Source organism: Pan troglodytes, chromosome 15 (genome assembly GCF_028858775.2).
Source record: "Pan troglodytes isolate AG18354 chromosome 15, NHGRI_mPanTro3-v2.0_pri, whole genome shotgun sequence".
NCBI lineage: Eukaryota > Metazoa > Chordata > Mammalia > Primates > Hominidae > Pan > Pan troglodytes.
The window spans coordinates 22900164-22972252 of NC_072413.2; the positions used below are offsets into that span (position 1 = coordinate 22900164).

At 40.2% G+C, this 72089-nt stretch overlaps 1 protein-coding gene across 3 annotated transcripts; it reads right to left on the reverse strand.

The window, feature by feature from the left end:
* Positions 1-19387: 19387 nt before the first annotated feature.
* GZMB (granzyme B) lies at positions 19388-59307 on the reverse strand. 3 transcript variants are annotated; one of them, XM_016925944.4, is made up of 6 exons: positions 59151-59307; positions 22540-22655; positions 21349-21644; positions 20757-20892; positions 20291-20551; positions 19388-19647 (listed from the first exon to the last, which is right to left on the reverse strand). In XM_016925944.4, exons 2-6 carry the CDS (start codon positions 22543-22545, stop codon positions 19504-19506), a joined length of 843 nt encoding a protein of 280 aa, XP_016781433.1. In that variant the 5' UTR covers positions 22546-22655; positions 59151-59307; the 3' UTR covers positions 19388-19503. The 3 variants fall into 3 exon arrangements, with proteins under 3 accessions (XP_016781433.1, XP_063648888.1, XP_509879.2); XM_063792818.1 differs by having other exon boundaries at positions 21349-21496; positions 59151-59295; XM_509879.8 differs by lacking the exon at positions 59151-59307 and having other exon boundaries at positions 21349-21496; positions 22540-22725.
* Between the last annotated feature and the right edge of the window lie 12782 nt (positions 59308-72089).

Below are 72089 nucleotides of genomic sequence, written 5' to 3' on the forward strand. Positions count from 1 at the left end.
GCTTCTTGTATTTGGATGTCTAGGTATCTAGCAAGGCCACGGGAGTTTTCTTCAATTATTTCCTCAAATAAGGTTTTCAAGCTTTTAGATTTCTCTTCTTCCTCAGGAACACCAATTATTCTTAGGTTTGACTGTTTAACATAATCCCACATTTCTTGGAGGCTTTGTTCATTTTTTAAAAATTATTTTTTCTTTGTCTTTGTTCGATTGGGTTAATTTGAAAGCATTGTCTTTGAGCTCTGAAGTTTTTTCTTCTGCTTGTTCTAGTCTATTGTTGAAACTTTCCAGTGGATTTTGTATTTCTCTAAGCATGGCTTTCATTTCCAGAAGTTGTGATTATTTTTTCTTTATGATATCTATTTCTCTGGAGAATTTTTCACCCATATCCTATATTTATGTATATATATATTTTTTAATTTTTAGAGTTGTTTTTTCACCTTTCTCTGGTATCTCCTTGAGTAGCTTAATAATCTTCTGGATTATTTATCTGGCAATTCAGAGATTTCTTCTTGGTTTGGATCCATTGCTGGGGAGCTAGTGTGATCTTTTGGAGGTGATATAGGACTCTGTTTTGTCATATTACCAGAATTACCTTTCTAGTTCCTTATCATTTGGGTAGACTATTTCATTGGAAAGGTCTGGAACTCAAGGTCTGCTGTTCAGATTCTATTATCCCATGGGGTGATCCTTTGATGTGGTGCTCTCCCCCTTCCCCTAGGGATGGGACTTTCTGACCACTGGACTGCATTGGCTGTTACTGCTTTTCTGGGTCTAGCCTCCCAGTGGCGCTACCAGGTTCCAGCTGCTGCTGGGGAATGTCTGCAAAGACATTCCTGTGATGTGATCTCTTTTCAGGTCTCCCAGCCATGGATACCGTTACCTGCTCTGGTGGAGGTGGAAGGGGAGTGAAGTAGACTCTGAGAGTCCTTGGTTGTAGATATGTATAGCGTGCTGGGTTTCTTGAATGCTGGTTATGCTAGCAGGGAAGTTTTCATGTGGACACACTCAGGACCTCTGTTTAGCCAGGATGCTGCAGGCATTGGAATTAGGTGTTATCTTCTCCTTCCTGGGTTCAGGGTTATTCTGTCATGAGTTGCTGTAATGGCCTATGTTGTTTGGCCTCCAGCCAAGAGGTGGTGCTTTCAAGAGAGCACCAGCTGCATTGGTAGTAGAGGGATCTAGGTTTGCCCTAAGTTGGCCAGGGTAAGTATTTTGGTTTCTCAGATGATGGGTGGGGCCTGGAAGCTCCCAAGAGTTTCTATCTTTTGTGTTTGGTTACCAGGGTGAGTAAAGAAATACCATCATGTTGGGGCAGGGTTAGGTGGGTCTGGGCTCAGAGTCTCCTTGTGTGGGGTTTGCTGTGGCCACTGTGCGGGATGTGGGGGTGGTTCTTAGGCCAATGGGGTTATTTTCCAGAGGGGATCTTGGCTACCCCTGTTGTGTCATATAATTCACCAGGGAAGTGGCAGAAAGCTGGTAGCAAGAGGCCTCACCCAGCTCCCACACAGTTGGCAAGGCCAGTCTCACTCCCAAAGTGCCCCACTCAGATCTTGCCCAAGGCTGTGAGCTTTCCCACTGAGAAAGCAAGCATGGATTTCAGATATCACCCCTCCCCATCTGCCCACTCCAACGGGAGTGGCTTCTTTGCTTCTGAGTTCATGTGCTCATATTGCCAAAGCTCCCACTCGTCCCCCAGACTCCACTAAAGAAAATTTGTGTCCAATTGAAACCACTACCAATTTCAGTTGGAAGCTTCCTTCACCTGGTGACCCCTCCCCAATTCCACTGGCTGCCTTTCCTGAGAGATCCTGTGAGATATAGTCAGGAATGGCTTCCCTGGGCTCAAGCTGAAGACTGGAAGTGCCTTGTAGTCTTCTGATACTGATACTTCTACTTTTATATTTTGTGTGACTGCATACATTCGTTTCAGTTCAAGTTAAGGTTAAATTCTCCCTTGATCTGGATATTCAGATTCCCCAGTGGGGATGTGTGTTCAGAAGCAGGTTTTTTCCCTCTCACACTTTGGGAACTTACAGTTTTTCACCTGTTTTGCAAAATTTGCAGCAGTGTCCTGCTTCTTTCAAAGGGTGTGTGAATTCCTTTGGTTTTCCTGGTGTGTTCCTGTGGTGGTTCTTGGAACAAAAGAACACAGTGTGAGTCTTCACATACTGTTGTGTCCATCCAAGTGGGAGTTGCATGTGGGTTTAAAGAAACCTGACTCATGAAGGACTTCCCATTTTTTGTACTGCCATGATCATCAGTGCATTATTACTGTCTCACACTGTTTCTTCATAGTGTCTCTCATCCTTCAGATCTCACCTTTTACTGGTATTATTATGGATCCTAGTAATTTATTTAAAAAACAGCAAAAGCTTAAACTCTCTTCCTTTGAGTCTCATGGGGTTGGAGTGGAGTTGTTGGTTTGGATCCTTGCCCAGGTAGCTTTCAGATCCAGCCCTCATCTTCCTGCTGCTCTTCTCTGTGACACAGTCTACATCACACAGATTTCTCTGTCTGACAGCTCTGTCTTCTTGGACCAAGCCAATGGGTGGTGCTGAAGAATTAGGGTCTTTTTCCTTCCCACTCTTTCTTCTTAGCTTGCAGACTGTTTCAGGATGACTCCTCAGCTCTCCTCCTGGCTCCAGCTCTCACCTGGCAGGTTAGATATGGTTTCATATTCTGCCAGGTGATCAGCGTCCTGGCAACACTGCTTGCTCCCTCCATGCCTCCAGCTAGGTGTGGTAGTGGCTTCCTGCTATTGCTAATCTCTCGGTTGATTCATTTTACCCTCTTTGGCTTCTGTCATGTAATCAGTTCCCTGGAATAAACTCCTTTTGTTTGCAAATATTTGGAGTGGTTTCTGTTTTCTTGGACCCTAAGACACTCTGGGGTATTGTACTAATTTCTTAGTGCTGTTATAACAAAGTATTACAAACTGGTGGCAGCAGACAACAGAAATTGATTCTTTCACTGTTCTGGAGGCCAGAAGCCTGAAATCAAGGTATCAGCAGAGTCGGTTCTTTCTGGAAGTGCCTGGCAAAGTCTGTCCCATGCTTCTCCTAGCTTCTAGGGGTATCAGCAATCCTTGCCACTGCCTCGGCTTGTAGATGCATTGCTCCAATCTCTATATCTGTTGCTGGGTGATCTTCCCTGTGTGTCTGTGTCCACATTTACCTGTTTTAAAGTGATGCCAGTCATTTGATTAGGGTCCCTCTTAATCAAGTATGAACTTATTTTAACTTAGTTACATCTGTAAAACCCTGCTTTCAAATGCTGTCACATTCATAGGTTGTGGGTGAACATAAACTTTGGGGGGACACTCTTCAACCCAATACAATTGGATTTTAATTTGAGTCTTTTGTTCAAAAAACAGGCCGAGACAAGGATTTAGTTAGAGGTAATTAATTTTTTTTCTGAGATAATTCCAAGAGACTGGAGCGAGGAAGTAGGAAGAATGAAACGGAAAATAAGGAGAGCTAACCATGAGTGCATTACTGAGCTACCTATTGCTGTGGGTATCTGGAGCTGAATCCTGCTGGGGACTCTTTGAGAATCCACAAAGAATGGATGTCAGCATTGTCTTTCCAAAATTCAGGAGGCTGGGTCATTTTCCTGGTAATTCCCATTTCCAGGTGGTTGAAAGTTGTCTCTAGGAGCATTAATTCTTTCTCACTTGAGGGCTAAGACTGCTCTTGGACAGAACAAATTTTTATAGCTCCAGAGAACATCCTGAGAGAAAAGCTCAGAGGTGCTTGGGTGCCTGGGCACTCGAGGGGCAGCCCAAGGCACAGTGGGCCAAAGTGATGTATTGCAAGGAAAATAACATCTATTTCCAGGGCTATCTATGATCCTCCTTATTATCCAGGTCTGGCCTGTGTCTTATGGAGGAGGTGAACTCTCTTTAATCAGTTTACTAAGGTTTCTTCTTTTCGCTTGTCACTGCTTCAGTCTTCTGAAGAGGCAAGGTCCCTCCCCTGGGGCTCCTGCTGCTCTCATTCACTCTTCAAGTGTGGCCGCTCTCTTCTGCATCTTCACCTCCTCTGATGATGGAAGAAGACTTGACTCATTGGCTGTGAAGGAAAGTTAAAAACAAGTCATGTTTTGTGGTTCTTTTCTATTTCTTTTTTAAATTTGCAGTTTCTATTATTGACAGTACTTATTATGTGTTTGTTGTGTTAGTGATGTTTCCGCACTCATCTGATTCAGAATTTGTACAGCCACCTTAGCTTTAGTGCTTTTGTTTCCGGTCCACTCACCTAGTGGCTGGCTGATGGAAAGAATATCCTAAGGTAACCGGTCTGGGGCCCCAGGAGCTGTGTGTGATGTGCTAGATGATACTGGCTAAGCTGGTTCACTCCACATGCTGAGTATAGGTGCCAGGGAGAGATTATGTATATAGCTTGTCATTTGGGGTCAGATCAGGGGGTCTAATGGCAGTCAGGGCTGAGTCATAGGGTCAGAAGAACACAGATGTGCAAAACATGTGAGCTAGGAAACATTTTCTCTAATATTTTGAGGAGAGCTGGTGCCTGTAAGCTCGGGGATATCAGAGCTTATCACATTTCTAACTGGCCTGCCAAACTAAACAATCAATAAGCAACCGAAGATAAAATAATGGCCAAAAAATATGTGGCTTGATTATGTTAAAGTTGATTGAAATGAAACACAGTGACAAGTGCAAGAAAAAAACTTAAAATGTACCTTAGAAAGAGTACATGGCTAATTAGTTTGCTGAATAAATGAGAAAATACTCTATATCATAACAACAACTAGAATTTACCGAGTCCTTATGTTTTTAAGTACTTTATGTTCTTCCTATCATAGAATTATCCCAGAAATTATGCAAGGTAGGTATTGATACTATCTCTATTTTTACATGAAAAAGTTGTGATCAAGAGAAGTTAAGTAACTTGCTCAATCTCACACTGTGAGGAGGGAGTAGCCAGGGTTTGAGCATCATAGCTTGATTCCAGAGCATCTGATATTAACCACTACACCACTAAATTCCATGGAATCTGGAAAAAAAGAGGGTCAAAGATTTTTCTACAGCTCTTATGGGGTCCTTTTCTGTGTGAGACTCACAGATACTGGAGATGAGATTCCTTGGCTCTGTTGGAGGACACAAAAACACTAGTGATTAGATAAGGATGGTGAAGGCCATGCTTAGAGGAATGGAAAGAATGATGTGGAGAAATGCAGAAGAAGGTGTGCTTCAGCACTAAAGATTTTAGTCATTTAAAACAATAACAATATTTACCTGCAATTTGGATCAGGGTTGGTGTTGATAGCTTGTCACTGCTCCCTTCCATGTCAGCAGGGGCAACTTGAAGCCTGGAGGCTGGAATCATTTGAAGGTTCACTCACTCACAGGTTCAGCAGTAGTTGCTGGGAGCTTCATGTCTTCTCCATGACGGCCTCCCTATGTTGCTTCACTGCATGGGATTGTTTCTCACCACTTGATGGCTGGGTTTCCCAGAGTGATCATCCTCCCAAAAAGTAAGCCAGGCAGAAGCTGTGTCCTTTTTGTTACCTAGACTTCGAAGTCATATGGTATCCATTCTACAACATTCCATTGCTTGGAGCAATCTAAAGCCCCCACCCAGATTTAAAAGAAAGGGACATAGACTTTGCCTCTCAGTGAGAGGAGTTTTGAAGTCATGTAAGGAGAGCTGCTGGGATGGGAGGTGTGCAGTGGCAGTCATTACAGAAAGTACAATCTGCCACATTGCGTTAGGTGCATGAAGGATTCGTCAGAGAAGAGTTGAAGCTACTTTGATTGGTATAAGCCTTGGGCATAGCTTTTGGATAGACTGAGGTCTGCTTTGTCTAAACTTTATGTACTACGAATGGAAGGAGGGTTTGTTTTCCAGAAAGACAATCTCTTTAGTGAATTACTAATTCCATGTGAAGTAAAAACTGATGCCAGGGAGCCAAATAGTATCCTCACATTTCTGTCTAGGACACATTTCTGATATCCTTGTACAATAGTCTTCCTTTATCTGCAGTTTCAATTTCTGCAGTTTTGGTTACCCATGGTCAACAGTGCTCTGAAAACAGTAAGATATTTTAAGAGAGAAACCAGATTTACATAATGTTTATTAGAATATAGTGTTATAGTTGTTCTAGTTTTTTTATTTTACTTTAAGTTCTGGGATACATGTGCTGAACGTGCAGGTTTGTTGCATAGGTATACACGTGCCATGGTGGTTTGCTGCACTTATCAACCCATCATCTAGGTTTTAAGCCCTGCATGCATTCCGTATTTGTCCTAATGCTTTCCCTCCTCTTGCCTCCCACCCCCCGATAGGCCCCAGTGTGTAATGTTCCCCTCCTTGTGTCCATGTGTTCTCATTGTTTAACTCCCACTTATGAATGAGAACATGTGGTGTTTGGTTTTCTGTTCCTGTGTTAGTTTGCTGAGAATTATGGTTTCCAGCTTCATCCATGTCCCTGCAAAGGACATGAACTCGTTCTTTTTTATGTTTGCATAGTATTCCATGGTGTATATGTGCCACATTTTCTTTATCCAGTCTATCATTGATGGGCATTTGGGTTGTTCCAAGTCTTTGCTATTGTAAATAGTGCTGCAATAAACATACGTGTGCATGTATCTTTATAGTAGAATGATTTCTAATCCTTTGGGTCTGTACTCAGTAATGGGATTGCTGGGTCAAATGGTATTTCTTGTTCTAGATCCTTGAGGAGTCACCACACTGTCTTCCACAATGGTTGACCTAATTTACACTCCCACCAACAGTGTGAAAGCGTTCCTATTTCTCCTCATCCTCATCAGCATCTGTTGTTTTCTGACTTTTTAATGATCGCCATTCTAACTGGTGTGAGATGGTATCCCATTGTGGTTTTGATTTGCATTTCTCTAATGACCAGTGATGAGTTTTTTTTTTTCACATTTTCATTGGCTGCATAAATGTCTTCTTTTGGGAAGTGTCTGTTCACATCCTTTGCTCATTTTTGATGGGGTTGTTTTTTTCTTGTAAATTTGTTTAAGTTCTGTGTAGATTCTGGATATTAGCCCTTTGTCAGATGGATGGATTGCAAAATTTTTCTCCCATTCTGTAGGTTGTCTGTTCACTCTGATGATAGTTTCTTTTGCTGTGCAGAAGCTCTTTAGTTTAATTAGATCCCATTTGTCAAATTTGGCTTTTATTGCCATTGCTTTTGGTGTTTTAGTCATAAAGTCTTTGCCCATGCCTATGTCCTGAATGGTATTGCCTAGGTTTTCTTCTAGGGTTTTAATGCTTTTAGGTTTTATGTTTAAGTCTTTAATCCATCTTGAATTAATTTTTGTATAAGGTGTAAGTAAGGGGTCCAGTTTCAGTTTTCTGCATATGACTAGCCAGTTTTCCTAGCACTATTTATTAAATAGGGGATCCTTTACCATTTCTTGTTTTTGTCAGGTTTGTCAGATGGTTGTAGATGTGTGGTGTTATTTCTGAGGCCTCTGTTCTGTTCCATTAGTCTATGTATCTGTTTTGATCTGTTTTGGTACTGGTACCATGCTGTTTTGGCTACTGTAGCCTTGTAGTATAGTTTGAAGTCAGGTAGCGTGATGCCTCCAGCTTTGTTCTTTTTGCTTCGGATTGTCTTGGCTATATGGGCTCTGTTTTGGTTCTATATGAAATTTAAAGTAGTTTTTTCTAGTTCTGTGAGGAAAGTCTACCATTGACTTTCCTGGTGTCTTGTTGGTAGCTTGATGGGAATAGCATTGAATCTATAAATTCCTTCAGGTACTATGGCCATTTTCATGATACTGATTTTTCCTATCTATGAGCATGGAATTTTATTGCATTTGTTTGTGTCCTCTCTTATTTCCTTGAGCAGTGGTTTGTAGTTCTCCTTGAAGAGGTCCTTCACATCCTTTGTAAGTTGTATTCCTAGGTATTTTATTTTCTTTGTAGCAATTGTGAATAGGAGTTCACTCATGATTTGACTCTTGGCTTGACTACTGTTGGTGTACAGGAATGCTTGTGATTTTTGCGCATTTATTTTGTATCCTGAAACTTTGCTAAAGTTGATCAGCTTAAGGAGTTTTGGGCTGAGACGATGGGGTTTTCTAAATATACAATCATGTCATCTGCAAACAGACAATTTGACTTCCTTTCTTCATATTTGAATATGCTTTATTTCTTTATCTTGCCTGATTGCCCTGGCTAGAACTTCCAATACTGTGTTGAATAGGAGTGGTGAGAGAGGGCATCTGTGTCTTGTGCCAGTTTTCAAAGGGAATGCTTCCAGCTTTTGCCCATTCAGTATGATATTGGCTATAGGTTTGTTATAAATAGCTCTTATGATTTTGAGATATGTTTCATCAATACCTAGTTCATTGAGAGATTTTAGCATGAATGGGTGTTGAATTTTATCGAAGGCCTTTTCTGCATCTATTGAGATAATCATGTGGTTTTTGTCATTGGCTCTGTTTACATGATGGATTATGTTTATTGATTTACATATATTGAACCAGCCTTGCATCCCAGGAATGAAGCCAACTTGATCGTGATGGAGAAGCTTTTTGATGTGCTGCTGGATTTGGTTTGCCAGTATTTTATTGAGGATTTTTGCATTTATGTTCATCAGTGGTATTGGTCTGAAAATTTTTTTTTTTGTTATATCTCTGTCAGGTTTTGGAATGAGGATAATGCTGGCTTCATAAAATGAGTTAGGGAGGAGTCCCTCTTTTTCTATTGATTGGAACAGTTTCAGAAGGAATGGTACCAGCTCCTCTTTGTACCTCTGGTAGAAATCAGCTGTGAATCCATCTGGTCCTGGGCCTTTTTCGCTTGTTAGGCTATTAATTACTGCCTCAATTTCAGAATTTGTTATTGGCCTATTCAGAGATTCGACTTCTTCCTGTTTTAGTCTTGGGAGCATGTATGTGTCTGGGAATTTAACCATTTCTACTAGATTTTCTAGTTTATTTGCATAGAAGTGTTTATAGTATTATCTGATGGTAGTTTGTATTTATATGGGATCAGTGGTGATATCCCATTTATCATTTTTTATTGGGTCTATTTGATTCTTATCTCTTTTCTCCTCTATTAATCTGGCTAGTGGTCTATTTTTTTGATCTTTTCAAAAAACCAGCCCCTGGATTCATTGATTTTTTGAAGGGTTTTTCGTGTCTCTCTCTCCTTTAGTTTCGCTCTGATCTTAGTTCTTTCTTGTCTTTTGTTAGCTTTTGAATTTGTTTGCTCTTGGTTATCTAGTTCTTTTAATTGTGATGTTAGGGTGTCAATTTTAGATCTTTCTTGCTTTCTGATATGAGCATTTAGTGCTATAAATTTCCCTCTTAACACTGCTTTAGCTGTGCCCCAGATATTCTGGTATGTTGTTTCTTTGTTCTCATTGGTTTTAAAAAGCTTCTTTATTTCTGCCTTAATTTCGTTATTTTCCCAGTAGTCATTCAGGAGCCGGTTGTTCAGTTTCCATGGAGTTGCATGGTTTTGAGTGAGTTTCTTAATCCTGAGTTCTAATTTGATTGCACTGTGGTCTGAGAGACTGTTTTTTATGATTTCCTTTCTTTTGCATTTGCTGAGGAGTGTTTTACTTCCAATTATGTGGTTGATTTTAGAATAAGTATGATGTGGTGATGAGAAGAATGTATATTCTGTTGATTTGGGGTGAAGAGTTCTGTAGATGTTCATTAGGTCTGCTTGGTCCAGAGCTGAGTTCAAGTCCCGAATATCCTTGTTAATTTTCTATCTTGTTGATCTGTCTAATATTGACAGTGGGGTGTTAAAGTCTCCCACTATTATTGTGTGGGAGCCTAAGTCTCTTTGTAGGTCTCTAAGGACTTGCTTTATGAATCTGGATGCTCCTGTATTGGGTGCATATATATTTAGGATAGTTAGCTCTTCTTGTTGAATTGATCCCTTTACCAATATGTAATGGCCTTCTTTGTCTTTTTTGATCTTTGTTGGTTTAAAGTCTGTTTTATCAGAGACCAAGATTGCAACCCCTGCTTTTTTTTTTTTTGCTTTCCATTTGCCTGGTAAATATTCCTCCATCTCTTTATTTTGAGCCTATGTGTGTCTTTGCACGTGAGATGAATCTCCTGAATAAAGCACACCGATGGGTCTTGACTCTTTATCCAATTTGCCAGTCTGTGCGTTTTAACTGGGGCATTTAGCCCATTTACATTTAAGGTTGGTATTTTTATGTGTGAATTTGATCCTGTCATCATTATGCTAACTGGTTATTTTGCACATTAGCTGATGCAGTTTCTTCATAATGTCATTGGTCTTTATATTTTGGTGTGTTTTTGCAGTGGCTGGTACTGGTTTTTCTTTTCCATATTTAGTGCTTCCTTCAGGAGATCTTGTAAGACAGGCCTGGTGGTGACAAAATCTCTCAGCATTTGCTTGTCTGTAAAGGATTTTATTTCTCTTTTGCTTATGAAAATTTATTTGGCTGAATATGAAATTCTGGGTTGAAAATTCTTTTCTTTAAGAATGTTGAATATTGGTCCCCACTCTCTTATGGCTTGTGGGGTTTCTGCAGACAGATCCACTATTAGTCTGATGGGCTTCCCTTTGTAGGTAACCTGACCTTTCTTTCTGGCTGCCTTAACATTTTTTCCTTCATTTCAACCTTGGAAAATCTGACAATTATGTGTCTTGTGCTTGCCCTTCTTGAGGAGTATCTTAGTGGTGTTCTCTGTATTTTGTGAATTCGAATGTTGGCCTTTCTTGCCAGGTTGGGGAAGTTCTCCTGGTTAATATCCTGAAGTGTATTTTCCAGCTTGGTTCTATTCTCCCCATCACTTTCAGGGACCCTAATCAATCATAGGCTTGGTCTTTTCACGTAGTCCCATATTTCTTGGAGGCTTTGTTCTTTCCTTTTTATTTTTTTTCTCTAATCTTGTCTTCACACAGTATTTCAGTAAGTTGATCTTCAGTCTCTCATATCCTTTCTTCTGCTTGATCGATTCTGCTATTGATACTTGTGTTAGCGTCACGTTCTCATGGTGTATTTTTCAGCTCCATCAGGTCTTTTATGTTATTCTCTAAACTGGTTATTCTAGTTAGCAATTAGTCTAATCCTTTTTCAAGTTTCTTAGTTTCCTTGCATTGGGTTAGAATATGATCCTTTAGCTCAGAGGAATTTGTTATTACCCACCTTCTGAAGCCTACTTCTGTCAATTTGTCAAACTCATTCTCTGTCCAGTTTTGTACCCTTGCTGGAGAGGAACTGTGATCATTTGGAGGAGAAGAAGCATTCTGGTTTTTGGAATTTTTAGCATTTTTGCACTGCTTTTTCCTCATCTTCGTGGATTTACTTTCGATGGGATTTTTTTTTTATATGTGTGTGGGGGTCCTTTTTGTTGATGTTGATGTTATTGCTGTTTGTCAGCTTTTCTTCTCACAGTCAGGCCTCTCTCTGCAGGTCTGCTGCAGTTTGCTGGAGGTCCGCTCCAGACCCTATGTACCTGGATATCACCAGCGGAGGCTGCAGAATAGCAAAGATTGCTTCCTGGTCCTTCCTCTGGAAGCTTCATCCCAGAGGGGCACTGGCCTGATGTCAGCTGGAGCTCTCCTGTATGAGGTATCTGTCAACTCCTGCTGGGAGATCTCTCCCCATCAGGAAGCATGTGGATCAGGGATTCACTTGAGAAGGCAGTCTGTCCCTTAGCAGAGCTCGAGTGCTATGCTGGGAGAACTCTCTTTGTCAGGATCCACTGCTCTCTTCAGAACCAGGAGGCAGGAATGTTTAAGTCCGCTGAGGCTGTGCCCACAGCCACCCCTTCCCCCAGTTGCTCTGTCCCAAGGAGATTGGAGTTTTATCTATAAGCCCCTGACTGGGGCTGCTGCCTTTCTTTCAGAGATGCCCTGCCCAGTGAAGAGGAATCTAGAGAGGCAGTCTGGCCACAGCCACTTTGCCAAACTGTGGTGAGTTCTGCCCAGTCCAACCTTCCTGGCCTCCTAAGCACTGTCAGGGGAAAACCGCCTACTCAAACCTCAGTAATGGTGGACACCCCTTACTCCACCAAGCTCGATCTTCCTAGGTGGATTTCAGACTGCTGTGCTGGCAGTGAGAATTTCAAGCCAGTGGTTCTTAGCTTGCTGGGCTCTGTGGGAGTGGGACCCACTGAACATGACCACTTGGTTCCCTGGCTTCAGCCCCCTTTCCAGGGGAGTGAACGGTTCTGTCTCACTGGGGTTCCAGGTGCCACTGGGGTACAAAAACAAAAACAAAAACAAAAAACTCCTGCAACCAGCTTGGTGTCTGCCCAAATAGCTGCCCGGTTTTGTGCTTGAAACCCAGGGCCCTGGCTGTGTAGGCACACAAGGGAATTTCCTGGTCTGGGGATTGCAAAAACCGTGGGAAAAGTGTAGTATCTGGACTGGATAGCACAGTCCCTCACAGCTTCCCTTGGCTGGGAAATGGAGGCCCCCCACTCCTTGCACTTTCTGGGTGAGGCAACGCCCCACCCTGCTTCTGCTCACCCTTCATGGACTGCACCCACACCTAACAAGTCCCAATGAGATGCACAGGATACCTCAGTTGGAAATGCAGAAATCACCTGCTTTCTGCATTGGTCTCACTGGGAGCTGAAAACCAGAGCTGTTCCTATTCCACCATCTTGCCACATCTCCATTCTACTTTATTGTTAGTTATTATTGTTAATCTCTTACTATGCCTAATTTGTAAATTAATCACAAGTATGTATATATAGGAGAAAGCATAGTATACAGTATATAGGTTTCAGTACTACCCATGGTTTCTTGCATCCACTGAGGGTCTTACTGCTTATTCCTGGCAGATAGGGGAGGACTACTTTACTGTTTGCTTAACAAATTTTCCTGGTTATTCCCCCATAATGGAAGAAAAAAGAAGGGTCATGACCTTGAAAATCTTGTTGGTTCTAAATATCTTCATTCCAATTCTTTTAAAAAGCAACAAAACCTTTGTGAAAGAAACAAAGCACACTGTCAACAGTGACCTTGGCAGGGTGGGTAGCCACAGCAATCTAGAGTGGGGTGCCTAGATCTGTGTGAGGTGGGGAAAACACCCACACCAGGCCTTCTTCCAATGTGGTCACCCTCCTCACCCCACATGGGCTTGGACACCCTGCACTAAGCAGCTCTAGTGGGCTTGGGATGTCAGAATACATGTAAGGTGAGGAGGCTCTTCCTGTGGGAGGGCAGCCTAGCAGTGGGAGTGGAAGTCACTTGTGGTGAGGAAGACATTCATGCAAGGGGGTGATCTAGTACATGGTATCCAAGCTCAAGTGGGGTGACAGCAGCCTTCACAGATGCTTAGGTAATCATATAGAGAACTTGAGAAATTTAGGCCTATGACAACGGTTTCTCACCAAAAATATGGTGATTTGGTTCTACATATAATTTTCTAATCTTGGCTCATGTAAGTCCAGCCTAACTTATGGCTCTGACCTTGATGTTTTGATGAAATTTTCTGAGTCTGAAAGTTTGAAAATGAATAGTTTGTGTAAATTTAATATGGCAATGCAACCCTGTGAGTCTGTTAGGAACCAACCCTCAAGAATTTTCTAGCAGCACATACACGGAGACGTGGCTTTGTGACTGCCACCTCATGGAGGCTGCCCAATGACAGCCAAATATGTAAAAAAATTCTAATAGCCAAGGCACTCTTGAGTAAAAAGAATAAAGCTGGAGGCTTTGTTTGGAGAAAGTATTTGTGAGCCTTAAATCTAATTAGGGATTTATATCCAAAATATATAAGGAATTCAAACAACTCAATAGCAAGAAACCAAAAATCCCAATTAAAAAATGGGCAAAGGAACTGAATAGACATTTTTCCAAAGAAGACATGCAACTGGCCAAGAGATATATGAAAAAATTCTCAACATTACTAATCATCAAAAATGCAAATTAAAACTACAATGAGCTATCACTTTACACCTGTCAGAATGGCTATTATCAAAAAGACAAAAAATTATAAATGTTGGTGAGGATGTGGAGAAAAGGAAACCATTGTACACTGTTGATGAGAATGTAATTAGTATGGCCATATGGAAAGCTGTATGGAGCTCCTCAAAAGACTAAAAGTAGAATTATATGATCCTGCAATCTCACTTCTGAGATACATCCGAAGGATTCGAAATCAGTACATTGAAGAGATAGTTGCACTCTCATGTTCATTGCGGCACTATTTACAATAGCCAATATATGGAATCAACAACCTAAGTGTCCATCAGTGGATTAATGGATAAGGAAAATGTGGTATATATACCCAATGGAATAGTATTCAGCCTTAACAAAGAATGAGATTCTGTTATTTGTTGCAACATGGATGAACCTGTAAGACACCATGCTAAGCAAGATAAGCCAGGCACAGAAAGCCAAATGCTGCATGATCTCATTTATTATGTGGAGTCTAAAGCAACTGAACTCATAGAAGCAGAGTGTGTAATGGTGATTACCAGAGGCTGGGAAGTGGGGGAATGAAAAGATGTTAGTCAAAGAGTACAAAGTTTCAGTTACGCAGGAAGAATAAGTTTTTAAAGATCTATGGCACATCATGGTGACTATAGTTAATAATAATAATGTATTGTATGTTTTGAAATTGCTAAAAGTAAATTTCAAATGTTCTCACTACAAAAAATGTTAAGTATTTGAGGTGATAAAATGTTAATTGGCTTGATTTAATCAGTGTACATTGCGTATATATATCATAACATCACTTTATACCCCATAAATATATACAATAACAAATTTTTAAAAGTAAATTTAAAGCTGTCATTTGATAGCAGATTTAGTTTTTTAAAAATGTATAAATCCTGGCATGGAAAAAATAGCAAAGGGAGAAGGTAAAGGGAGTTAAATTTATTCATTACTTACCATGATCCAGAGGACACATTAGTTACTTTACATTTGTTGTGTTATTTAAAAATTCTAAATGGGAGCTATTTTTATCACTTTTAAAGAAAAATTAGTACATCAAGGAGAATGGGATCCCTCAGTACACACTTGTATCCAAATGCAAGTTTTCCACTATCTCGTCTTGTAAATAGTGATGGTCACAGGTAGGCAGATCTCAGCTCAGCTGTCATGGCACGTGAGTCTGATGACCTCAGGATCTCTCTCTAAGGAGGTATCTGAGTAGAGGTTGGAAGGGCCCTTGGCCAAGGAGGTTGGGAAGTCATTATGCGGGTGGGTGTTATACCATCTCTGAGAAGCTGTGCAGAAGACTTTATCTCAAGAAGCCTATCTTGTATGATTCTTTATCTGGTGTAGTGCCTCAAAATTTCCTTTTAAAGGGTCTTAGTAGTCTTATCTTATTGGGCTACAGTAGTCTTCCAATGACCTTCACTAATGGTCATGGAAATATTAAGAGGTATCTCAGTGAATCCCATCTTCCCATGGCAATCAGGATTAATCACCCAGCTACTAAAGTAACCTACTTATCTGACTTTTGACTTCCTTCTCAGGAATTGAGACCTCTAGACCAGTAAAGCTCAAGATTATGGTGTAACTCCTAATCAGAGGGGCAAGGAATGTTTGGAAACATTCCTTGTTTCCAAAACAATGTATTCTACCTATGAAAGAAACAACATTGTATATTTATTATTGCTTAAAAGCATATGCTACATCCTCCCAGCACTTTGGGAGGCCGAGGCGGGTGGATCACAAGGTCAGCAGATTGAGACCATCCTGGTTAACACAGTGAAACCCCGTTTCTACTAAAAATACAAAAAAAAAAATTAGCTAGGTGTGGTGATGGGCGCCTATAGTCCCAGCTACTCGGGAGGCCGAGGCAGGAGAATGGCGTGAACCCGGAAGGCGGAGCTTGCGGTGAGTCGAGATTGCGCCATTGCACTCCAGCCTGGGCGACAGAGCGAGACTCCATCTCAAAAAAAAAAAAAAAAAAAAAAAGCATATGCTACATCCTGTAGCACAGCATCCCAATCTTGCCGGTAGCTGTTTCTCAGCTGTCATTATTTTCAGTCTTCAGTACGCTATTCTGCAATTCTCTCAGGTCAGCTACTTCTAAGTGATATGGTCCATAAACACATTGCTGCCATGGTGACATATGTTTGTTGGTCAAAAGCAATGTTGTGTGGGTTACCAAGATAAGAAGTAAACCCTATAAGCTGTGTAAGTTCACAAAGAGTGGTACTGGGAGAAGCATGGTGGTGGGCTGGGAAGGCAGTCACACCAATACATATTCCCAGAAACAAATTAGCAAGATTTTGCTTTTTTTTGGGTCTATCTCCTCCATGAGCCCACTTGGCAGTTCTCTCCCTGACTGTGCTGGGACCTGATTCTTCCTGTGGCCCTGGAGGAAAAGAGGGATGGTGGGAGTAGATCTCAGTGGGCTGAGGCATTTCCTTTCCTAGAGTCAGTAGGGACACTAGAGAGATTTTAAGCAAGGGAAGGATTATTTCTTCATATGGTAGGGGTTGGGGGGGAAAGTTCCACAGACCAAGGAGATTTGAAGGAGCCAGCATGTTTAAAGTACTTACCTGCCTCTGAGTCCACCCAAATGCACCTGTGGACAGATTTCAGCTTACCAAAGGGAAGTGCTTTGAATACTTCTCACTAAATAGCTGCTGGAGAAGCCCAAAGTCTTTCTTTCCAGGGAGGCGTCTGAGCATAAACTTAATTCTTGTCTGGAGATTCCAGAAAGTCATCTTGGGGTGAGCATTAGAAGACTTTTAAAGCTACTTTCTGGCCTGGTTGCCAGGGGGCATGGGCTCTGTTCAGGCTCTGTCCTAACTTCTGTGATATTTTCAGTCAGTCACTACCGTTTCCTGAAACTTTGTTTCTTTCTTCTTGCTCAGAAGTGGATAAAGTCCTACAACAATGATTTTCAAGCCTGTTTTAAACCACAGAACCATTTCCCCAAAGTAAGTATCATACCTAAACTGATTATGAATGTGACCAGGCAACTTTAAAAAATACTATTATTTTGTTTTGCTTCCTGTGTTTTCCTTTTCCAATGAAGGAACCAAGTCATTAGTATGTCTTAGGTGCAGGGATTTTTTTTCCAGCTCCAAATCAGAAGCTGTGTGACACCCACTTATTTTATAAAAGTGCCCAAGATTATTAAGAGATTGAGTTGCAGCCGGGTGTGGTGGCTCACACCTGTAATCTCAGCACTTTGGGAGGTCGAGGTGGATCACTTGAGGTCAGAAGTTCAAGACCAGCCTGGCCAACATGTTAAAACCCTGTCTCTACTAAAAATACAAAAATTAGTCTAGTGTGATAGCGCACACCTGTAATCCCAGCTACTCAGGAGGCTGAGGCAGGAGAATCGCTTGAACCCAGGGGGCAGAGGTTGCAGTGAGCTGAGATTGCACCATTGCACTCCAGCCTGGCCGATAAGAGTGAAACTCTGTCTCAAAAAAAACAAAAAACAAAAAACAAAAAAAGGATTGTGTTGCAGCATGCTTTGTGCACACTGAGATGAGAAAGGGCACAACTTTGACAGTTACATGATCCTAGAGGGAGATTTTACTCCATGCCACAAGAGTGTAGCTGTGTATATTTGGGACAGGGAAGCATTAATCTAGAGCTAGTACTTATGTTCAACTCCCAGGCAGTACTCCATATTAGTGGCAAGACCTTGGAGAGGTGGTTGCTGGGAGTGTTTGGCAGGGTGAGCTTAACACAGGGCAACCCTTATTCAAAAAAATGTCATATACTCTATCGGTGGCCTCCAAGCCAAGAACTTCCTAACATTCACAAGTCCAGGTAGTTTTGGAAACTATGAATGTAGCAGTAATCAGTGGCCTAAACATTCGAGGCATTGTTCCATTTTTCCAGCCTGCGTGAGCCTTCCTGATTCTAGTTTCATTCTGTACAGGCAGGAGCCTGTGTAATGACAGGGATTATGCTTCTGAGTGGTCCAATCAAATGGGTGTTTTTCCTACAATTTGAATCTTGATAATGACATTCATCTTTGCTACTCTTTAAGCAAATGAAAATAAGCCTGCCCTAGTTGTCTTCTTCCTGCCCTGCTACTCCTCCCCCTAGGTGAAGATGATGCTCCATTGAACAGTTTGACAACTTCATGTCTAGAAAGTAAATGATTAAAGTTGTTTTCAAATCCTATACATTGCTGTTCTGGGGTTGCACGTGACAATATTTATACAAACTGTATGAATATCTGGCCTCTTTCTCATATCTTCCAACCTAGGATACCCAGAGACCCCCGTGGTTCCATAAGGGCCTTGCCACTGAGATGCCAGCCCACCTCATGCCCTGGCAGGGAGGGGCCTCAGAAAAACCAGAAATAAAAATAAGATACAAATACTTTAATCCCATGGATTTCCATATACATCTCGATCTTGTGAACTAATCTGAAGGATAGAAAGTGAGTGAAACAATTTGGATGAAAATTCTCAACATTGTCAGTTTCACTTGGGTTCAGATGATAGAGTCTGTTACTGTGTTCTCTTACTATCCTCTATGCCTGGTACATAGTAAGTGCTCAATGAGTATTTGTCTGTTGATTGATAGAAAAGATTGTGCTTTCTAGTCCTTCTGCAGAAAGGAGTCCTTTTGAACTCAAAGGGCTGATGTAGCCCAGGTGGCTAGCAGGGAATCTTAGCCTAGAGGCCAGCAGTGACCAAGAGGAACAGGTTTAAAGGGGCTCAGCCTGCTGACTGCCCAGGTGGGCAGTGAACCTTGAGTGTATGGGAGGACACTGGGTTGGATGGGTGGGGTTGAGCTGGCCCTACCTAGGGGAGAGATGGAGCCAAGGGTTGGAGAGAGACCGTGCCAGCCTTGTCCTCCATGGGTCTTACCTGGTGCCACACAGGCCTGGTTTTTCTGAGGCCCCTCTCTGCCAGGGCATGAGATGGGCTGGCATCTCAGTGGCAAGGCCCTTATGGAACCACATGGGTCTCTGGGTATCTTAGGTGGGTAGATATGAGGGAGGGGCCAGATCAGATCAGTGTGGTCTGGAGAGGACAAGAGTTGGTGGATTCTGAGAACACTCAGCAGGGATGAAGAGAAGGGGCAGCCAAGAGGCTGGAGGATGAGCTAAGCCTTGAGCTCAGAGGAGGGTAGAGAAACTAAGCCCAGGGGAGAATGAGGAGCCCCAGTGGGGGATGAGGAGTTAGGTCCCATGGTATTATCCCTTTTTTCTCTGTCATGTAACACTGGAGAAGGAGGTAAGAAGTTTACCCTAAGCCCCAGGACCAAAGTGGTCCTTGTTGTCTCCTGATGGTGCTCAGCTTCAGCCTTGGCAGAAGGGCAGGCCCTGGAGAAACTGGTGTGGATAGGAAGGAGCTGAGTATCAGCTTCGTGTGGGGGTTTGGGGAGGTGGCAAGGGGTGAGGGGAGAGGAGAAAGCAGAAAACAGCAAAATTGTGTCATTGGCCTGCATAGCACAGATGTGGTGCCTGAGAATGAGGGTCAATGAATAAACAAGAAACCAGCTTTTCCACTCAGCTAAGAGGTATTTATTCAGTTGCTGGCACCTCTCCCAGTGTAAATCTGGCTTGGCTCCAGAGAAGGTGTTTCATCACAGCGGGGGCTTAGTTTGCTTCCTGTAGTTAGTGGCGTTTCATGGTTTTCTTTATCCAGTGTACAAAGCTTGAGACTTTGGTGCAGGCTCGTGGAGGCATGCCATTGTTTCGTCCATAGGAGACAATGCCCTGGGCCACCTTGTTACACACAAGAGGGCCTCCAGAGTCCCCCTGTGAATAGAGAGTGGAAGGACTGAGCTGATGCTCCTCCGGGTCCTGCCCTCTCTTCCATCTCAAGCCCCCTTTTAGAAAAGGCCAACTTGCACAGCCTACATGTGGGAGACCAGAGGGCAGGGCAGGCCGCTGGTGGCCCCCAGCTGCCAAGCTCTGGCCCTGGACATTGTTACTGCTTCACCTCATCCCAGGGGCCAGCCTCCGTCATGTCCCCCAGATCCTGAGATCGGAGGTATGTGGGACCGTTGGCTGTTTAAGGACCCAGAAGTGGGCAAGGAGGGCTGATGTCCACCATGGAGGACCAGCCCATTAACCACGTTGGGTACCAGCCTCTGAAGACACACCTGGTTATAATTACTGCACCCCCAGTGGGCACAGTTTCCTAATATCTGTGACCTGGAGTGGGTGGAGTGTTGCAAATTCATCCTTCCAAAGAAGCACCATCCACCATAAGCCTCCTGGTAAGTTTGCAGAGGCCGTAATTTCTCCCCAGCTCAGTCTAGTCCCCTTTTCTCTTTCCAGAGAGAAATATCACAGTCTAGTGGGTGAAGGAGTCCCCCACTACTTGAGTCTCCAGGTCTCAGATATTCCCCAAACATCTTTCTCCCAAGAGCCAATCCAGGCAGGTGCATAGTCTTACCTTAAAGGAAGTCTTTTTAATCTCTGGGTCCCCCACGCACAACTCAATGGTACTGTCGTAATAATGGCGTAAGTCAGATTCGCACTTTCGATCTTCCTGCACTGTCATCTTCACCTCTTGTAGTGTGTGTGAGTGTTTTCCCAGGGGGGCCGTCTGCCCCCAGCCGGCCACACTGCACACCTGCCCTGGCTTCACCTGGGCCTTGTTGCTAGGTAGCCTGAGGGGCTGCACAGCTCTGGTCCGCTTGGCCTTTCTCTCCAGCTGGTGGGGAAGAGGCAAGAAAGTCCAGGTCAGCCAACGAACTTCTGGGCCCTGACACAGTGATGGGACTATGCTGTCTTCCCTCTCCTCTGAGGCATAGGAACTAACCAAGAGGCCAGGATGGAAAGGAGGGAAGGGCCTGCATCACAGTGGGAGTGGAACCAACTGGACCAAGAAGAGCAAGAGTGGCAGGAGTGTGCCTCACCTGCAGTAGCATGATGTCGTTGGAGTAGTTCTTAGGATTATAGGCTGGATGGGGGATGGGTCTTTTCACAGGGATAAACTGCTGGGTCGGCTCCTGTTCCTTGATATTGTGGGCCCCCAAGGTGACATTTATGGAGCTGCACAGAGAGCAGAGTGAGGATGGGGGTGGAGTCACAGGGTATACAGCTCAGAGACAGTGAAGAGCAGGTAACAGCTGGGGCAGGGCTGCAGCTGAGGGGAAATTAAGGGGACAGTCGGTCCCCAGGAATTGGAATTCTGGTAATTGCACCAGGTTTCTCAGGGTTCGGTTCCCCCTAGAAACACAGGTGGAATTGCTTCAGTTTGTATTCTTATGCCAAAGTATGCCCCCAGTTCTAAATATGGCAGGCTTGGTCGCTCTGCTGTTTCTTACTTCAGCAGTGCCTCTGGAACCAACCTTCCCCTCTCTCCACAAACTTAACTGCCCTTTTCTCATCCTCTAAGGAGACCTCCTGGCATGTGTGTTCCCAGGAGCCCAGGGAGCTCCTTGGGAAGAAGGCAGGGGTCTCTGTGGAGTGTTTCCAGGAGGGTGTGGGCTGTTTTCTGCTCCTCACCTTCCCCAACAGTGAGCAGCTGTCAGCACGAAGTCCTCTCGTATCAGGAAGCCACCGCACCTCTTCAGAGTCTTCTGATCCCAGATCATAAGATAAGCCATGTAGGGGCGGGAGTGGGGCTTGGCCTCATGTCCGCCGATGATCTCCCCTGAAGGAAAAGTCTGTCTGCTTGTGTGCACCCATGGAATCTTCTGGGTGGGCACCTGCTTGGTGGCTCCAGAACTCCTGGGCATTTGGGAGCCTGGGATAGCCTGGAGTTGGGAGTGGCCTGGAGGAAGGGACTTCAATTTCCTGCTCTGAAAAAGGGAAGAGCAGCAGACTTTGGTCTGTAAATCTTTCTTCCATATGTAGTTGAAGGCGAGCATACCTGTCTTAGGGACAGTGAAATCCCAGAGGCTCCTGATCATTCCTCTCCTGACTTTGCTTTGTTTCAGGTGAGTTTCCAAGACCCTTATGAGTCCTGTGGTGTCTAGGATAGTGCTGCTTTCTAATGGCCAGGGCGTAAGTGGAGGGATCTAGATACTGTCATATCCTGTTTCCTAGAGCCTGACATGTAGTGGGTGCCCAATAAATGTTCATGGCTGCATGATGGACTGGCTCCAGTTAGCCTCTGGATGAGGGCTGGTAGAGCAGTGCTGGTGGAATTCTAGAAAGCAGGGAAGTTGGGGCCTGCCATAGTGCCTCATCCTTGGAAAGAGGGGAGCCACCAAAGGCCAGGGAAGAAAAGCAGAGTTGGAGAATGGGACTGAGCAAACACATTAACAGTGTTCTGAGGACAGTGATTGCACCAATTCTGCTGTCAGCTGAGCTCTGGGTTTCTCTCCTAAGTAGACAGTGAGAGAAGCACCTGTCTTATCCCAGAAACAGAAGCCAGGCCTACTCTAGAATAATTTAATATTTCTCTTTTCTAGTTTCCCATCCTCTGCCATTTACTTCTAGGAAAGTCCCACTCTCCAGGTGACAAAGGTGGGTTCTGGGGAAGGGATAGTACCTACTGGCTCTTCTTGAGAATGGCCTGCTGCTCTGCCATTCCTGCTGATAGCTTATCCAGCATCACACTTGGGGGGTCTTGGTAGAATGGGAGCTGGAGTTCAGAACATTCCTGGTAGATAGATGGATCAGGAATGTGGAGAAAGGGCAGGAGACCTGTGGGATGGGGTTGGGCCCCCGAGGGTGGAGACGGTCACTCACCTGCATCTGCCCTGGGCAGCAGGAGGAAGGCCAGCAGAAGCAGGATTGGTTGCATCTTCTCAGGAAGGCTGCCCTGGTTGGAGCTGCTGTTGTTTTCTCCTTGCTCTCTTTTAGCTCTTGGTAGAGGAAAGAGGTGGAGCAGGCTCAGTGACTTCATGTTCCCCTCTGGTTTTGTGGTGTCTCATCACAGATTTTCTGTAAATGCTGCCCACCCCCACTGCCTCTGCCTGATGACGTCCTCTGGGTGCTTGTGTGAGAATCATGCAGTGACCACATCATCACCCACAGCTGATGACTCAGAGTGGACCACCTATTCAGCCCAGAGCAGGAACCCAAGCCTATGAAGTGAACTGTAGGATGTGGTATCAGCCAGTAGAGGTACTGGAGCACCAGAAACCTGAGTTCCCAGTGATAGAACCGCCAATGCCTCATGGCCATGCTGCTAAATCCATCAGGATAGTTTCTTTAGCAGGTATGTGTTTGAGCCCTTCTGTTGTGCTAGAACCAAGCATGTTGGAGATGTGTCTCCTTCACTTAGAGAGCTGGCCATCTGGTTGAAGAGACGGAAATGCCAGGAGCCAGAGTAGAGTTTGGGGAGGGCTATGGTAGCACAATACACAAGGCAGTAACAAAGCATGGCCACCATCTACTAGACCCATCTAGCAACCCATTTATTATCATAGCTTCCTTTCTAGGGAATTTCTAACATCCCTTATTTAGTTACAAATGTTTAGTGTGAGAGTCCACCTCTTTTCTGAATGCTTTCAATAAAAGTCCTGTACTTGACATTTTATTGGGCTAGATTAATGAATTGCTAGGAGTCGAATCCACTTTGGGTAGGCTGGGGTCAGTCCACTCAAGCCACTAGAACCAAGAATGAGAAAGGGCTGGTTCTCTAAAGGACGTTTGTGGTGCTAAATTGCTGATACCATATGAAGTGAGGAAGCATGCCAGGCAGCCAAAGATCAGTAGTTGTCTTGTTTAGTGTTCTGTCTCCTGTCCAGAGAGCCACACTTCTTACATAGCAGGCTCAGCACATAACAGGCTCACAGTAAACATTTGCTAAACAAACTACACTAATGCTATCATTATAATGGATGTGAAAGATTGTTGTTTCTGAACAGCCCGTGCCCAATTCTGTTAAAAGACAACTAAGTCTCTCTACATGGTTCGATTCTTGTGATTTGTTTCCACCTTTATATTTTCTGTGAGGAAATTTTTCTATGAGGAATGGTATATCTCAAAATATAGAATTCCAGTGTAAACGTCTTCCTTGTCAATAGCAAGCCAGCTACATTTATCAAACTTCTATTTTTTGAACCTAGCTTGCCCCATAGTAGATGTTTTAAAAATAATTTTTTCTGATTATAGTCATAATATATGTTTATTAAGAAAATTTGGAAAGTAGGAAGGGAAAATATCACTTTTTAACCTGTCTCCCACAGACTGACTGTTACCATAAGCAGTGTGTTTTAAATACTTGGGATCACATTGTACATACAATGCAATTTATTTTATCCTTGATTAACCCTACAAATTAAGCATTTTCCCCATGCTCGTAGAAATCTTAGTCAATACAACTATAGTCTTTCTTTCCTAGGCATTAAAAAATTTAATATGCAAGTAATTTTTAAATAATTTTAGCAAAGAGAAAATAATGAACATTACCTAATCTCTCATCATTCACTGATAACCATCTTTAATGTCTTGAAATATGCTCTAGCACATTTTTTCTCATGTAATATCTGCATTTTTTAAAATTAAAAGGGGATTATGCTAAACATAAGTTTATGACCCATTTAAAAATTGAGGTAAAATTCACATAACATACAATTAACCATTTTAAAGTATTCAATTCAGTGACATTTAGCACATTCAAAATCTGCAACCACCACCTCTGGATATTTCATATAAACGGACTCACACAATACATGACCTGTTGTGGCTGGCTACATTCACTTGTAATAATGTTTCTGAGATTCATACAAGCTGTAGCACATGCCAGTATTCATTCTTTTTAATGGAAAAATAATATTCCCATTGTATGTTTATACCACAAGTTATTTGTTCATCTGTCAATGGACATTTGGGTTGTTTTCATCTTTTGGCTATTGTAGCTAATGCAGCAATAAGCATTTGTGTACAAATTTCTGCGTGAACAATATGTTTTCAGTTCTTTTGGATATATACCAAATATATATACTTTTGGAATTTCTGAGTTATACAATAATCCTATTTTTAATTTTTTAAGGAACCACCAAACTGTTTTCCACAGTGGTTGTACCCTTTTACATTGCTTACCAGCAACATAGGAAAGTTCCTATTTCTCTGCATCCTTGCTGACACTTGTTATTTTAAAATTATCTTCATCCTAATGGGTGTAAAGTAGTATGTCATATGGTTTTGATTCACATTTCCTTTATGAGTAATGATGTTGAGCATCACTTCATGTGTTTGCTGGTCATTCGCATATCTTCTTTGGAGAAATGTTGATTCAAGTCCTTTGCCCATTCTTAAAATTGCATTGTTTTTGTTTTCATTGTTGAGTTGGAAGAGTTCGTTATATATTCTGGATACTCAGCCCTTATCAGATATGTGGCTTGTAAATATTTTCTCCCATTCTGCAGATTGTCTTTTCATTTTCTTGATATTGTCATTTCATGTGCAAATTAAAAAAATTTTATGCATTCAAATGTATCAATTTTATCTTTTGTTGCTTGTGCTTTTGGTGTCAAATTTAAGAATCCATTGACAAATCAGAAACCATGAAGATTACTTCTGTTTTCTTCTAAGAGTTTTATGGTTTTGGCCCTTATATTTAGTGTTGATTTATTTTAAATTAATTATTGTATGTGACATAAGGTAGGAGTCTACTAGAGTATTTTGCACATGGCTATCCAATTGTTCCAGCACCACTTGTTGAAGATATTATTCTTTCCCCACTGAATGTTCAAGACCCCCTTGACAATCCTTATCAAAAATCAAATGGCCATAAATGTTGAGTTTATTTCTGGACTCTGAATCTATTCCATTGATCCATATGTCTATCCTTATGCCTTTGCCATGCTGTTTTAATTACTGTAGCTTGTAAGTTTTGAAATTGAGAAGTGTAGGTACTCCAACTTTGTTTTTCTATTTCAATATTGGTTTTGCTTTTTCGGATCCTATGGAATTACATATGAATTTTAGGATTGGCTTTTCCATTTCAGCAAAGAAGACCATTTGAAATTTTGACAGAGATTGCATTGAATCTATAGATTGCTTTGGGAGGTATTGCCATTTAACAATATTAAGTATCCCTATCCGTGAACATGGGACATCTTTCCATTTAATCAGCAATTATTTGTGGTTTTTAGTGTACAATTCTTTCACTTCCTTGGTTAAATTTAGTCCCATGTATTTTATTATTTGGGATGTTATAAAGGAAATTGTTTTCTTAGTTTCCTTTTTTTATTGTTCATTGTGGGTTTGTGTATAGAAACACAACTGATTTTGTACCCTGAAATTTGTTGAATTTGCTTATTAACTCTACTAGTTTTTGTGTGGATTATTTGGGATTTTCTTTGTATACAGTCATGTCATCTGCAAATAGAAATAGTTTTACTTCTTCCTTCATTTGGATACCTTTTCTTTCATTTTCTTACCTAATTGCTCTGTTTAGGAATTCCAGTGCAATATTGAATAGCAGTGATGAAGTGAGCATCTGGTTGGATTTTCTATTTCTTCTTGAGTCTGTTTTGGTAGTTTCTGTGTTTCTAGTAATTTGTCCATTTCATCTAGACTATCTAATTTGTTGGTGTACAAATGTAGATAGTATTCTTTTATAGTCCTTTTAATTTCTCTAAGGTTGGTAGTAATGTCTCCACTTTTATTTCTAATTTTAGTAATATAAGTCTTCTACAAACTTCACCATCTCCTATATTTTTCAGGGACTTGGGGAGAAAAATTAAGGAGGTGCTGAAGAATAAAAGTCTTTTGTCTATATCTCTGATGTTAGATTCTGATTCTGTTAGAAGAGAGAGGTACCTCAGTGGCTACCATATGGTGATGGAAAAGTTTATTCAGATTACACACTCTCTTCGCTTTTATTCCTTATTTCCCTGCTGTTCTTAATCTGTAGAAGAATGTCATGCCTTGCCCATGAAGGGAAATACTCTTGGGTATTAGCCTTTCACTGAACCACAGCTAGTCCCTTTTGGAAGTGGCCAAGGCCAATCCTTACAGGTAAATGAGAACAGCACAATGACATGACATTCCCACACTCATACATGACATTTGATTCTGATGTTGTGACCTGATTTCCCTGAGCTTGATCATTCTCTTAAGTCATGGCAAAGTCAGAACTTACAGGCATAAGGAGCCAGAAGTTGGCCCTAGATTTCATTTGACCATGAGACTCAGCTATGTTGTAGAGAAGAAAATCTGTTTTTTTGTTTTGTTTTGTTTTTTGAGACGGCATCTTGCTCTGTCACCCAGGCTGGAGTGCATTGGTCCGATCTTGGCTCACTGCAACCTCCGCTCCCTGGGCTCAAGTGATTCTCGTGCCTCAGCCTCCGGAGTAGCTGGGATTACAGGTGTGTACCACCAAGCCCAACGAATTTTTGTACTTTTAGTGGAGGCAGGATTTCACCATGTTGCCCAGACTGGTCTTGAACTCCTGGCCTCAAGTGATCTACACACTTTGGCCTCTTAAAGTACTGGGATTGCAGGCATGAGCCACCACACTTGACCTGTAGAGAAGACATTCTTGTCTCAGTTAAAAGTTATCTCTGCATTCCTATTAGGATAGGATGCTAGTCAGAATTCCTGGGATATGTACATAAAATCAAAAATAATTTGAGATAAAAAATCTGTCAGCAAAGAAGAACTTACGTAACATATTAGAGTGGAGAATGTGGTACTTCCATTTTGCTTCTGTGGTAGTAAGGATTGGGAAGAGGGCAGAGATGGGAAGAGAAAAGTGTTTCTAGGACAGACATACATCTATTATTTTTCTGGAGTTTGAATATCTACTAGAACACCCTTTAATTTTCCCTTATTGCCTATTCTTATCATTGCCCAGCCACCATCACAAATGAAAAAAGGATGGAGAAGAACAAGTCTGGATGTTGGGTTGGGGACAGTCCAGTAAGACTCTGGAGTGGGTAAATGTCTGGTGTGGATGAAAAGAGGCCTACAGAAGAAAGGGGAGTAGAAGTAGGTTTGAGTGAGAACAGTGTGCCCACCTCCACCAAACCGGGAGCAAGTGTGACAATACAGACTCAGAAAAGTAAATTGGCATGGACTGCACTTCTGGGTTGGAGCAAGTTGAAAGGCATCAATGTTCTGGGCTGTGATGTCACCTTCAATGTGACCTTGGGTCATTCTCAAGACCCACTCCACATCCCCATAACCTGGGGGTTTTTACATTCCCAGGATCTTTGCCCACCAAGGCCACCGCCCTTTCCCAAAGCATCTTGTTTACACAGAGTCTGAAGTTCACATACTAATGTTCTGGAGTGATGGACTCTCTCTTAAGTATCTTGTTTACAGTCTCATGCTGTGCATTTTTTTTTTTTTTACCATGTCTGCATGGGATATGGCAAAGGGTTTGGTTTAGTGTAGGTAAAAAGAATGCTGCAGAATCATTCGCTAGAACCTTTAGCATATGATTGCAAAGTTGGTGGGTCTTTCTCTTTTTCTCTCTATCTCAAAGTTCAGGGCAAGTATAATAATAAGTTATTGTGTTTGGAAACAAATTCATGCTTAAGCATTCTTATGTTATATCCCCTCTCTGTTCCCCAGACGTGGTATGACATCTACTTGTGGACACACTCTGCTTTCTGGTTTTTCTGTTTCTGATTAGAAACTCAAAAACAATATGAGAAACATATCTGAAAACAGCAGAAGATCTGGATCATTCCAGCCAGCAATTCAAAGTCTGCCAAAGGGAAATCAAGTATTGTAGAAACCTACGGGGCCTCTCAGAGCATTTTACCAGTGGAACTGTGGCAGGGTGACTGATTGTGGTATTCTCTTTGTATTCTCTATGCTGAATCATTTGCCAGAACTTCCAATATATGATTGCAAAACTAGACTTTTTTAATGTTATCTTGTCTCAGATTTCTAAGCCTGAAAGATTGAGGCTGTTGCTGAACGATGCTTAATTAACCAAGGCATTGAGCTCCAACCATGAGGCTTTGAGGAGTTTGATATCTAGCCCCTCTTGGCATCATATGCTAAGACTGGCTGTGAGGCTATGAGAATCTTAAGCACCTGCGCGCTGTTCATAAGTGGTACTCTAAAACTCCTGAGGAAATAAGGGAGACTGGAATTAGTGGGATTAGCTTGTGGGATTAGCTTGTGTCCTTTGGCTTAGCCTCTTTCTCTCCAGAAATTTCACTTTTGGCTCAGTCCTCACAGGGGAAGAAAGTCTTGTCCAAAGATGGCGTCCACCCTGGGCTCCACTGTGTATCCCAGAGGAGAGCATCTTTACTGCGGAATGGACTTCCAGCTGACTCATGTTGGGGAAAGGTGAGCTGGGGCATAGGCACCTCATAGCTAGCTTCTAATAATCTGAGGTTCTCATTTGGTAGCAGAATTAGTTGTTTTGAGCATGACTCTGGTGAAGGAGAAATCAAGGAAGAGGGACAGAAAGGTCATTAATATGAATCCCTATCTTACTGTGTTACAAAGCGTATAAAAGCGGGTTTATATATGTTATCTCATTGCATTCTGTACATGCCGTATGGCAGTTAACCTTGATCACATTTTAAAATGAAAGACTCAGAGATATTAAGTGATGTGCCCCAGGTCACATGGTTACAAAAAGTGTACACACACACTATATGCCTGAAAAGCTGCAAACTTTCCTCTCTATCAGTCTTAGAAGTGGGGAAGCTACTTCTAAGTTGGCAATTTCAACTCAGCGAAGCAAAGTGCCCTCACAATTAGAGTTCTCTTGGGAATGGCTGTTCTGGTGAGCCGGTGTACTTTCTCTCCAGGGAGTTGTTGCAATGGTGGCTGGAAAACATCTTAGGGCAACTGGGAGGTTATCATGAGCATGCACGTAAGATCTTTTAAGACCTCTTGCAGCTGTGAGCATTTGTCTCTCAGCTGGAAGAGATCTGATCTGGGATTTGATTGCCAATTTCTGGGCCTCTTACCATCACCTATTAAAAGAGGATATGGGCTACAATACAGGTTTTAAAATGTTTTTAACTATAGAATCCTTTCTTCAAATGGATTATGTATGTGTTAAGGTAGCTTTTTGAAATCATATGTCTATATTTATCTATATTCTGTATACCTAAACCTATATCTCTATTTTTACGTATCTATTTACACATATCTTTATATGTCTTTACTTATCTTTACATATGTATTTACACATAGACATACTTAAATATACATAATTGTCTATATTTATTATATATATAATTACAAACACACAACACATGTGTATATGTGTGTGATATATATATGCATGTTCATATATATGTGTATGTGTTTGTCTGTTTAGTTGTTGTATATTTTTGTTTGTTTTGATCACTTCATTTCCCTTTCCAAACATGATCTTGGTACATTTATCTCAGGAGTATTTTCAGAAGGTGTGAAGTCAACTACTCTCCCCTTATTATGAAAGTGGCCAAGATCATTAAGATATTCTGGTTGAGATTTTGAAATTACCTGGCACATATTTCATACAAACTTGAAGATAATTGGAGGGAATAAGACAACATGAAGTGTCATAATAGATATGATAAAGAACTAAATAGATCTTCCAAAAATAAAAAGTGAAATAAAATTAAACACTAAATGAATATGTTTTCTTGCAGATTGAAGACGAACAGAAAAGAGAATTATCAACTGAAAGAACAATCAGAATAAATTAGAGTACAACACACAAAAAACAAAACTAGTCTAGTAACTAGAAACTGCTAAAGGAAAATGAACACTTTTTATATAGGATGATAATCACAATTCCTATTGGCATTTAAAAAAAGTGTAGAATTAAAATACAAAAATGTTGGGAGATGATAAATGAGGTTTAAAGTCCTAAGTTTCTTGTATTTTCAGGAAGGAAGGTAAATTATTGATTAAATTTAGTTTTGATGGGTTTAACAAAATATGCTGTAATTTTGTCTTGTATTTTTAGTTTACATGTAATAATTGTACATATTTATGGGACACAGAGTGATATTTCAAATACATATATACAATGTATAATGATAAAATCAGGATAAGTAGCATATCCATCACCTGAAACATTTATTATTTTTTTGTGTTGGGAACCTTCAAAATCCTCTCTTCTAGTTCTTTGAAAATATACTATAAATTATTGTTACCTATATTCACTCTACAGTGCTATAGAGCAGTAGAACTCATTCCTCTTATCTAACTGTAACTTGAATCCATTAGCCAACCTCTCCTTCCCCTCCTCTATCCCTTTCCCAGCTTCTAATAATTCTACTCTCTACTTCCACAATTCTACTCTCTGCTTCTATGACTTCATTTTTTTTTTTTTTAAGATGGAGTCTTACTGTGTCACCCAGGCTGGAGTGCAATGGCATGATCTCAGCTCACTGCAACCTCTGCCTCCTGGGTCCAAGCAATTCTCCTGCCTCAACCTACTGAGTAGCTGGGATTACAGGTGCCCACCACCGCACCCGGCTAATTTTTGTATTTTTAATAGAGACAGGGTTTCACCATGTTGGCCAGGCTGGTTTTGAACTCCTGACCTCAGGTGATCTGCCTGCCTCGGCCTCCCAAAGTGCTGGGATTACAGGCCTAAGCCACCGCGCCCGGCCTATGACCTCAATTTTTTTTTTTAGCTCCTATATATGAGTTGAAAAGTGGTATTTATGTTTCTGTGTCTGAATTATTTCACTTAGCATAATGACCTCCAGTTCCATCCATGTTGCTGCAAATGACAGGATTTTCTTCTTTTCATGGCTGAATAGTACTCCATTGTGTCTGTATACTACATTTTCTTTAGCCATTCATCTGTTGATAGTCACTTAAATGATTTCATATCTTGGCTATTGTGAATAGTGCTGTGATAGTTTTCATTTCCAAGATGGTAGATTAAAGTCATTGTTAGCATGCCTCTCTTATTTGGAAAGACAAAATAGTGTGTAGAGATTCACGCTGTGAACTTTTTTTCCAGGAAGCAACACAGGAGCTTAAGAGGAAAATTGAAAGAAACCACAGACCCTTTGAAAGAAGTGGCAAACTGCAGCTTACACCATGAGCCAGGCAGAAAACTCTGAGTCCTCAGAGTGTGAAAGGAAGAGAAACTGCCTCTGGGATACGCACTCCCACTGGGGAACCTGGCAATCCAGGCCATGGGGAAGACCTTAACCCTACCCAGTGCTGGAGCTGATTTAATGAGCTGAGGGGAGTATATGAGAAGGAGCAGCTTCAGGATGTGCTTTGCTTGCACTCCCAGACTCTACTGGGGACAGAGGGAAGCCATTCCTGATCCTACCTCACAGAGGACCATGCAGAAGTCAGCCAACTAGCTCAGGCGGTGGTCATGGGCTGAGAGGAGTGAGAAGCTCCCAACTGAGATTCACAATGTAATCTCTAGCAGGGATGGACCTCCTTGACCAGAACTGAGGGGCAAGTGGGAAGTGCGCTGTGCCCACAGGTGTAGGAGCTGGGTGCCCCTGCTTCGCTAGCAGATCAGGAGGGGCATGGCCTGAGCAGTTTTTGTCTTGGCAGCCAGAGAAGGCTTATGGTCTGGGACAGTTTTGAGCTCTGAATGCAGCCTGCTTGCAACCTAGATGGCCGCTGCCAGTAGAACACTGTGGGTCTGAGACCTGTCTTGCCAAGTGCATAGGGGCTGAGTGGGGCTTACTGCCACCTGTACTCCCCACTTCCCGTGTGGACTCTTCTGTGCAGCAGGGGCAACTGCACTCCTCCCTGGAACATTATCCCAGCATCCAGAGAACTGCCCTCTGATCCCCACTGGGCCACTGATTGCACCTGCATGTGGATAGCCAGAGCGCGAACTTGCCTGACTCAGCCCCGACCTGGTTTGCCTTTTTACCCACCCTGGTAGCTTAACACAAAGGACAGAAACTTTCGGGAGTGTTATGGACCTGCCCATTGCTTGAGACACCAGAGTACCTCCCCTGGTCACATAAGCCAAGCATGAGTTCCACCACTACTACTGCAGTCAGTGCTCTTTCGCACCAACTGCACCTCCTGGCTATAGGCCAATCAACATAGTCCATTACAACATCTGTAGGCAGAATAACACAGCACTGGGAAGGAGAAAACTTTTGCATGACTACAGCTACCACCATTGCCTGCATCACCCTGGCTAACCAGGAGGTCTTGAGTCTGTTCACATGACCAGATCATTACTACTACAACTGAAATTAGAGAAAGCCAGCACACTAAGGCTATTTGTAACCAAAGAATCTCACAGAGTTTACTTTACTCCTCTGCCAGCCCCATCAGAGCTGGTGCTGGTACCCACTGCTGGGAGACTTGAGGATAAGTCACATCACTGGACCCTTTGCAGACATTCCCTAGCACAGGCCTGGAATGTAGCAGCCCCACTGGGTGGCCAGATCCAGAGCAGCAGCAGCAATCATAGTAGTCTGGCACTCAGGGACTCCTACTCCTAGGGTAAGCAGGAGTGCACCACATGAAGGGAGCACCCTGTGGGACAAAGGAATCCAGATGGCAGGCTTTGAGTCTCAGAACTTTACAATTGTGGGAAATTTCTTTCAGCAGAGAGACAGATGCAGTGCTGGGCTCAGTGGGGAAGTCTGTGGCTCTACCTCAACAGTCAGGCAGCCCTGGTGCTTGTGAAGGGTCTTGGAGAATAGGTCTTCTCCCCCCATGCACCACTGCTGACACAGCTGGGGTTTCTCACAAAGGAACTCGGCATGAGTGCACCTGTAGACAGCCTTTCTGGGACCCTTCAGGTGACTGCATTCCCACAGGACAAGTGCCCTCCAGGCTCAGGCTTGTATGAGAGGTAGAGTCACAATTCATCTCTACATTCTTGCAGCTGAAAAGACGTGTCTGTCTGAAGGTCTAACATCCAGTATCTGTAAGGAACTTAAACAAATTTACAAAAACCCCTAACCCACCCCATTAAAAAGTAAGCAAAGGATATAAACACACACTTCTCAAAAGAAGACATACATGCTGCCAACAATCATATGAATAAAAACTCAACATCACTGATCATCAGAGAAATGCAAATGAAAACCACAATGAGATACCACTTCACACCAGTCAGAATGGCTATTACTAAAAAGTCAAAAATAACAGATGCTAGCGAGGTTGTGGAGAAAAAGGATCGCTTCCACAATTTTGGTGGGAGTGTAAATTAGTTCAACCATTGTGGAAGACAGTATGGCAACTTCTCAAAGACCTAAAGTCAGAACTACCATTTCATCCAGCAATCCCATTACTGGGTATATACCCAAAGGAATATAAATTGTTCTATTATAAAGACACAGGCATGTATATGTTTATTGCAGCACTATTTACAATAGCAAAGACAGGGATCAGCCCAAATGCCTGTCAGTGATAGACTGGATAAAGAAAGTGGGTAGATATACACCATGGAATAGTACACAGTCATAAAAACAATGAGATCATGTCCTTTACAGGGACATGGATGGAGCTGGAGGCCATTATCCTTAGCAAACTAATGCAGGAACAGGAAACCAATACTGCTTGTTCTCACTTATGAGTGTGAGCTAAATGATGAGAACACACAGACACACAGAGGGGAACAACACGCATTGGGGCCTTTCAGAGGGTAGAGGGTGGGAGGAGGGAGAGAAGCAGGAAAAGTAACTGGCGGATACTAGGCTTAATACCTGGGTGATGAAATAATCTTTACAACCAACCCCCCTGACACGTGTTTACCTATGTAACAAATCTGCACATCCTGCACATCTATCCCTTAACTTAAAAGTGAAAAAAAAAAAAAAAAAAAAAGAGGTGCCTGCCTGATCTGAATAATAGCTAGAACACTGGGTCAGGAATGTGACTGGGAGACAGATTGCTTTCCTGCTGGCCTGTGAGGGGATCTAAGGTGGGTCCCTCCCTTCCACCTGAAAAGACCTCGGTGAGTTTCACTGAGCACTCCCCTAGACACCTCTGTGAAGGCTGGTACTTCCGCCCACCATTGGTTATTGCATTTACCTACCAGCTTTAGCCACAGCCAGTTTTTGCCTGTGGCCACCTCTTACTGGCCTGAAGCCTGAACTGTTCAATCCAGTGAATAAAATACTGGGTAAATAAAGAAAGAAAGAAATGAGTGAACACCACTGAGGAATGAGATAAGCTTCAAGAGACCTCTGCCATTCCAACTCCACAGGAGACAGTAAATTTGCTTACACACCAAGCACATTGCTACTGTAACTAGCATCTGAGGAAGCCATCACATAAAGAGTCTCTATAACCAAGGAGCTCATACAGAATCTTCACCCCTGAAAGCACCCAGAGCCAAATTAGGTTACGATAACTTATAAACATTAAAGTCACATCCTCAAGGGGAAAAAAAGAAACAAACAACAACAAAAAACACAGTCAAATAAAAAGTGAGCCAGAAATAAATTAAAAAATAATTAGAAGAAATAGTCTACCCAAAAGAGAAGAAAACAGAAAAATAATTCTGGCAATGTGACAGAACAGCGTTCTACAACAACTTCAAAAGATCACAGCCACTCTCCAGAAATGGATCCAAACCAAGATGAAATCTTTGAAATACCACCAGCCTGGCCAACATGGTGAGACTCCATTTCTACTAAAAATCCAAAAAAAAAAAAAAAAAAAAAAGAAAGAAAAATTAGCCAGGTATGGTGGCTTGCACCTCTAGTCCTAGCTACTCGGGAGGCTGAGTAAGGAGGATTGCTTGAACCTGGGAGGCAGGGGTTGCAGTCAGCCGAGATCACACCACTGCACTCTAGCCTGGGTGACAGAGTGAGACTCCATTTCAAAAAAAAATTCTTTGATATACTAGATAAAGAATTGAAAAGGTTGATTATTAAGTTACTCAGGGAGATACAAGAGAAAGGTGAAAAACAATATAAAGAAATGAGAATATCAATTTAGAATATGAGTGAAAAATTTTCTAAAGAGGTAGATATTTTAAGGAAAAACCAGTTGGAACTTCCGGAAATGAAAAATATATTTAGAGAATTACAAAATGCAGTGGAATTACAAAACACAGTGGAATGTTTTAAAAATAGACTAAACCAAGTAGAAGAAAAAATTTAAAAGACAAGGCTTTAAAATTAACCTAATCAGGCAAAAATAAATAAAAAAATTCAAAGAAATGAACAAAGTCTACAATAAATATGGGATTATGTAAAATGGCTAAATCTAAGAATGGCTGGTGTCCCTGAGGGAGAAGAAAATGCAAAAAGTTTGGGAAATTTATTCGAAGAAATAATTGAAGAAAACTTCCATGGCCTTGCTAGAGATTTAGTCATCCAAATACAATAAATCCAAAGAACTTCTGGGAGATTTATTGCAAAAAGGACATTACAAAGGCATATAGTCATCAGGCTATCTAAATTTAATGGGAAGGAAATATTTTTAAGAGCAGCGAGAAAAAGGCATCAGGTAACCTATAAAGGAAAGCCTATCAGACTTCTCCGCAGAAACCTTACAAGCTAGAAGGGACTGGGGTCCTATCTTTAGCCTCCTTAAACAGAATAACTGTCAGCCAAGAGTTTTGTATCCAGCAAAATTATGTTTTATAAATAAAGGAGAAATACAATATTTTTTAGATAAGCAAATGCTAAGGGAATTTGTTACTACAAGGCCAGCCCTAAAAGCAATGCTAAAAGGAATTCTAAATCTTGAAACAAAAGGTTGATATGCACCAGAATAGAACCTTTTGAAAGTATAAAACTCACAGGGTCTATAAAACAATAACACCTGTTCACGCTGATGACAGTTTCTTTTGCTGTGCAGAAGCTCTTTAGTTTAATTAGATCCAAGTTGTCAATTTTGGCTTTTGTTGCCATTGCTTGTGGTGGTTTAGTCATGAAGTCTTTGCCCATGCCTATGTCCTAAATGGTATTGCTTAGGTTTTCTTCTAGGGTTATTATGGTTTTAGGACTTACGTTTAAGTCTTTAATCCATCTTGAGTTAATTTTTGTATAAGGTGTAAGGAAGTGGTCCAGTTTCAGTTTTCTGCATATGGCTAGCCAGTTTTCCCAACATCATTTATTAAATATCATCAGAGTGAACAGGCAACCTACAGAATGGGAGAAAATTTTTGCTATCTATCCATCTGATAAAGGGCTAATATCCAGAATCTACAAGGAACTTAAAGAAATTTACAAGAAAACAAACAAACAACCCCATCAAAAAGTGGGCAAAGGATATGAACAGACACTTCTCAAAAGAAGACATTTAAGTGGCCAACAAACATATGAAAACAAACTCATCACTGTTCATTAGAAAAATGCAAATCAAAACCACAATGATATAACATCTCATGCCAGTTAGAATGGTGATCATTAAAAAGTCAGGAAACAACAGATGCTGGAGAGGATGTGGAGAAATAGGAATGCTCTTACACTGTTGGTGGGAGTGTAAAGTAGTTCAACCATTGTGGAAGACAGTGCAGCGATTCCTCAAGGATCTAGAACCAAAAATACCATTTGACCTAACAATCCCATTACTGGGTATACACCCAAAGGATTATAAATCATTCTACTGTAAAGACATGCACATGTATGTTTATTGCAGCACTATTCACAATAGCAAAGACTTGGAATCAACCCAAATGCCATCAAAGATAGACTGGATAAAGAAAATGTGGCACATATACCCCATGGAATACTATGCAGCCATAAAAAGTGATGAGTTCATGTACTTTGCAGGGACATGGATGAAGCTGGAAACCATCATTTTCAGCGAACTAACACAGGAACAGAAAACCAAATACCACATGTTCTCACACTTAAGTGGGAGTTGAACAATGGCAACACATGGACACAGGGAGGGGAGCATCACACACCAGGGCCTGTCAGTGGGTGGGGATCTAAGGGAGGGATAGCATTAGGACAAATACCTAATGTAGATGACAGATTGATGGGTGCAGCAAACCACCATGGGACATGTATACCTATGTAACAAATCTGCATGCTCTGGATGTGTATCCCAGAACTTAAAGTAAAAAACAAAAAACAAAAAACAATAACACCATGAAGAAAACAAAGTAACTAGGTAACAATCAATATGATGGTGAGGACAGTACTTCACATCTCAATATTAACACTGAAAGTAAATGGTCTAAATGCTCTACTTAAAAGATATGGATTGGCATAACGGATAAAAAAATTACAAACCAAATATCTTCTGTTTTCCAGGGATACATATAACACATAAGGATTCTTATAGACTCAAGGCAAATGGGTGGAAAAAGATATTCCATGCAAATGAAAATCAAAACTAAGCAGGAGTAACCATTCTTATATCAGATAAAAGAGACTTTTAAACAACAACAGTAAAAAAAAGACAAAGAAGGTCATTATATAATGATAAAAGGATCAATCCAACAAGAAGATATTACCATCTTAAATATATATGCACCTAATTCTGGAGCTCCCACATTCATAAAACAATTGTTACTAGACCCAAGAAAAGAGATAACAGCAACACAATAATAGTGGGGGACTTCAACACTCCGCTGATAGCACTAGACAGAACATCAAGACAGAAAGTCAACCAAAGACACTGGACTTAAATTGCACTCTAGAACAAATGGACCTAACAGATATTTACAGAACATTTTCCCCAAGAGCTACAGAATATACATTCTTCTCATCAGCGCATGGAACATCCTCCAAGATAGACCATATAGTAGGCCACAAAACATGTCTCAATAAATTAAAAACCATCAAAATCATATCACGTATCTTCTCAGACCACATTGGAATAAAAACTAGAAATCAATTCCAAAAAGGAACCCTCAAAACTATACAAATACATGGAAATTAAACAATCTTCTCCTAAATAATTTTGGGGTTAACAATGAAATCAAGATGGAAATTAAAAAATTATCATAAATGAATGATAATGTGACACAATTCATCAAAATCTGTGGGATACAGCAGAAGCAGTGCTAAGAAGAAAGTTATAGCACTAAATGGTTTTATCAAAAAGTCTGAAAGTAGCAAATTGACGACCAAATGTTACACTTCAAGGAACTAGAGAAACAAGAAAAAATGAAACCCAAAGCTAGAAGAAGAAAATCAATAGCAAAGATCAGAGTAGAACTAAATGAAATTTGAAGCCAAAAATCCATACAAAAGGTCAATGAAACAAAAAGTTGGTTCTTTGAAAAGATAAACAAAATCGATAGATCATTAGCTAGACTAACCAAGAAAAGAAGAGTGAAGATTCAACTAAGTTCAATTTGAAATGAAAATAGAGACATTACAACCAACACCACAGAAATAGAAAAGATCATTCGAGATTGCTATGAACACCTCTATGTACACGTCTAGAGGAAATAGATAAATATCTGGAAACATACAACTCTCCTAGCTTGAATCAGGAAGAAACAGAAATTCTGAACAGACCAATAACAAGTGATGAAATAGAATCAGTAATAAAAAAATTGCCAAGAACAACAAAAACAACAACAAAAAACTCAGAGCCAGTGGATTCACAGCTGAATTCTACCAGCCATTCAAAGAAAAATTGGTACCAGTCCTACTGAAACTATTCCAAAAGATTGAGAAGAGGGAATCACCCCAAATTATTCTATGAAGCCAGTATCATCCTGATACCAAAACCAGGAAAGGACATAACAACAAAAAAAAGAAAACTACAGACCCATATCCCTGATTAACATACATGTAAAAATTCTGAATAAAATATTAGCAAACTAAATCCAACAGAAAATCGAAAAGATAGGTCATCCCAGGGATGTAGGAATGGTTCAACATACTCAAGTCAATAAATGTGATTCATCACATAAACATAATCAAATACAAAAACTACACGATCATTTCAATCAACACAGAAAAAGCATTTGATAAAATTCAGCATTGCTTTATGATAAAACTCTCAACAAACTAGGCATAGAAAGAACATACTTCAAAATAATAAAAGCCATATATGGCATACCCACAGCCATCTCATATTGAATCGGAAAAAGTTGAAAGCATTCCCCCTAAGAACTGGAAGAAGACAAGGATGCCCACTTTCACCACTTCTATTCAACATAGTACTGGAAGTCCTAGCCAGAGCAATGTGGCAAGAGAAAGAAATAAAAGGGCATCCAAATTGGAAAAGAGGAAGTCAAACTATCTGTGTTTGCCAGTGGTGTTATTGCATGCCTAGAAAACCCTAAAAATTCCTACAAAAGACTCCGAGATTTGGTAAATGAATTCAAAAAGTCTCAGGTTGCAAAATCAATGTACACAAATGAGTAGCACTGATACACACAAACAATGACTAAGTTGAATCAAATGAAGAACTTGATCCCTTTTAAGATGCCTGCAAGAGAAAAGGAAAAAACCCAACTCTCTAGGAATATACTTAACCAAGGATGTGAAATATTTCCGTGAGGAGAAGTATAGAACACTGCTGAAGGAAATCATAGATGACACAAACAAATGGAAATACATCTCATGCTCATGAATTGGAAGAATCAATATCATTAAAATGACCATACTGCCCAAGGCAATCTACAGATACAATGCAATTCCTATCAAAATACCAACATTGTTTTTCATGAAATTAGAAAAAAAATTAAAATTCATATGAAACCAAAAAAAGAGCCTGAATAGCCAAAACAATCCTAAGCAAAAAGAACAAGTCTGGAAGCATCACATTACCTGATTTCATGTTATACTACAAAGATATAGTAACCAAAACAGCAGAGTACTGATATAAAAATAGGTACATAGAGCAATGGAACCGCATAGAGAATCCAGAAATAAAGCCAAATACTTACAATCAACTTATCTTCAAGAAAGCATACAAAAACATGAACTGGGGAAAGGACACCCTATTCAATAAATGGTGCTGGGAAAACTGGCTAACCACATGTGGAAAAATGAAACTGGATCCCTATCTCTGACCATATACAAAAGTCAACTCAAGGTGGATTACAGACTTAAGTCTAAGACTTGAAATCATAAAAATTCTAGAAGAAAACCTAGGAAAAACTCTTCTGGACATTGGCCTAAGCAAATAATTTATGACTAAGACCTCAAAAGCAAATGCAACAAAAACAAATATAAAGAAATCTAATCTAATTAAACTAAAAAGCCTCCACACAGCAAAAGAAATAATCATTACGGTGAACAAAATGGGAGAAAATATTTGCAAACTATGCATCTGACAAAGGACTAATATCCAGAATCTACAAGGAATTCAAACAAATCAGCAAGAAAAAACAAATAATCCTATCAAAAAGTGGGCAAATGACATGAACAGACATTTCTCTAAAGAAGATATATAAATGGCCAACAAACATAGGAAAAAATTCTCAACATCACTAACCATGAAGGAAATGCAAATTAAAACCACAACTTGATACCACCTTACCCCAGCTAGAATTGCCATTATTAAAACATCAAAATATAACAGATGTTGGCATGGATGTGATGAAAGGGGAATGCTTGTACGCTGCTGGTGGGAAGGTAAATTAGTACACTCTATGGAAAACAGTATGAAGATTCCTGAAAGAACTAAAAGCAGTTCTACCATTTGACTTAGCCATCCCACTACTGGGTATCTACCCAAAGGAAAATAAGTCATTATATGAAAAAGACACGTGCACACATATGTTTATTGCAGCACAATTCACAACTGCAGAAACATAGAACCAACCTAAGTGCCCATTGGACCATGACTGGATAAATAAAATGTGGTGTATATACACTATGAAATACCACTCATCCATAAAAGGAATGAAATAATGTCTTTTGCAGCAACTTGGATGGAATTGGAGGTCATTTTTCCAAGTGAAGTAACTTAGGAATGGAAAGCCAAATACCATATATTTTCACTTATAAGTGGGAGTTAAACTATGGGTATACAAAGGCATAAAGAGTGGTATAATGGACATTGGAGACTCAGAAGAGGGGAAGATGGCAGTTGAGTGATAGATAAAAAACTATATATTGGGTACAAAGTACATTACTTGAGTGACTGATACACTAAAATCTGACTTCATTACTATACAATTCATCCATGTAACCAAAAACCACTTGTACCCCTAAAGCTATTGAAATTTAAAAATAAAGGAAGGAAAGAAGGAGAAAGCAAGAAATCAAGCAAGAAAGCAAGAAAAGCAAGAAAGCAAGAAAGCAAGCAAAGCAAGCAAGCAAGCAAGCAAGAAAGAAAATAGTGCTGCGATAAACTTGAGGGTACAGTTATCCCTTTGATATACTGATTTCCTTTCCATTGGATACATACCCAGTAGTGGGATTGCTGGACCTTATAGTAGTTCTATTTTTAGTTTTATTTAGAAACCTCCATACTGTTTTCCATAATGGTTGTACTAACTTACATTCCCACTAACAGTGTGTAAAAGTTTCCTTTTCCCTCATCCTTGCCAGCATTTGTTATTTTTTGTCTTTTTGATAATAGCCATTCTAAGTGAAGTCAGATGACATCTCATTGTGGTTTTGATTTGCATTTCCCTGATGGCTAGTGATGCTGAGCATTTTTAAATACACGTATTGGCCACTTGTATGTCTTTTATAGTGAAAAATGTCTATTCAGATACCTTGCACATTTAAAACATCAAATTATTAGTTTTTTTTGCTGTTGAGTTCCTTGTATATACTGGACATTTGTTCCTTATTGGATGCATAGTTTGCAAATATTTTCTTCCATTCTATAGGTTGCCTTTTCTCTCTTGATTGTTTTCTTTGCTGTGTAAAAGCTTTATAGTTTGATATAGTCCCATTGTCTAGTTTTTTATTGCTTGTGCTTTTGAAGTCCTTCCCCTAAAGTCTTTGACTAGACCAATGCCCTGAAGAGATTTCCCTATGTATTGTTCTAGTAGTTTTACAGTTTTTGGTCTTTCATTTAAGTCTTTAACCCACTTTCCTTTGATTTTTGAGAGATAGGGGTCTAGTTTCATTCTTCTGCATATGGATATCCAGATTTCCCGGCATCATTTATTGAAGGGGATGTCCTTTTCTCAGTGTATGTTCTTGGTGCCTTTGCTGAAAATCAGTTGGCTCTAAATTCTTATACTTAATTTGGGGTTCTCTATTCTGTTCCACTGGCCTATGCATCTGGTTTGTTTATTGATACATAATAATTGTATACATGTAATATTTTGATCCATGCATACAATATATAATGATCAAATCAGGGTAATTGATCACTATAATCACCTCAAACATTTATCACTTCTTTGTGTTGACAACATTCCAAATCTTCCTTTCTAGTTATTTTGATATATAAAATAAATTATTGATAACTATAGTCACTGTATTGTGCTCATACAGTAGAAATTATTCCTAATATTTTACTGTATTTCTGTAGGATTAACCAACCTCTCTTTATCCCAGCCTCCGGTAAGCACCATTTTACTCTCTACCTCCATGAGATCAACTTTTTTAGCTCCCACATGTAAGTGGGAACATGCAACATTTGTCTTTCTGTGCCTGGCTTCTTTCACGTAACATAATGTCCTCTAGGCTCATCCATGTTGCTGCAAATGATAGGATTTTATTCTTGTTTGTGGATGAAATAATATCCCATTGTGTGTATATATATAACAGCTTATCCATCCATCCATTGGTGAACATTCAGGTTGATTTTTATTTTAAAGAAGAAATAACACAAATGCTTCTCAAACTATTCCAAAACACTGAAGAAGACTAAATTCTTTCTAATTTATTCTATGAGGCTAGCTTATCCTGATACAAATATGAGGCAAGGTCACAAGTGAAAAAGAAAACTATAAGTCAATAAGTGATGAACATAAATACAAGACTTCTAAAAAATACTGGAAAATTGAAACTAACATCACATCAAAAAGATAATGCATCATGATCATGGTGCATGATTATGTTCTGCCAATGTAGGCTCATCAATTGTAGCAAATGTATTACTCAGAAGCATGTTTGCTATATTTATAGTAACCAAAAGAAAACCATTATAGTTGCATTAATACCAGATAAAATTGACAAACAAAAATTGAAAGAACTCCAAGAGTAAATAAATCTATCAGTATCCCAGGAATTGGCACAATAAAGATGATTTAAACAGGTCATTTAATAAACTAGACCTAAGAGTTCTAGAACACTGTGGCCACCCACTGCAGAATATATATTTTTGTAAGTTCCCCACTGCAGGATATATATTTTTGTAAGTTCGCTAAAAAACTTTGCCAAAATCAATCACTTACTGGGCTGCAAAGCAACTCTTGAGAAATTTCAAAGATGTATTTTTTTCAAATGTTGTCTAGTCACAGCATAATCAAACAAGAAATCAACAACATAACTATAAAAAACTCGATAATATTAGAAAAAGAGAAATAAACTTTTAAATAACGCATAAATCCAAATAAAATTTATTAAAAATGAAAAGTTTAGAACTGAATAACAATAATAGCACTTATTGGATTGTAGCAATAGCAGGTAGAGGATTTTTTTAGTCTTAAAACTCATAAATCACAACAAACTGAAATTATTGAACTGATCACTTATCTCAGGGACTTAGAGATTAATAAGTGAGATAAACTCAACAAAGTAGGAGGAAGAAATAATAAGAGACAGAAGAAGTTAATAAAACAACAGGCAAACATACAATAGAGAGATTTAATACAGCAGAGATTAACTATTTGAAAAGACTAATAAAGTTAACAAACCTTTGGAGGAACTAAGAAAAAAGAGAGAAGGCGCAAATGTTTAATATCAGAAACTCAGAATAGAATACTTTTACAAATGCTGTGGACCATTAAAAGATAAGCCAAGAATATTATAAAAACATTAGTGCTAATAAATTTGAAATTTTAGACAAAACAAATATCACCACCTAATATGGACTTAAAAAGAAATTGCAAAGTTGAGTAATACTAGAATAATCAAAGAAATTGTGCCAGTAATCAAAAATTTGTCTACATAGAGAACTGACCTAGATGACTTTACTGTTAATTTCTACTGAAACTGAAGAAAGATTTTTATTATTCTAAAACCTTTTCCAGAGAAGAGAAAAACGAACACTACCCATCTCAATTTATAATGTTGGCATCACCTTGATACAAAGAAGAGAATAAGGAAGGAAATTTATAGGTCAATCTTAGTCATGATTCACTGAATCAAAGCCCTACACAAAGTATTAACTCTCAAAATTAGTCCACCAATATACGAAAAGGTTGATACATCATGAGCAAGTTAGGTTTGCAGATCTAAGAATGCAGATCTCATGTAACCTTAGATCAATTAACATAATTTGCCACACATATTTAAGAGAACAATCCTAAAATCAGCTCAATAAACTTAAGAGCTTTTGATAAAATTTAACATCTCCTCATAATAAAAATACCCTTTTAGTAAACAAAAATGGAAATAAATTTCCTTATCCTAATAAACAATATTTGTAAAACCTACAGAAACCATTTAATCTGTCCCTCCTCTAGTAAGAAGACCGAGGTTTCCATCTTTCCCACAAGAATGCATGAAAGCCCTTCTCTCCAGGCTGCTTTTCACACAAGCCTGTGATTCTGGTATATCTACTACCAGCTCTCTTCCTTGAGCAGGCTTGAATTTGGAAGTGGTCCCCAGTGGAATGCTGTTAGGGAAATCTTTCGAGATTGAAGAGAGAGGATGTGAATAGACTGAAGAGAGAAGCAGAGCTAGATCAGAGATGGGGAGAGTTCGCAGCGCTAGCAGGTCTTTTTCTACCTTTAGTCACAGCTCCCTGGACCAGATGCTCTACTCTGACATGTGTTCCCGTGTTTGGAGACCTGGGGTTCTCTTGTTCAGGGGAGATCACGAGGGCACGGAAACCAAGCTCTACTCCCTTTCCTGATAGGGCAAACCTGCAAATTACTGTTATGTAGTGGGTCCAGGTGTGGTAAATCCCTGGCAAGAGGGATCATTGTAATGGTCTCTCATGAGTTGCACAGTGAAAAGGCTTTGGCTTCTTCATGTTTTAGGTAAAATCAGAATCAGACGTTTATGGAGGGCAGTGTGGGGATAGTAGTTTGGGGCCAAGAGTTCCATTCATTTTTGAAGGAAAACTGAGAAAGAAGAGGAACTGAGATTCCTAGTAATTCTGGGATATTATTCCCTATGGATAACCCCCACTTTGGTCCCCTTATCAAGAAAGGTTTGTGCCTTAGTCTTCACGGTCCAGGACCAGGCTCTCTAAGTCATCTGCTAACTTAATGTTCCATGACTAAACAAGCGGTACTATTTCTTTCTTTTTTCTTCCTCTCAGTTGGTGCTCCATCTATACCAGGTTGCTACTTCATGTTTGGACTTGGATGAAACAGCATACTATAAGGCATGAAACCTGGCTTCCTGAGTGGCAGCTGAGAGGAGAGATGTAGCTGAACCAATCAGCTACAACGTCATTCCAGTGTCCATACTTATATAGTGGAAAATCCTCTAAAGCCCACTTCTGAGAGAACACTAATTTCTAGATTTCACATTTCCCGAATCCCGTATAAGATCAGTTCTTTCTTGGTTCAGAGGCACTACTTTACAAATATTGTTCTCCCTTGCCTAGCGAGCAATAAACTTAGCTTTTTGTTTCAGACACTGAATGCTATTCTTTCCTGTGACACTCCTTGAGATTGTTCTAGAGAAGTAAGTCCCACATGCTGAATGTCCGAGCTTGCTAAGCAACTTGCCTTGTCTCTTAGCAGCTTGTTGTGAAGTAGTGGGCAGCTATGGTACTATAACACACCAAATTGCATGGCATCTTTACTTGACTCATTCTTTTTCCTCACTATCGTTGCCCTGGATTTGTACCTCCCAAACAAATTGTTATCATTTTTATCCTTGCTTCAGGCTCTGCTTTTACAGGAGTCTGGATAGGACAAAGTGGGAAAGTACAATTTTTGATACTTCTTCCTTTGTCTCAGGCTGGAAGTTAAAAGGTAAGAGAGAAACTTCTCATAAATTAAAACGAGATAGTTTCCTTGGACATCATAGCATTAATTTTTTTTTCTCAGCTGAGTCAGGTGGTGTGTCCTATAGTACCAGCTATTCAAGAAGCTGAGACGGGAGGATTGCTTGAGCCTGGGTGTTTGAAGCTGTAGTGTACTATGATCATGCCTGTGAATAACCACTGCACAACATAGCAAGACCCTATTTCTAAAAGAAAAGCAAAAAGTCTTTTATCCCCTGGAACTCTTTAAATATTTCTCCCCTCTGTTTAACTAAGGTATGTGATAGAGGGTCTTTTCTTTTTCCCTTTTACAATATGTTTCTGGGAGACTGACCAGGAATTTCACCTAAATACTTCCCATTGGTAGACTAAAGCCAGCATTGCAGCCTTATAAAGAACATTCTGAGATTCTCAGCCCAAGTGAGGGAAGGAAGACTATCTTGTGCTTTGATATGGTTTGGCTCTGTGTCCATTGTAAGTTTCCTGAGGCCTCCCCAGCCATGCAGAACTGTGAGTCAATTAAACTTCTTTTCTTTATAAATTACCCAGTCTCGGGTATTTCTTCATGGTAATGTGAGAACGAACTCATACATGCCTTCTACAGGCAAAGCACGTCATTGGGAAAATGAGATGTCTATATTGGCAAATAATTTAGTGACAAAGGAAGAGCTGTGGCTCAGTCCTCCAGAAGAAACTGCTGGTCTCAAAAGAGACTGTCTTTTCTTTCACACTTCCATATACTTCATTATTCTTGTATTGCAGTTATATGATTATCCAACCAGACAGTGATGGCAACAACAGCCAAAGAATAATCGAATGTGCACTATGGTGTGCTCAATGACAGTCTTGAGGACAATGGAGAGCTTTTGTGTTGTCAGGGAATGATGCAGATGATAGGAAATGATGCAAAATACACAAGATGTGGATGTTAAGGCATGGGATGAGTATGGAGTCAAAAGGAGAGAGGTAGTGAGAAACCGATAGTTTGTAAGTTACTTAGTAGATACTCAGAAGACTGTTGAAGGATGAGTGATAGAATAAAAGAGTGACTTTCCAGTAGCTTCTTGAGATCTCCAGTGAATCAGGCTTGGAGGAAACTTAGAATGAATGAATTATCTGCAAGTGAATTTTTGCATTTTTCTCAGTTTATGCAACAAATCCATGCAACTTTTTATGTCTCTCCACAGATTATTTGATTTCTGACATTTGATCTCATCCCCTTTGTCTATGTTTTAATGGTTGTTTTTAAATTGAGTGATGTTCAGGCCCCTTCCTGCATATCTCTACCTTCCATCATTAAGGCTTCTTTCTAGGAACATGACATTCTAAAATGAAGACTAATTGTTTATCTTCAGTGTTGCCTTTTTATATAAAGAATAGATTTTCATCTTTAGGAATTCCACTAACTGTCTTTATTTTATGTAATTTCCATGCCAGTTTTTTCTTTATTATAAAGATTTCTTAGCCGGGAACGGTGGCTCACACCTGTAATCTCAGCACTTTTGGAGGCTGAGGCAGGTGGATCACGAGGTCAGGAGTTCAAGACCAACCTGGCCAAGATGGTGAAACCCTGTTTACTAAAAATGCAAAAAAAATTAGCTGGGCATGGTGGCAGGTGCCTGTAATCTCAGCTACTCAGGAGGCTGAGGCAGAGAGCTGCTTGAACCCAGGAGGCGGAGGTTGTAATGAGTGGAGATCGTGCCACTGCACTGCAGTCCGGGTGATGGAGTGAGACTCCATCTCAAAAAAAAAACAAGTTTCTTTATTATAAAATGATTGCACACTACATGCCTGATGCTTCACCTCAACGTTTGCCTCTGGCATCTTGCTTCCAACCTGAACTCTGACCAGATGGAAGGGAGGAGGGCACGAATGATACACTTGGGGAAACCTGCAACAGGCAGACACCAGGAGCATGGTGGGTGGAATCCATGTGTGAAAACCCTCTGTGCTATGGCTTTCAGATGGATGGTAGACCTTCCAACGTGGCCTGAGTTAGTCATGATAAAAAACCTTGGCAACATTTTCAGTGCCCTAAATTTGATAAAAACAAGATAATACCTTGAAGAAATGTCATAGAAAAATGAAAAATATTGAGGGAATGAGTTAGGGCTGTGAACGTACTGTGATTACTCAATAACCACAAACTTGCAATTAACTGCTGTAACCACAAATCACCCTTCTAGGGTTCACTGTGTAGAAAGAGCCGTTGATTTTTTATAGTCACTGTAGCCACAGCTGGAACCTCATAAAGAGTTCATGGTGGGCCTTCGATCAAAGCTGGAGATGCTATTTCTTGCAAATTATGAATCTTTCTGTTGCTGTGAGCTGATATAGGGGATAGCCAAATTATAGCAACATTGGAGAATCAGTCCCTAGCAAAGGGTTTTTGCATAATACAGATGAAGACAGAATGTCTCAAGTCTGGGAAATGCTTTCATTCAAAAAAGATGTATTAAGTACTCGCCCTGTAAGTGTTACTGTCAAAGCACTGGGAATCAAATGGTGAACACTAACAGATTTAGTTTCTAATCTTGAGGAGTGAGACATAATTAACCAAAGAAAACTTACTTATATGATTATAAATGGTGGCAAGTAATCTGAAGGAAAAAAATTATCAGAGAGTATGATAGGCTAATTGGATATTATATAGGGGTCAGGAAAGACTGCCAGTAATGCAAACATACAGCTGAAGATGAAAAGTGTTCTCTTGCCTGTCAAAGAAATCATCTTGAGGATCACATATGTAGAGTTTCTGGAGTGTTCTGAGAAATAATGATAAATTATGCTCAAAGTTAATTTATTTTCTTTTCTTTTCCATCAATATGTGGAATTCAAAGGTAATTGGCAGAAATCGATAAATTGAAGTCTTTGAAAATGTAAATCTACTGTTCAACCAAAGGTATCATAAAGTGCAAAAACAAGTCTGGATTGGGAAATAATATTTATAATGATTTACCTGATGAAAATTGGTATCATAGAGTTGCTTCACAGAGTTGCCAGAATGAGATTTTCATTTTAAAATCCGGTTAATTAGACTTATTTTCCAAAAGCTGTTTGATATTTTCAAATTTCATATCAGATAAAACCTAAGTTTCTTAAATGCCAAAAGTGAGAGTGTGGGTGGGGTTTGGGAGGGCCTCAACCAGCTCAGTCTTGTCCAAATCACTAACCCTTCCATTTGGTAACAGAATAATACAGAATTACTTGGGGTTATCAGGAAATGCCCAGCTTTGACTCTCCAAGCTGCATTTTCATGGGCGGTTTGACACACTCAGAGTGCCTTGAGTGTGTCTCCCTTTGGTCTGACCTCTGTTTGAACACTACCACCTCTAGGAGCCTCCCTTCATGCCCATGATGTTTAGGAGGGGTTTCCACTATACTTCCATGTCTTTCTAACTTCATTATACAACTTATGATGACTTAGGACTGCATTGTCCTAACTTACTGGCAGATAGTACATCTCCTTTAGACTATAAACATTTTAAAGGCAGGAGGTATGCCATTTAATCTTTGGATTCTGAGCCCATAAATGTTCCAGATGGTAGAAGCTGTTTGTTTCTGGGTCTATGCCTGTAAGGCTGAGGCATTATGGGGTTCCTGGAAAGAGAAGGGCTTAGGACCATTTCACTACAAACCCCTCTCAAAGGGGACAGGACTCTCAGATGCAGCACTAAAGGGCATGCCCTAATCCTGCAAAGAGGTCAGGAAGACATTTTTTCAGCTAGGGCAGCCAGTGTACAGACAGTGGGCAGAATCTAGAGAGGGGAAACCCAAGCGACTTAACCTCCAGACTGAGAGATGGACAGCCTGTCTGTCTGTGGAGAGATCAGAAACCCAGGGTGGGGTACTAACTAATGAAGAAAAAAAAACTTTATATCTTGACTTTTTTTATTATTCCCCAAATGAGTAAAAGTCCAGAAAAGTCTTTATGTTTATAAGAATAAAAGACAAAATAGTAAATGATAACATAGCTAACATTTATCAGGTGTTAGTAGGGGCCTGGCTTTTTTCAAAGTGCTTTATGTGTATTAACCCTTTTAATTCTTAAAACAAGCTCTTGAGTGGGTACCATTGTGAGGAAACCAGGGCAGAGGTGTGTAAATATCTGGCACAGTGTTTCAGAGGTAGAGGCAGAGCTCGGTTTCAAATCCAGTGGTGTGGCTGCGGAGTCCATGCTTGTAACTGCTATGCTCGAATGCCACTTATGAGTGAATCCTTAATCTTGTACGTGTTGTTTTAATCTGAGGTCTTTTTGATTTGCATTTGAACCATTGTTACCAGAGACTGTGTTTGAAGAGGAAAACATCTCCCTGTATTGTTAAAAGTTGGCATATTGGATACCCGGGGCACACCAGTACTTTCATATAAGAGACAGTTATTAATGACCCAGGCTGGGAGCTTTAAATAGAAGTCTAGATGCTATTTTCCAGCAACTTCAAGCCTGTAGAGGATGACAGCCGAATGGAGGAATATAGGTATCACTGTGTTTATATAAAGAGCACATTACATAGAAAGTTTTTCTACAGGAAAAGAGAAAGGGTGGCAGCAAATATAGCACAAAATAGTCACGCTGAAGGGTAAAAGGGAATGCAGTTAAAGAGACTGTTCTGGGAAGTTATCCTCACTTCCTTACACCCCCTTCTCTAGTTTCCTGATATTCTATTCGTTGAAGTCACCCAAGGGGGGCTGGCCTCACTTTGGCAGCTTCTGTGGATAGGAAGTTGATAGGGAACCCAGGCCAACTTTGTTGAGAATTCGGGGAGGTCTGCTCTGAGGTGGCTCTGATTGGGTCTAGTCGCATCTGTGGTGGCTGCTAGGGTGAAATAGACCTTCTATTCCTTTGTGGTCTCCTGCCGCAGACTGGAGATCCTCATTCTAATGTTATACTTTCTGCAGAGGGCACAGTTTATGAGAGGCAGTTACTACAGACGTAATGTTGAGGTGGGGTGGGGCAGATGGTTGTCATACACAAGTGGAGCTCCAGTCCAAGAGGTTTCCATGGGCAGGATGGCCACAGGGCTTCTGCTGGCCTGCATGGTGCCATTATACAAATTAGGAAAAGGCACCTTTTTTCTGAGATTGTTTACTTCTATCTATCAGAAAATTATCACAGTATACTGGCTGAGTTAGAAAAGGGCACTTTGCTAAAATCTGTTGTTTAATTTGTCATAATAAATATATAAATCAGCTGATGTCTCCAGTGTGAATGATCACCCTGTCAGGTGTCTAAGGACTGTTGTCTTTTAGTTCTGCTCTCAAGGAAAAGAGAACCCATCCTTCCCTTGGGTCCCTCCAACTGGAGGATAAGACCTAAGCTTTAATAATCGCTTGACAGTTTCTCAGATCACTAGCCCAGTCTTCCCCCTCATTATTAAGTTCCTCTTCTTTGCCTTCTGCTAGCCTAGACTTTTCCTTATCACTGGAAGCTGAACCAGTCTTCATATTTCTTGGAGGAACCCATGAGAAGAAAGTACTCTTTTTCTTACAGGGTCCACTGAATGTCCTGACTTTCCACTGATGACTTGTGGTCCCTAAATCCTGGTCTCCCCTGACCTCCCAGGTCAAATCTACGTGACCATTGGCCTCCCACAGGTCTACCTGCTCTTGTTTCTACCAAGGCCTCTGTGCCTTCTGATTGGATTAGTGTTCACTCCCTTAGTGTCTAAGCCTTTGAGGTAATCTTGAACCTGATCCAGAGAAGGTCTAATGTCCTAGGAGGGAGAGATCCCAAACTGAGCTCTTCAACTGACCCTGAACTGCCTCCTGCCCATTTTTCTCAATTATCACTCTTGAACTTCATGGCATTTGTGGCAGGCAGAATCCTAAAATGACCCCCAGTGATCCTCACCCTTCTATAATCCCTCCCCTCTGAGTGTGGTTGGAACCTGTGAGTAGGCTGGAATCTGTGGCTAGGATGATTATGTTAGATTGTACAGCAAAATGGGGGTTGTCTGGGTGGGTCCAATCTAATCATATGAGCCCTCCAAAATCAGAGCATGTTCACAGCTTGTTGCAGCAGAGAAAGTCATACATAGAGGTTCCAAATTTGAGAAGGATTTGAGGTACTCCTGCTGGCTTGAAGATCCTGGGGTTCCTGTGCTGAGGACTGAGAGCAGCCTCTAGGAGCTGAGAGCTGCTCTCTACCGAGGGCAGCAAGAAAATGGGCCTGCAGTCCTACAACTGCAAGGGATGAAATCCTGTCAACAACCCGAATGAGTTTGGAAGCTCATTCTTCCGCAGAGCCTTCAGATGCGAGCTCAGCCTGGCTGACACCTTGATTTTGGCTCTCTGGGATCTGGGCAGAGAGCTCAGTTGAGCCTGCCCAGACTTTTGGCCTACAGAACTATGAGATATTAGGTGTTACAGTAGGCTGATGAATTTGTGGTAGTTTGTTACACAACTATAGAAAATGAATAAGCATTAATCAGAGATAGTCCACCTAAAAGAATCTTGATATGTTCTCAGGGTTAAGCAAGAAAAGAGAAGGAGAAAAAAAGAAGACAACAACAATTTCACCCAGAATGTGACCGAAAGAAATAAAAAATGACCTTTCTTTTATGGTTTTTTTTTTTCTAAGTTAACTTACTCTGCCTCATCTGAATCTTTTTATTTCCCCCTTTTCCATTTCCCCTAACCCTAACTTTCATCTCACACCTAAATTGAGACTGTGTGTGTGTGACTGTGTGTGGAGTACGTGGGAGTGCATGAGTAAGAGGCATGGGATAATAACCAGCAGATATTTATTGAGCATCTATTCTGCATTTAGTAATATTTTAAGTGATTTACATAAATTCACTTCACCTATGAGAGTCCTGGGAGGCTATGTTAATATTGTGACTGTTTTATAGTTGAAACCAAGGCATGGGATAGCCAGGTTAAGCCAAGTTTGTGTATTTAGGCAATGGTGGAACCAGGATTGAGTTCTAGGCAGTATGGCTGTAGAGTGTGCAGACTTAACTACTACACAGAAAATCTTTATCAAAGTTAAGCTTCCTTTTGGGATAACAATGTATCCCGTGTGTGATGGTGAATTCCAAGCCCCCTTGAAACTTCCCTGCACCATCTGCATAGTGACTGTTCCCTGGTCCCCTTAGAGGCCTCCTGATATACAGATAAGGTCAGATCTCCTGCACCTCCTAAGGGTGGTGATGGTGGGGAGTGGTCTTGTGATTTTCTTGCATCAGGAGTATTCTTGAGCAGATTTCTGAGTTAAATTGAGAGGGAAAAGTCTGAGAGAGAAAGTTTTATAGCACACCTGGGCCCCAGCTAGGCTAGGTCAGGAAGGGGAAATATCAGATCAAGGACTGAAAGAGAAAGTGCCAAGGTGGTAGAGTCTGAGGATCATGGAGACTCGCCCCTGCATGGCCCTGCTTCCTGAGATTCCAGGGGAGAGTGCTCCTGCCACAGTCTAATTTACACAGTCATCAACTCTGCCCAGGCAGGGAGCCCAAAGAGACCTCTGCCCCACCCCTAGTCCGATTAAAAAAACATCTGGTGGTTTCAGAATGAGTTTCCTGTCACTGGCTGGGGAAGATTCCGTAAGACCATAGGTGTTTTGGACACTACAATGAAGAAGAAACATAGGTTTGTGGCTTTTCCCACTAACCCTTCAGCTGCACTGACATGAAGACATGGTGAGATAGGGTGGGCTAATTTTTTTTCCTGTGCACTATCACAGGTCTGGTTGCATGGGTCCCCTCCGTGGTGACTAATCAACCACATCCAAATGTCTCTTATAGCTGCAAGCTATAGCCAGGGCCCCTTATATCTGGGCTGCCAATCTGAAGTACATAGTTTCATTACAGAGTCCAAACCTGTCTGCCCTGAGAGATGAGTTTTATTAAGATCCCTCCAAGCATCCTCAAGATTTTCATGTTCATGTTTGTGGAGAAGGCTGTAAGATTCAGTGGTTTTACTTTTAAAATGGGGATATTATTTGTGGCTGACACAAATGCCCTGTTGCCTGCCCAATACCCATCTCCTCTTACTTACTAAAGAACTCAAATTTTTATCCAGTGGTAATGTCCCCAGCTAAAAATATTCAAGTCTCCCAGACTCCTTTGCATGTAAGAATTTACAAGTGATACAATTCTAGCTAATGAAAGTCAACAAGCAAGATCTCAGGAGAGATTTTTTTTAAAGGGTATCTTCTCTTCAGTCTTTTGTTCCTTTCTTTTTTTTCTTTTTTTTTGAATTATTATACTTTAAGTTTTAGCGTACATGTGCAAAATGTGCAGGTTAGTTACATATGTATACATGTGCCATGCTGGTGCGCTGCACCCACTAACTCGTCATCTAGCATTAGGTATATCTCCCAGTGCTATCCCTCCCTCCTCCCCCCACCCCACCACAGTTCCCAGACTGTGATGTTCCCCTTCCTGTGTCCAAGTGTTCTCATTGTTCAATTCCCACCTATGAGTGAGAATATGTGGTGTTTGGTTTTTTGTTCTTGCGATAGTTTACTGAGAATGATGATTTCCAATTTCATCCATGTCCCTACAAAGGACATGAACTCATCATTTTTTATGACTGCATAGTATTCCATGGTGTATCTGTGCCACATTTTCTTAATCCAGTCTATCACTGTTGGACATCTGGGTTGGTTCCAAGTCTTTGCTATTATGAATAGTGCCACAATAAACATACGTTTGTTCCTTTCTTATCCTGCTTGGAACTTAAACACTCTGCCTAGAGAAGGAGGAGTCATCTTATGGCTATGACATGATAAGATTGAGGGCTTCTCTCTCCCTCTTTCTCTCTCCTTTATTAGTTGGCTTTCTTCTTTTATCTCCATCACAATGTCTTGTTTACAATATAAATTTTCTGCTCATGGAATAACTGATGATACTCTGGTGAAGCACTCTATTGAATTCACTACTCCGTTATGGTTTCTAGAGGATGTCACCTTCTCTACAGAACGTTCAGTGATATTCATTTATGTGGAGATGTGGGTCTGGAAACATCATGCATCTGGAAGTGAGAGGGATAAGCTCATTACAAAGACCATAGGGCCCATACATTGTCTTAATAAAATGTGACAATTCTCTGATCTCATGGAAAGAAGCCTTCTTACTAAGGGAAGATAACAATAAATGCCAAATGCTCTTAGCTTAAAAAAAAAAAAATCAAAGAGGCAAGGAGAACAGAGAAAAAGGAGAAAGAAGAATAACGAAAGAAAAAAGAGGGAGAGGAATCAAGATGAAAAACAGCCAGAAGCATTAGAAAGTAGCAGTGGAAGTGGAAACTTGCGAAGGGCTCCCAGGGACCAACCCTGAAATGCAAAAAAGAGAAGCCCTTGGCAGAAGAAAGCTGGATCATCTCTGAAAGCTTAGGGCAGAGAACACCTGACTTCAAGAACCCTCCAAAAGCAGTACTGCACCACAGTAATTAAAGATACATAAAATATTGGCAGTTTGCAGGAACATTTAGATACAAGACAAGCTATTGGAAGTCTCTGCAAAAGCTTCTGAGGCATGCCGATTGCTCAGCAAGTAGACTGTGGAAGATTCTCTGCAGTACAGCAGAAGCTAATTCACAGCACAGTAGAGTTTTTATTTCCAGAAAGTAGTGTGAATACAAGCAGGACTACAGAAATGGGCATGTTGACAAAGTTATTCCGTTATGAATATCAACATTTTTCAATTAAAGGCAAAAAATTAAAATAAGTAATAGTAAAGAAGAAAAAACTTAGAAGAGGTAAGCATACAAAAATGTTGTCAAATCAGCTCAAAATTTCTTCATGGAGGTTATGTGATAGTAATTCTCAGAAATGATGGATGATTGAGTTCCTTGCAGAGTATGAGTATCTTAAGATTTGAGCACCATTTTATGTAGCCAGCAGGATACATTGATGATTAAGACATGTTAAATTTGGAAATGTAAATGTTTCATTTTTCTTCCTTTGAGAGAAGGAAGAAACTAGAAACTCCTGAACTAGAAAGATGGAAAGAAATACTTCTTCCCAAACTTTGTTAGGGTTTGAAAAATTAATCCTAGATTCTGGGTTTGGAAATTTGTGAAAGACTATTGGGAAAGGAAAAAGGAAGGATAAAGTTTGAGGGAGAAAGCAATGTGACTTGAAGAATCAGGAGGTGGGGAGGGGTTTTCCTTAGCCTAGAAAAAGATATCCCTTGCCTGGGGGTTGGGTGAAGGCTGTGCATTCTGAGACCTCTGAGACTTTCTCAAGCTCTTTGGAGGCAGAGACAGATAAGATAGCCAGATTTCATGGAAGTGGCAGAAAAAATGGAGCACTAGGCTTAGGGCTATTAGCTTCCATTGAAATTCCTGTCATCCGAATGGGTGTGAACACTGCAGAGAGTCACAGAATGGTAGGAGACTCTGCTCAGAGAGAACAAACTTGTTATCAGTAAACCTCCTGGATTGATGGCACGTGACCAGGGAGAGAACTTGCCAGCCCGTCAGCCTTGGTGTTAAGACCCTGGAACTATTACTTGTCCTTAGGTTGAAGTAAGTCTCAAGAATGGCTAACTAAAGTTAAATTCCTTGCCAGCTCAAATGCATGGCATGTTTGAGTTAAAATTACATCAATTTATAGAAAATAAAAGATGTGTTATATTTCAAATTTTGTAATTTTAGACTTTACACATGTATGTTGATAATTTTGAATGCCATATTTTATACAAATGCAATGCTTATTTGTGAAAAGATAACTGAACAACCTAACAGAATCTACAAACTAATAAAAAGTTCAACAGGGTTGCTAGATACAAGATAATTATCAGCATCAATTAAGTTCTAGACACAAAAATTATGACATATAATTTTAAAAAGAATTTTATTTACAGTAGAAACAAAGTCTCTAAGGTATCTAAAAATAAGTAATAGGTACCTGAGGCTTTTATGGAGAAAGTTATTTTTAAAAAAGAAAAGTAAACAGGGAAACATACTTAATCTCTGGATGAGAAGACTCAACATTTTTAAAGATGTCAATTCTCCCAAAATTAATTGACATGTGATACCATTCTCATCAAAAGCCCAATAGGGGTTTTCAAGGAAATTATGTTGTTTTTAAAATTTGACTAGAAAACAAAAAGGCCTAGAATAACCCAGAAAAAAATTAGAGTAGAAAAATATGGGAGCTTACCTTACTAAATACGAATATTTGTTACAAGACTATAGTTATTAGGACAATGCAGCATTTATACAGAAATTAAAAACAAAACTAGTAGAAGAAAGTAGAAAGTTTAGAAATTGACCTCCTCATCTATGAACTCAATATACTACAAAGCATGAGGAACTAATAGGGAAAAAAATGGAGCCTGATCAGTGGTGCTGGAAGATTCATTATTCATGTGGGGGAAAAATTAAGTTACACCTTTAATTTACACCATTACCAAATAGAAGTTAAAGACAGTTATAGACCTGAATGTAAGAAACAAATGTTTATAAGTTTAAAAGAAAAGATAGAATATCCTATGACTTTAGGGTGTAGATAGAGTATCCTATGACTTTAGGGTAGAGAAGTTTCCTTAACTAAACACAAAAAGCACAGACCACAAAAGAAAATGTTAATATATTAACATTTAAGTGAAAAAGATCTGCACACTAAAAGAAACCATAAAGAAAGTTAAAAGACATGAATTCCAGAGCAATCTATTCCCATGAAGCATGTTCTTTTGGCAAGACATAGGTTTGGCAACAGATTTACTCAAGTTTGAATATTAGCTTGACCGTTTACTAACTTTGTGACTTAAGACCAAGTTATTTGAACTCTTGAGCTGTTTCCACATACATTAAAAAATGTCAGCACACAGGACTGCTAAAATGATTAAATGAGATAAGGTATGTGAAATACCATGCCCAGAGCTTGGCACATGGTAGGTACCAACCATAAATCAATTTAATGTTGTCGTTTTACCCAGGTAAATGCTGGTGAACTTTACATCTTCATTGCGAGCCAAATACATAAACCTGACCTAGTTCGCAGATTTTAACCCTATAATTTCCCCTGCATATGCCAGCCATTTAGAAATAGTGGAACAACTCTTATGTCCCCCTTAATTATTTTATTTTTTTAAAGAGGGCTATCTGTCTTTAATTTTTGATTTATCTTCTGAGATTATTTCAAATCTTCTTATCCATGTCAAATTTTATCTTCACTTCTTATTGACCCAATGGATGTTAACCATCTTCATACTCCGGAACATTCTTTATGGTAACCTAAGTGTAGGCTGTTATTTAGAATAGGAAACCATTATCAAACTGGTTTATTCTGCAGGCACTAGTCATGTATGAAACCACCTAACTTAGTACCTGGAACAAAATTGATGCTTAATAAACTTGTGTGGAATATAAGTCATCATAAGGTTAAAGATTCTATTAAAAATTATAAATATTTCAACATTTAAAACATGGAGAAAATAGTACCGTAATACCCATGCACTCATCATCCAGATTAAACAGTTATCAAGGCTTACTATATTTTTTAAAAAATGCTACTTTAAGTATTGCACACTGAAACCTGTTCTGAGTCAAACATTATAAAAGATTTGGAAAAAAGTATGACCTGGTATTACCTCAGCCATGGCATCACATCCCTTCTTGTGACACATCAGTCACGGGTGGGCTCTCCAATAGGCTCACCACAAACACCTGGGATCGAATGCCAGGAAAGGTGAGGGAGGACCCTTCTTCACACTTCAGGCACACAGAAATGAAAGTGGAAGAAGAGGTGACTGTGGTTGATTGTTCCAGTAATGTGCAAATCATAGGTCAGGTCTTTTAAATACTATTCTGTCATATCAAATGAATCCAACCATATTACAGCAAAGGCTTTTCTGGAAGGTGAAAAATTTACATGCCATACTCCACTTTAATTAAAAACAATGAATGAATGTAAAGTCCACATCGACACGGAAATTTTTCCTGGAAAAATGACAGGGTTTCTCCACTGGGGCCTATACTCCACTTCATTTGTGTTAGGAAACTCTGAGGAGAACCCACACCCACATGTGTAGATTGAGTTTCCATTATCCACCTGATGATTCTCAAGTATAGAGGTCCAGTCCAGAATTCTCTCCCTAGCTCCAGATTGATAATCCTAATTGACTTCCGGCACCTTCAGTTGGATTCTCCATGGACATATCAAACTCAAGGTACAAAACTGGGCTAATTATTTCCTCTCCCTTTCCAAATGGAACCTTCTGGAACACCTCAGTATTCTTGGGTTTAACTTTCATAAACTACTCCTACTTTTAGAAAATTGAAGTAAAATCTACATGACATAAAATTAATCATTTTAAAGTGCACAGTTCAGTAGCATTTAGTACATTCATACTGTTTTGAAATCATTATCTCAAGACATTTTCATCACCCCAAAAGGAAACTTCCATACCCATGAAACAATCACACTCCATTCCTCCATTTCCCCCAGCCCCCGAAAAACACAATGTATATCTATGGATTTATCTGTTCTAGATATTTAATATAAATGGAGTCATGTAATATGCAACCCTTTGTGTTTGTCTTCTTTAACTCAATGTAATGTCTTCAAGGTTCACCCATGTTGTAGCATGAATCAGTACTTCATTCCTTTTTAAGGCTGAATAATATTCTACTGTATAGATATATCACATTTTGTTATCTATTCATCAGTTGATAGATATTACCCACTTTTTAGCTATTGTGTATAGTGCTGCTAATGTTGAACAACTGTCAAACTCTTCATCATTTTACATTTACATTCTACATTTTATATTCCTGCAGCAACGTACAAGGATTCTAATTTCTCCACATTCTTGCCAACACTTGCTTCCCTTTAAAACATTAATTTTTATTTTAGTTATCCTAGTAGGTATGAAATGGTATCTCATTGTGGTTCTGATTCCTGTTTCCCTAATGTCTAATGATATTGAACCTCCCTCTCCCTATCTGCTCATGTCTAGTCATGTGACATTAGGAAGAGGCAAATTTATAGCTCATTTTAGAAACATAACTGAAGTTTGAGGCAATGCATTCTTGGATACCAACCTTAATCCTGGCTTCATTTATATTAGCACCCTTACTTCCCCTTTATTTTTAACTCTTCATTTAAAATTTTTATTTATTATGTGGTACAAAATTTTTGCAAGCTGCCTTTTTTATTTTTTAAAATCTAGAGTATAAGTAAATTTAAAAGTCCCATGTCATTTACCTCTTATCCTTTTTTAAAAAGCAAAACAAAACAACTTTTATTGTTTTCTTTAAACACACATAAACTAAATGTTTATTTTGGAAATTTACAAATTGGACTCAACACGTAAAAAAGTAAAAAGAGTAAAATAAAAATCTTCTATAAACACACCACTAACCATGGTTAGTATTTTGGCATTATTTTTTCAGTCTTTACCTATATACCTATATATCATCTCTCTAGTCACACTACTTTTTAAAAATGAGATTATATTATACATTCTTTTTTCATAACATACTATTTTCATCTAACAATATATCATGATCATTTTACCTCATAATTAACTATTCTGCCATGGTTGTAAATTTTTAAACTTTGATTTGCATTATCACTGGAGTTACCTATTAAAATAAAGATTCCAAGTCTACTCCCAGTGCTTCTGATTCCGTCACTGGGATCCACATCCAGAAATCTGTATTTTTTACAGGCTTCTGAGCGATTCCAATATGGGCCATCTTGGGCTCTTTGAGATTACTTCCACACTACTAATTTCAACTATTGCTGAATTTTTCATTGTGTGGATACAGCACTATTTATTCAACCAGTTACTTATTTGGGGTCATTTAGATTATTGGTATTTTTTCATTATTTTATTCATCTGCTGAAAAAATCCTTATTCCTACAACTTTGCTGTCATCCATGACTGAGCATTTGTTGCTTATACCCAAACTGTGTGGTATGTTACAGTGATGGGGCTTGGTGAGTGCTCTTCTCATCATTGAATGGGGATTGAGATGCAGATGCTGGAGAAAGCCTCTCAAAAAGCCACATCAGGCCCTGAAATGTGATTGAGAGGATTTAGGGTTTCACAGGAGAAGTGGAAAGGGGAAGCAGCTCAGTGTGTGAGGAAGTGAGATTCAAATTCCGTGTGCTTGAACCTGGAAACCAAAAGAGCTTATACACCTGGGGCCCAGCCAGCAGTCGCTTATTTCTCTAGAAACTAAGAGAGAGACTAAAATAATCCCTTTTGTTGAAAATTTCAAAGTGGGGGCATCAGCCTTGGGTCAAAAAGAAGGAATAATGGGAGGAGGGAGAGCAGAATGAGACAGCACAGCTTTCTGTCCCAGCACAGCTCATGAAAGAGAGGCCATGCAAAATGAAAGCATTCTTTGCACTAAAAATTTCTGAGAGACACCAAGGCACAAATAGAGTTGCTTTGGTGTTGAAATGTCAAAAGAGGTGTAGCCACCATTTAGGGATGTGACACATTGAGGTTTGGGTGCTTTAAATAACTTCAAAGAAAACGCAGCATCTTTTTGGGTCTTGATGGCCGGTGCCCTTTCAAAGAACATTAGAGAAGATGATGGCTCAGTGGTGTCACCACAGATAGTGCTGAAGTGCTTTGATGTAGCTTTGCGGGCTGTATCAGTCTCAGCAGGAAGAAGGATGAGTCAATGTCGAAGAAAGGAAAACCTAGAGTTCCGGGGACTGGCCAAGGACTTGCGTGTGAGAACTTGCGATGCATCTCCTTTGAGGGACTTTCAGGAATTATGTGGAAGGAGGGAAAAGGTGAGGATGTGAGTAATGTACCTGGAATCCCAAAATTCTACATTAGGAATGGAGACAAAAGGCAGAAAAATTCAGGTCACTCATGGACCAGAGCTACAAGGGAAGTGCCCACCTAAGAAGTTGTAGAGGGCGGTGTGTGCTGGAAAGGATTGCTCATGTCCATGTGGGGTGTGTGATCACAGGAGTGGGTGAGGGAAAGGGTATCCTCTGATTCATTTAACAGAAGCCCCTCAGGAGCGACCAGAACCCCTAGGTTATTTCTTAGCAAACTCAGCCTCTTTTCTCATTTTGAGATGGGTGAGGAAAACCAATTTTCCTCTCCGCCCCCATTTCTCCTGCTCCCCACCCTAAGCTCACTGAGAGTGAATGTTTGCCCCTGAAATAGAATCAGTTCTAAGAAAACTCCCTCGGCATCCTGCTCCATGTCAAAATTGAATATGACTGTGGGTGGGGGAATGGAAAGAGGGGTGGTCGGGGGCTGAGGTCATTGCTGAGGATGGGCTGTCCTTGTGCAAAAGGAGCTTATGGAGTGGCCCCATGGAAGAAGCAGGTACATGCTGTAAGTAAAGCACAAAATCTCTAGGTGTCTGGGTTGGTCCCAGCAAAAGCCTAAGAGTGCCCAGAACCGGATGTAGCAGCTTCCTGTTTGCTATTTCACACAACTCTGCAAAGAGCAACAAGGTTTTTCAGCCATATCCAGATTACACTTGTCTACTTGAATTTATTAATTAATCTGGGGAGAATTACCATTTTTAAAACTTTGTGTGTTCCCATCTGTAACATTCAGCAATATTTTTGATTCAAGTGAGAGAAACCTGACATAGCAGTGCAAACAGTAACGGTTTCTGTTTCTTATATGACAACCAGTCTGGAGATGAGCAGTCCAGGGCTGCTGAAGTGACTGTGTAATGTTTCTCATCAGTGTCTTGGACTTCTGTTTGTATATGTTGATTTTCCCCCTTATGCTTATTGCTTCCTTGCCACAAGATGGTTGCAGCTACTCCAGGCATCAAGTCAGATTTCTATCAGGAAAAAGGAAGAAGAAAGAGGGTTGATGCCTCACCCAAAAAGCAAAAGAAAAAATAAAATAACAATAAAATAGAAATGATCTCAGACTTTTGTTTACCTTTTATTGGTCAGAACTTTGTAAAATATTATGCCTATCTGAAAGAAAATTTAGCAAAAATATATTTTATACTCCTCTCTCCCTAAATTTTGAATTTTGTTCACAAAAAAGGTGATGACAAGATTTCATATAGATAACTTGTAGCTCTGCTATACCATCCATCAATATTTTATATCTTTTCAATTTATTAAGTCTTCTTTTATGTTCTTTATAAGCTTTTATTATTTTAATCTGTACATATCTTACATCTCTGTTGGATTTGTTTCCAGACATCCTGTACTTTTATTACTGTTACCTTTAAAAATACATATTTTCATTGGTTGTTGTATAGAAATTGGTTTTTGTATATTGAGCTCATTGAGTATAATTAGTTGTACTAGTTTGTAGATTCTCTTGGGTCATCTATGCAGAGAAGATAGACAGGCATATCATCTATAAACATGACTACTTTATTTTATTTCCCAATCCTTACATTTATTCCCTTTTCTTATCTTATTGATAGGTTGGGACCTCAAATACAAGCCCAATTAGAAGGAAGGCTAGAAAGGTAAAAGTTTCTAAGATTATACCATTTAGATATTTGCTATTTTTTTATTATTTGTTTTTGTAGTTCATGCAAGAGGGGTGGTTTGTATTAGGGTAGTGGCGGTAGAGAAAAATAGAAGTGACTATGTTTGTTGAGGTATTTAGGAAACGGAACCATAGGGACTTGGTGATTGATACATTTGTGGGGTAAGGAAAAGAATGAAGCCAGTTAAAAAAACATTGTATTTTGACATAATTTCAGGATTACAGAAAAGTTGCAAGAATAAGACAAAGAATTTCTGGACACCCCTCACCAAGATTCAAAATGTCAATATTTTCTACATTTCTCACTCTTTCTCTCTCTTTCTTCTTCTTCTTATTATACTTTAAGTTTGGGGACACATGTGCAGAACGTGCAGGTTTGTTACATAGGTATACACGTGCCATTGTGGTTTGCCGCACCCATCAACTCGTCATCGACTTTAAATATTTCTCCTAATGCTATCCCTCCCCTAGCCCCCCACCCCCCAACAGGCCCTGGTGTATGATGTTCTCCTCCCTGTGTCCATGTGTTCTCATTGTTCAACTCCCATTTATGAATGGGAACATGCAGTGTTTAGTTTTCTGTTCCTGTGTTAGATTGCTGAGAATGATGGTTTACAGCTTCATCCATGTCCCTGCAAAGGAAATGAACTCATTCTTTTTAATGGCTGCATAGAATTCTATGGTGTATATGTGCCACATTTTCTTTATCCAGCATTTATGTGGCCAAGAAACATATGAAAAAAAGCTCATCATCACTGGTCATTAGAGAAATGCAAATCAAAACCACAATGAGATACCATCTCACGCCAGTTAGAATGGCAATCATTAAAAAGTCAGGATATGCTGGAGAGGATATGGAGAAATAGGAACGCTTTTACACTGTTGGCAGGAGTGTAAATTAGTTCAACCACTGTGGAAGACAGTGTGATGATTCCTCAAGGATCTAGAACCAGGAATGCCATTTGACCCAGCAATCTCATTACTGGGTATATACCCAAAGGATTAGAAATCGTCCTCTTTCTTTTTTTCTTTCTTTTCTCTCTCTCTTCCATTTAAAAGTAATTTGCAGGTATATTGCCTTTCTACAACTAAATTCTTCAGTGTGTTTTTCCAAAAGCAAGAAATTCTCTTTTAAACCTTGACCACTATTAAAATCCAAAGTTAATAATGCTATGTGCTATTATTTAATCTACAGAATTTTTTCATATTTTTCCAATTTTTCTAATAATGTCCCTTATAGCAATAGAAAATTCGAGATCATGCATAGCACTTTGTTGTCTTTCTTTCTTTAGTTTCCTTTAACCTGGAGCAGTTTCTGAGTCTTTCTATGTATTTCATGGCTTTGACAGTTTTTAAGAGGACAGGCCATTGTTTTGTAGAATGGTCCTCAGTTTGGGTTTGTCTGATGTTCCACATGATCACATGCAGATTATGGACTTTTGGCAGGGATCTCACAGAAGCAATGCTGAGTTTTTGCATCACATCAGGAGGCTCTGCTGTCAACGAGTTTCATTATTGGAAGTGTCACATTCCATCAACTGGTTAAAATTAAACCTGCTTGGTTTCTCCAGTAAGTTAGTACATTTACCAATTTACCTTTTGTAATCAATTAAGTATCTTGTGGGGAGATACTCCTTAAATGTTCTCCTACTAGTTGCAATCATCTTGCCTAAAAAAATTATTATTAGGATGACTGACAAATTATTTTCTGATTTTGTCATTCTTTCTACATTTATTATTATCTGACTTTCTTCTGTAAAGAAAAGCCTTCCCTTCTCTCCTACTTACTGTTTATACATTCATTTATTTATATCAGTGTGGACTTTGGAATTCTTACTTTATTCAATAGGTTATAATGCTATTATTTATTTTGATGCTCAAATTGTCCCATGTTTGAGGAAGTAGTTGATTTTAATTTTCAGGTGTTTGGCTTAGACAACTGATTGAGTGAGCCTGCTTTTAACTGAAATAAGAAACCAAGGAGGAGGAGAAATACGTTTCCACTTGTTGCTTTACTTTGCATCCTTTGACTACTTGTAAACTTTAATTCACATGTATTTATCTCCTTTTGTGAATCATTTATTCATATCCTGTGTCCATTTCCCTATTTGTTTTCAGAATCTTTTATTGTTTAAGGATATCAGTTTTTCTCTGACGTGAACATTACAAATTGCTTATTGAGAGGATACAATGAACTAGAAGTTCTACCAACAATCTTATTTAACCCTCACAACAATCCTCTGACATAGTACTATTATTATTTTCATTTTATAGATGAGAAGGCAAGAGGTCTTAGAAATATTGCTCCAAATCATGGGCTAGCAACCACTGAAAGCCAGGATTTAAACCCATATCTGTGATACCAAAACTTTGATTCTTCATCTATAATTTTGCATGCTGCAGGCATGCAAAACTTTTTTAATGTTTTAAGAATGCTGGGAAATTGAATGTCATCCCCACAGCCCTTTTAAAGTTGTAGCCACAAAACCAGTTATTGTAATTACATCTTAAATGCAGATTTATTGTATCTAGCATGTCAGTATGAGTTGTATCATCATACTTATGCCATAGCAGCATTCCACATTCGTACTTGACAGTTCATTTGGGACTCAGCAAAATAAATATGTGAAGTAAGTGGGTGCTCACATTAAGGCTTGTTGAGAATGATGTGACATCTAGGAGACACCTGGTAAGGTTCATACACTTTGTGAAGATGACATGGTAGGGAAATGAAGACCACTGACTGAGAGCACAGCAACCCTGGGAGGCCTCCAACCTTAACTCCAGGAAGCACCTCAGCCTTTTATCTGGGAAACAGAAAGTTCAATAAAAATGGTCTTTGGGCAGGACGTGGTGGCTCACACCTGTAATCCCAGCACTTTGGGAGGCCAAGGCAGGTTTATTTCTTGAGCCCAGGAGCTCCAGACCAGTCTGGGAAATATGGTGAAACTCCTTCTCTACAAAAAATACAAAAATTAGGCGTGATGTTGTGCACCTGTAATCCCAGCTACTCGGGGGGCTGAGGCGGGAGGATCGCTTGAGCCTCCCAGGGTGGTCGGGGTGAGCTGTGATCACGCCACTGCACTCCAGCCTGGGTGTCACAGCGAGACCCAGTTTAAAGAAAAAAATAAAAAGTCTCTGAGGCCCCTTCTGTTCCTGACTTTCTGGAATTCTCCCATTCTTCTATAATAGGCACTTCTTGGTTTCCCTCATCTTTGCTTACTTTATTTTTCTTTCTCTTTCTCCTTGACGTGTCCTCTCTCCTTAACTTCTTTTTTCTCCTCTGATGTGCCTTAAATTTGCCAGGAGCTCCCTTTGGAAAAACCATGCCTGGCCCTATTATCCCCCTGATCAAAATGGTCACACGTTGGTGGCCTGGGGGCTGCCCTCCTTGACTCATAATGCCAGGACCCCTGATTTACACAGCAGGAGAGGGAGTGATCTGCGAACTCCTGAATTGCGGCCTTTCAGTTCCTGCGGCTGCTCTGACTGTCTGCATTGCGCCCTCTAGTGTCCAGACTGAGTTCTTTTACTGTCTAGACTGGGGAGTCCAGAGCAGATTGTTTTACCCGCCACGTGAGGGAGCAATTCAGGGAAAGTAAAACTATTAGTAAAAGACAGTATTTTATTTTCAAATAATCGTAATTTTACCGAGTTCCTAGAAAAATGCACATTCTTAAAATTTATATTGTAAAACTTGTTGAATAGACGATCAATTAGAATATGGGAAGAAAGGTTTGGTTTCTAAAATATTAATAAGCGTATTTGACATAGCAACCAAGGGAAAGCATCTAGTCACTTATTCCTTGTGTTCATACGGTCCTGTCCTTTAGAGATCCCCAAGAGTGTGCATGTGTTTGATCTAAGTTTAGCCCCGAAATAGCTGGAAGGAGCTATCTCTAGCCCTGACCTTTCCATGAAGCTCCAGATGGCCCGCTCAACTCTCCACATGTACCGACAGACAAAACAAATGCAATTGTGTGCAAAGCAGAACTCTGGATTCCTCCCCTCCCGACCCTGCTCCACCCCATTCCCCCTTGGCACCGCCAGCCGCTATTCCCATAGGCCCAAAGCCTAGGAGTCATTCTTGACCTCCCTCTTTCCCGCACCTTGCAGCCAGTTCACTGGTCATTCCTGTTAACTCCACTTTCAAAATATATTCCAAATATAACCACTTCTTGGCACGGACACCGCTACCATCTTAGTCCAAGTCCCCATTATCTTTCTTCTGATGACAGCAGTAACATTCTAAGTGGTCTGCGTCTTTCTCCCCTCCCCTTGCCCTCACTTGCTTCACTCAACCACAGCGATCTTAGAAAAATGTATCACATCTGTGTTCAGAACCCTCCAATGACTTCCTGTCTCATTTAGAATTAAACTGCAAAGTCATTCCCATGGCTTACTCTCTGACCTTGCCCTCCTCCACTCTTCCCACCCCTCACTCCTTTCCACCTGCAGGAATGTCCTTTCTGAAATGCTCTATTCCCAGATCTTTATTTTCTCCTTTGCTTTCTTCAGGTCTCTACTCGAATGCCATCCCCTCAAAAAAGACTCTCTTAGCCACCCTGTCACAGGTAGCCACCTCCACACTCTCTGGTCCCATATCCTGATGTATTTTTCTTTCAGCATTTACCCCTGAGAGAAGATTCCCTGTCTCTGTGTGTACATACTCTGCCCTCCCCTGACTAAGATGTAACTAAGATGTCAGATTCATGGCCAGATCATTTGTTTTGTTCCTTGCTGAATCCTCAGCTTTAAGCATATAGTGGCCATTCATTGATGGATGAAGGAATAAATTAATTATTAGTTTGAACCTTGTGAAATTGTTGACATTCTAAAAATTCTGGCCCACAAAAATAGCAATTCCAATAGTTCATCTTCATAATATAATATCGTTAGCATTTTATACCTAGGAAAACTGAAACTCAATGAGTCAAGTGACTTCCCCAAGTGAAATAAAGAAAGAATGAGAGGCAGACTGAGAGCATTTCATTTCGTTCATGCAACACTGAATTGTGTTCTGGACACTGCTAGGTTTGGGAGCCATTGAGGAGAAGGGCTTGCCCCATCTCCTAACTCAGCCGCTCTGCCTTTGTGGCTAAAGGATCTCTTGCCAGCTCTGACTGGCAGGAATGGGCAGGGCCACGTGTGAACCCAGAGCAGCCACCACCTCTCTGCTGAAATGCCAGTGTCAGGGCAGTGTGGACTGATCCCCACTGCTTCTGTGACCTCTGGCACCCAGGGCTCCTGCCTGGTGGGCCTCGACCCTATTCCTTCCATCTCAGAGGAAATGTAGAAAAATGTAGAACTGCTTCTGCATAGTGCCACTCCTCTGTCTATCCCTAATCTCCTCTTCAACATTGTGAAACTGGAAATGACGCACACAGGGCACCCTCTTGACTGCTACTCCCCATGCATTTCTGACCCTCATAAGAGAGGCTGGATGGGAAACCGCACTGATCCTCCAATACTTCTATGCTCAATAAGCCATCTATGAGTTGGAAAGGAATTCAGAAATGGGGAAGGGGGCAGGTCGACCTATTTTGCTTTCACAGCAAAGGGTGTGTAGCATCAGGGTGACATTCAGGGCTGATTATTAGGTTGGTGCAAAAGTTATTGTGGTTTTTGCCATTACTTTTGCACCAACCTAAAAAATGTGTCAAATTTTTCTTCCCCAGACAGCTGGCCCTCTGAGTCACAGTGGGAGCAGTATGTAACAGGAGGGGAGAAGAAAATGAAAAAGCCACACGACTGTCTCTTTCTTTGAGCCCTTTTCCAAGCTCTCCTTAAATTTTCAGTTTCTCCTCTTGGTCATTCCCCCCAACCAGTGCTTTGTTTCAGAATTATTAATAACTGGAAAAGTTCTGTTTTTTTTTTCTCTTTAACTGGCATTTTGCTTATCCTGTGGCTTATTGAGCCCTAGGGAATTTATGCCCTATAAATAAATAAGTCTATTATTATTATGTAGCTGCATTCAGAGCATTAGTTGAAAGGGAGGAGTGACATTTTTCTTTATTTGCTTTAGAAATGTGTTGTAGTCACAATAGCTCTCCTCCTGCCTGGGATTAATGGCATAATTATTCACACCGGGCAACAGAGATGGAATGAGTTTGAACTTGGCATGAATTAATACACCAAAATATGCCTCTTGTTCTTGCTCACTGCCTAATTAATTCTGAATTATGAAATTCTCTGTGAGCTACCCAAAAAGCATGGTCACCGGATTCTGGTGCAATTATTCTTTCTTTGCACTAAAAATCAAGTGATTTGATAGTTATGGGCTGTTTGGAAAGAGAATGTCCATTTGAATATCCTAGGAAGGAAGGAGCAGACCTCATAAGGGATTTTTCTAGAGGTTTTATAGTAAATAACCTGTGTATGATGGACATGCAACGGCCCCCAGGGGAGACTGAGCTTTGCATGAACCAGCTTTACTGCTAGAGAAATAGAGGACTTAGGAGTACTGTGCCTTGATGTCTAGAATTTACGCTATAGAAGGCCATGCCTTTGGATTAGGATATTTTGTTCAGAGGTTCCCAGTTAAATATGAATGAGTTGTCCATGGAGAATAGCACAATCACCTACCAACTCCCAACATAGGGTAAGGAGAACTTGCCACTGCATGACCAACTTTACTCACACTTTGCTAGCTTTTGCTAACACCTCTGCCGGGGATGAAGAATCATGTGAATTATTGGAGCTCAAGACATTGAGTATATGAGCAGTTTCTTATTGTGGCATAAGAAACACAAACACAGCCCCTGCTCCCTTGCTCTCTCTTTCATCCCATGGGGGTATGAAAGTGAATTCAGGACAGATCACTCTCTTCAGTTGCCCTTTCTGCAGTTACCTAGAGAGGATAAAATCCCATTAATTGTATTCAGGACTTGGACAAGAAGGTTGAGCTGTAGGGTCTTAGTCAACCATTATTAGGACTTTGACCTGGAGTTTTGGGGCACTTGTACACCAACAGTGCAGGATATTTTAATTCTTATTTGTTTTATTCTTTGTGGGTGCCCCTCCCACAGTCCTCGGAGAACTGAAGGGGAGAGAATAACTGGCATGACAGTATTTTAATATCTTTCTTTGTGTTTTTGGCAATGATATGATCTAACACTATCAATATAAAAATTCTAATGTTAAATATGGTATATTCATTGCTCATCTGAGCATCAATTAGTGCATCCTCTTACCTTGAAATGATGGCTTTCTACTGGATTTCCCCATCCACATGTACACATCCTGTGCTATCTCTCATTTGGAAAACGAAACGAGACAGGAGTCTGTAAACTTCTTCATTCCCTTCAGGTAATTCTTCGTGTCTCTGCTTCCCTTTAATGAAAATTTATTAAAAAAAGTGTGTATTTTTGTCTTCATTTTCTCAACTTATATTCTATCCAATTCTTGCCAATCTATGTTTCCCACCAATTAATGGAAATCATCTTTGTTAAAGTCATCAATACCATCCTCCTTGCTAAATTTAGTATCATTTCTGTATCTTTTTCTTTTCCTCAACAGTGTCTGACACTATGGACTATGGTCTCTTTGATAAAGCACTTTTTTTTTTTTTTTTTACTGGCCTCTCATCTGGTTCTTTCCTGCTTCCTTCTGACATCTTTGTCCGTGGTTTCTCAGTCTGTTTTCCTGGAGTCTCCTCTTCCCAGGCTCAGTCTGTCTCTTTATCTGTGCTTATTCCCTATGTGATCTCATTGAGTGCTACGGCCTTAAATACATTACCCATACACAGATGACTCCTGTGTTAACTAACTATTGTCACAGTAGCAGGTAGCTCCAATATCTCACTGCCTTACAAAAACGATTTATTTCTTGACCATTTACACTAAGGCTGTGGGTCAGCTGTGGCTCTGCTTAGCTTTGCTAAACTCAGTGTGACTTATCCTAGATTGAAGAGCCCTTTTCTGGAATATGTTGTCTTATTGTGGAAAACAGAGCAAGAGAGTGCAACACAAACCATGAAATCATATTTAAAGCTTTTTCTCAGATATGTACATGTCCTCACATCTTATTAACTGAATTATTTCATGTATCCAAATATGTGAAGTGGAGACACATTGTCTC

What these genes read in the sequence shown, in the direction of transcription:
- GZMB (XM_509879.8), bottom strand. Translation starts at nt 22,696, where the DNA reads ATGAAGTCACTGAGCCTGCTCCACCTCTTTCCTCTACCAAGAGCTAAA. An exon ending in GCTGCCCAGGGCAGATGCAG is followed by an intron (nt 21,497 to 22,539) that starts GTGAGTGACCGT and finishes CTTTTCCTTCAG; the next exon opens with GGGAGATCATCGGCGGACAT. An exon ending in TTAAAAAGACTTCCTTTAAG is followed by an intron (nt 19,648 to 20,290) that starts GTAAGACTATGC and finishes CTCTATTCACAG; the next exon opens with GGGGACTCTGGAGGCCCTCT.